This window comes from Papaver somniferum, unplaced genomic scaffold (assembly GCF_003573695.1).
Source record: "Papaver somniferum cultivar HN1 unplaced genomic scaffold, ASM357369v1 unplaced-scaffold_10, whole genome shotgun sequence".
NCBI lineage: Eukaryota > Viridiplantae > Streptophyta > Magnoliopsida > Ranunculales > Papaveraceae > Papaver > Papaver somniferum.
The window spans coordinates 12166845-12238933 of NW_020618825.1; the positions used below are offsets into that span (position 1 = coordinate 12166845).

A 72089-nucleotide genomic window follows, 5' to 3' on the forward strand; every position below is an offset into this window, starting at 1 on the left:
CTTTTGACTACATGACTAACACTTCTGGCACTGGTATGATGCTTCTGTCTTGTGCAGGTACCTGTTATGGAGTTAAAGGATCGTATGCAGACGGAGTGATAGACCCAGAGACTACAGAATGCATGGCGATTTTGGAAGCTTTTAGTTGGATTAAAGCTCTCAACATCAATGAAGTCCATATTATAGCAGATGCTGAAATTGTGGTGCATTCTATTATCACAGACAGAGTCCAAGTTAGATGGGAGAACAACCACCTCATCAGCAGACTAAAATCTATTGTTTCATCTTTTAAACTTTGTAATTCTCTCGTGTAAAGAGAGACCTAAATAATATTGAAGACTGTGTTGCAAAAAAAGTGAGGAGAGACAAACTCTTGCTAGAGGAGTACAAGGATTATTCTCCATGGTTAAATTCTTTGTTACACAGGCTTGCAGTGCTTAGAACTTCCTAATCAATAGATGCTCTTGTTATCAAAAATAAAATAAAATTAGGTTCTGCATTTTCCCCTCAAAATTCGCTTCATGTTTGGAATTAATGTTCAAAAACTTGGAAAAAATAAATACGGTAGAAAGTAATAATTTAGTAGTTATGTTTACGTAGGTTGCGTAGATAATTTATTCGGATTTCCCAGAACATAAAACTTTAGGAAATTTCGATGTATGAGAATCATGAATATCAAGATTCTTAATAAACGGTTGAAAGTAAACTCCCTCAAAACCGCACTCTCAGCCATGTTATTTTTGTGAAAGATTTTTATCGCGTGGAATCTACTAATTTATCTAAAAAGGTTAAAATTTCGGGAAAGTGGATCGATTATATTGTGTTTGGAGAGTTCGAGGGAGACTGTTTGCTTAGAATCACTCTAATCGCAAAAGGATAGGCATATTAGACAAATATAATCAAACTGTACGTAGTATTCAGGTTCAGTACTCATTGGCTTTTTCCTATTTGTTTTTTCATTAATCGTTGGAGCTGACTCTGATTCACATGTAGGAGCTGGATTAGAAACAATAACATTACCATATATGGGAATCACCATGGACCAACCTAGCAAGAACCAACAGTTGATCAACTAAAACAAAATGAATGACAATAAATGGGAAAACAAAAACCAAACTAAAGAATATAGTATTAATTTGTTGGCCTAATACAAAAATGAACCAATTTTCATCTGCAAGAGAGCCATCACAAACTCGTTCCATACATCGATAGGACCAGGTAAACACCAATGAACGCAATCGTTATAACCTTTCATATACTGATTGTTCCAATGAGACCCAGGGTGTCCATCAGGTCTCATCATCATTGCTCTTGTTACATCTAAAACTTCGTATCTTTTCTTATTGCCTTTCATTCCTTCTTCTTTCTTCTTAATTCTCTCAACAACTTGTACTTCATTGCTCCTTAATTCCCATTCAGAACCTCCATAATCTATTTGTACTTCAGTGAATGGACTTATTCTATTACAACTCCCACCACCACTCCAGGAACCATTTTCAAAATGTGCAGGAGAAAATGTTCGTATCAAAGTAAATAAACCGTCATTACAATCTTGGTACCGACTGATGAACTTAAGGGCTGTGTTAAACGCCCTTCCAATGGCAAAAGCAGGACTTACATTCATAATATTTGGTTCGCCACAATAAATACATCCTACAAGCTTTTCACTTTCATATAAGTAGCTCTCTCTAAAAAACCAATGAGCATCAGATATGACAATGTAATCTAGACCAGGTAGTTTCTGAATCCATGTATTGTCGATCTTGTCAAGGTACAAATCGTATACTCCTGAATTTGATCCGTTTATTACTCTTTCTTCTCCAGTAATTAAGAATTTTGTCCAAATTACCATCAGAGTGAAATTGTAATTAGGAAAGTAGAATGTTCGGAATCGATCCTCAAAGTCTTTGTAGACGTCTATTGGCGTTTCCTCCTGCAAAACATCACGGGACTAGTTTAACTGATGCATTCTAGACTGATATAATAAATATCCATGATTATTTATCGCGCATATGCATGTCTAATACAAAATCCAAGCATATATGCATGTCGGTGACATGATTGTCACTTGGAAAAAAAAATCTAAAATGAAGGAGGATGAATGTTTAGCTTTAGCTGCTCTATATATTTCACATACACTTACTTGAGTAAGAGGCAAAGAAGTGACTCCATTTGGTTCCGAGCAACTGAATCACCTATAAACGCTAACTTTTTAGCTCGAACAATTTGTAAGAAAGTCTTTGGATCAAACCTAGGAAGCTCACAATCATTTGGTTTCCATCTCCAATTCAAATAATCCACATCGCTTCTACCATTCTTTCTACAGTTCTTGGACTCAGGCAATGTAGGACAACTCGTATTCGTATACAATGGTCCATTAAGATCTGGAATCCAATGACCCTTGAACAAGTCACATTTCTTCTCATGATCATTCTCCTCTAGAACATATATACAAAAAACATATAGTAGCGTTAGAACTTGTACCACGTACATAACCAGAACTTAAAAAATTTCTTGAAACTATATGTTTACCTTTTTTGGGTTTGATGAGGTTCCCTTCTGGGAAATCTTTGTGAGGATGAACCTTAAAAGATCTGTGAAAATTAAGCTCTAAAAAGCTTGGAGAACATATGATGAGAATACTAAAGATTGATGTTAAAGAAAGTATCCATAACAACGACTTTGGTTTCTTAAATGTGTGGTGAAAATTCAATTTTTCTGAGGCAGAATTCATTTTAGATTAGTGTAATTAAAATGGATTCCATACAGAAAAAACAAACAAAACTCTTGGAGCTAGTTGCATGGGGGATAGAAAATAGAAATTAGTAAGAATATCTAGTAGACTACAGAGATCAAGACGAGAACGATCAAGGTCAAACTTTGAGTTAATCCCCTCATTCAAACTTAAAATCATTTTCGTCAGAGGTTCAGTGGTTATAATAATTTGTTCATGATAAAACAATCATATCATAGCATGATTATGGGATCTCGGGCATTCATTGCTCACTACTTGTGTTTAATAAATAGAGTGCTGTCCCCCTGCTTAATAAGCAAGCAGCTTATTAAGCGTTGGATTATCTCACCAACAGTTAGATTAATGTTGATTAAGTTTGTAGAGAATTTTATAGCTGGCATTTTTTTTATTAGAAATTGACAAAACTTTGGTAATTCTTTTCTTAATTTTATTCATGATACTTTCATAGATATTTATACATTACGGTTCTCAAAACTTACCTAAGACACTGATTTGAGACTTTCCTTATAAGTCTCACAATCATGACTTACATAAACAATCCTTTCCTAATATATACCACTTACCTTATCAGTCTCAAGTTCGTGACTGATATGGACAATACTTTCCATATATACCACTTACCTTATCAGTCTCAAGTTCGTGACTGATATGGACAATACTTTCCATAGACTGACCACTACGGTCTTGGAAAGTATTACCACTTTCCTTAATACCCCCCTCAAGACGGAGCATGCAGGTCACAAATGCCCATCTTGGACAAAAGACCTTGAAACTGAACTCGGCCTAATGCTTTGGTGAAGATATCCGCCAACTGTATTCCTGTGGGCGTATACGAGGGAGAAATAATTTTCTGTACTATCGCATCCCTGATGATATGACAATCCACTTCTATATGTTTAGTTCTTTCGTGAAATACGGGATTCTGAGCAATATACAATGCCGACTGACTATCACAAAGAAGACTCATTCCCTGTGTATGACGAATTCCCAAATCACCTAGTAATTGCTTCAACCACTTCAATTCACAAGTAGCTGCAGCCATAGATCTGTATTCTGCTTCAGCTGAACTCCGAGAAACTGTGTACTGCTTTTTAGTCTTCCAAGACACTGGTGAATCTCCAAGAAGCACAAACCATCCTGTCAACGATCGTCTAGTCAAAGGACAGCTTGCCCAATCTGAATCACACCATCCTTTCAAACTTAAACTACTATCAGAGCGCAACAAAATTCCTTGCCCAGGATTCTTTTTCAAATATCTAACTACCCGAAGTGCAGCTTCCCAATGTTCTTGTCTTGGATGCTGCATAAACTGTGACAAAATATGCACAGAATAAGCTAGATCCGGTCTAGTCACAGCCAGATAAATCAATCTTCCGATCAATCGTCGATACCTTTCTGCATCACTCAACAACGGCCCTGTTGCTAAAGCCAAACGATGATTAGTTTCCATTGGAAACTCTGCTGGTTTTGCTCCTAATAACCCCGTCTCCATAATAATGTCTAATGCATATTTCCGCTGACAAACATAAATGCCTTGTTTACTGCGAGCTATCTCCAAGCCCAGAAAATATTTTAATTTTCCCAAATCTTTCATCTTGAAACACTGTCCCAAGTATGTTTTAAATTTATTTAGCTCCACTATATTATCTCCTGCAACAATCAAATCATCCACATACACCAAACATTAAGTTGCACCTTTCCTTTATCATAGTGAAGAGAGAATAGTCTGAATAAGATTGCCGAAAACCATAATTCTTCAAAGCTGTTGATAGTTTCGCAAACCAACAACGTGGAGCCTGTTTCAAACCATACAATGATTTCTTCATTCTACATACCATATTAGGATTGCCTTTCGCAAATCCAGGTGGTATTTTCATATACACCTCTTCCTCCAAATCTCCATGTAGAAACGCATTGTGTACATCCATCTGATGTACTTCCCAATTTTTAACAGCTGCAACAGCTAGAAAAGTGCGCACTGTTGTCATTTTTGCTACCGGTGCGAAGGTCTCTTTGTAGTCTAAGCCTTCCACCTGATGATTTCCAAAGATCACCAATCTTGCTTTTAAGCGAACCAAATTCCCATTTTCATCATACTTCTCTGTATATATCCATTTACTTCCTAGTGCTCTCTTGCCCTCCGGCAATTCTTGCAAAACCCAGGTATCTTGTTCTTCTAGTGCTCGTATTTCTTCTTCCATTGCTTTCCGCCATCCTGGATGTCTCATTGCTTCTTTAAAATTGCGAGGTGCTGAACTCGCAGTTATAGCTGCAAGAAATTTCTTATATGGTGTAGAAAATTTTTCACAACTAACATAATATGTCAAAGGATACGGCGTACCTGAGGAGGATGATTGTGATGTATGAAGATGAGATGGACCATTTTCTCTAGTGGTGTGCGTCACAAAACCCTTAAGCCTACTCGATGGAATTTTCATACGCTTTCCTTTACCCATATCACCTTCTACAGCAACACTATTACCCGGACTGACTGCTTCAGCAGATCTCTCTTGGACTGCTACACGTTCTTCTTCCGTCGCAGTCATATCTTGAACTATTTCACCATCTCCGTTTGTCGCAGTTGCATCAGGTATGCCACAGCGTCTCCTGCTGTTGCTGTTATGCCTACAGCGTCTCCTGCTGTTGCTGTTACGCTGGTACTGCCACACTCTCACTTGCTGTCGCTGTTGCTTACCTCTTCATCATCGCTCCAGTCAAACGCTGGATTCAACTGAGCAGTCTCAGCTGATACACCAATCCCTCGGTCTCAATATAATGACCAGGCTGATCACTCGGTGCGAGTTGCAACTGTGACTGCTGCACCACAGACGTTGCATTCTTATATGGGAAACTATTCTCATAAAACTGGACATCTCTTGACACTAAGAATTTTCTTTCATCCAAGTCATATACTTGCCATGCCTTTTTACCAAATGGATATCCAAGAAAAACACACCGCCTTCCTCTACTTGCAAATTTATCCCCTTTGTTATTTTGATCATGCACATAACACAGGCATCCAAACACTTTCAACTGATTATACGGAGGTTGCTTTCCAAACAATATTTCATACGGCGTTTTATTTTCCAGAATAGGTGTAGGAGTACGATTAATCAAATACGCAGCTGTCAATGCGCATTCTCCCCAAAACCGTATTGGCAAGTTGGCTTGAAATCTCAAAGCCCTTGCCACATTCAATATATGTTGATGCTTTCTCTCCACTCTTCCATTTTGTTGCGGAGTGCCTACACACGATGTTTCAAAACTATCCCATTAGTCTTAAAATATCCACGCAATGAATTAAACTCAGTACCATTATCACTTCTAACAATTTTGATATCTTTATCAAATTGTCGTTTCACAAGAGCTATGAAATCAAGAAACGTTCGTTCAACTGCAGTTTTATTTTGAAGCAAATGAATCCACACACCTCTTGAAAAATCATCTACTATTGTTAAAAAATACTGTGCTCCACAAGACGATGTAGCCCTATAAGGACCCCATAGATCTATATGAATCAATTCAAAAATACAACTGGCTTTACTTAGACTACTAGCAAAACTACTTCTATGTTGTTTCGCTCTTGGGCAAATATCACAAACTTCATTATGCTTCTTCAATCTACTATACCCGGCAACCTTTGCAATACTTTTTCTGATGGATGTCCCATTCGTCGATGCCACAGCTCGTATGATGCTCCACTGACTGCCATAACTTCAACTTGAGGCACACCACAGAAAATGTATAGTCCACCTTGTCGTTCACCCATTCCAATCACCTTCCTCGTCAACCGGTCCTGTATAAGACATAAACTGTTAGTACATTGTACCGTACATACTAATTCATCAATAAGTTGTGTGACAGAAATTAGGTTACAGGTTATTTGAGGCACATAAAGCACATTATCAAGTCTCAAACCGCCCTGCAGAATAATAGTCCCTATTTTCTCAGATTGTGCATATTTCCCATCTGGGAGTCCAACAGTACACTTCACAATATCTTTCACATCAATCATGTCATCTCTTCTACACGTGACATGATTTGTAGCTCCCGTGTCAATAATCCAATTCGGTTTAGTTTGCTTACCTTGCAGTTGGGACGTATTTTTCTTTGCATTCAAAAACTCAAGCACCTGTCTGAGCTGTGTTGCGGTTACTCCCATCAAATCTGAGCCGTCTGAGGAATATGTGTTATTTGACTGCTTTGTCTCTGATATATTTAGATTATGTGCTCGAACCTGATTTCCCGTTCCTTGTCCTCTCTCCTCTTCCATTCGCAAAACCACCACGTCCTCTACCACCAGTTCTTCCACCTCTACCATATCCTCTTCCACTTCTCGGTTTATCTCCCCACCATTCAGGGTATCCAATAAGCTGAAAACAACCTTCATCCGAGTGTCCTTGTCTGCTACAGTGCTTGCAATATTTATTTGGATCATAAGTGTTATTGAGAGGACGTTGATCAGATTGTACCTTGAACGCCATCACATTGTCATGAACTTCCGGTGTGGCGGCTACATCTCCTTTCCTAAGACGTTCCGAGTTTATCATTGTTTGATATGCTACATCTATTGAAGGCAGTGGATCTCTTGCCAACAATTGTTCACGCAAGGAACCATAGACAGCATCTAGTCCAATTAAGAAATAATGTAATAAATCTTCTTCTCTCAAAGTACTAACCTGTGTTGCAATATCACATTCGCACTTGCCACACTTGCACGTTGGTACCTTCATATATGTGATCATCTCATCCCATATCTTATTCAATCTTCCAAAATAAGCAACCACACTTTCTGTTTGCTTTGTTTACATTCACTTAAAGATGTCTTCAGCTGGCATGTCCGTGTTCCACTTACAACACAAAACCGTCTCTTCAAGTGGTTCCATAACAAGTTGGCATCATCAAAGTCTCCCAAACTGGATCTAAGTGACGGCTCCAATGTGTTGCTGATCCAAGAAACAAGCATCGACTGAATTGCCACCCATTCTTCCAACTGTTCACTTTCTTTCGGTTCTTTGATTGTTCCATCAATGAAACCAAACTTCCTCTTAGCTATTAATGATCTTCTTATGGCTCTAGCCCATTCATCATAGTTATGTCCTTTTAGAACAACCGGTGTGATAATTATACCTGGACCATCACTTGATCCTAGATGATATACTGGATTCTTCTTTTGCGTATCATATTCTATATTCTTGTCTTTGCTTGATTCTTCATCACCACCCATTCTTCTTTTCTCTTTTTTTTTTTTTTCAATCAACTGGCTCGTGATGCCATGACAAAACTTTGGTAATTCTTTTCTTAATTTTATTCATGATACTTTCATAGATATTTATACATTACGGTTCTCAAAACTTACCTAAGACACTGATTTGAGACTTTCCTTATAAGTCTCACAATCATGACTTACATAAACAATCCTTTCCTAATATATACCACTTACCTTATCAGTCTCAAGTTCGTGACTGATATGGACAATACTTTCCATATATACCACTTACCTTATCAGTCTCAAGTTCGTGACTGATATGGACAATACTTTCCATAGACTGACCACTACGGTCTTGGAAAGTATTACCACTTTCCTTAATAGAAATAGGTCCTTTTCAGGTTTTCTCATTTTATATAATTCTTTTATTCATCCGTACGACTTACTAGAGATAACGCGTGCCGTAACTAACTGATGTATTTTTTACAGCGTTTTAACTGTTCAATTGAGAGAGAGTTCTGTATTTTCCTTTAATCTAAAATAACGTTCATACATACGTAACAAAATTATCCATATATATCATCAAAATATGACAACCAAATTATTTAACTAAATATATAGTCCACATGTGTACGTCACTTTCCATCAAATTCACCTTGCAACCACTAAATCTTGTTAATTTCCTTTTTTGAAGCACTAAATCTCATAACATACATGTTTTCACTAAAAATATCTTACACGTAATGAGTAAATGTACGGTTAGATATCCTAATCGTCAGTTTCGTTTGATCCGATCCAAAATTATCTTATTATCTTAAGTTATGTTATCCATTAATTATTATCTAGAATTATGTGATCCATTAACTAATGGTCAATAAATTAAGATTCATAATGAAAGAGATTACAAACACTACGATTGTCGGATGTTAATTGCTAGGATGAAATTGGGATAGTTGGATCATCCGTTTGTCTTCAAAAATGTTATCTAGCCGTCGGTGCTCAAAAATGTTATCTAGCCGTCAGAACATGTGATAATTATTCTATTCTGTTTTGTGTTATAGATTTTGAGCTCAACAAAAGAACCGGTGATAGCTTATATTAATGATTGGAATATGAACCCTGTAACTCCACTTTTGTTTTTTGATCATATTATAAGAAGGCTCGCTTTAAAGGGTAATCTCCCCTGGAAATTTATGCAGAGATGTGAATTTCTCCTCCTCTCTATAATTTCAGATTTGAGATTTGTATGTCATCTTCAATTGGTATTAGCTGCTGCAAAAATGCTGCATGTAATCAACAGTATTGAGCCTTGATGACTCGTGTCCATAAGAGGTGGTAATGATGAAGGAGAATCCAGCAATAATTGTCCGAAAAATCAAATGAATTCATTCTTCTATAATTTTCCTTTCTAGCCTACCAGCATTAATGTTCTTATGAAAAATCCTACAGACATCCCATTCATCCTGCAAACAAAGTGTACAAATTTTCTAACTAATCAGATATAGAAAGGAGAGAGGGAGGATCCATAAAAAATCTCAAGCAAAAAAAAGTAAAATAAAAGAAAACCAGAAAAAATAAGAAGAATAAGATTGATTATGAGAATCTATATGAATAGAGAATAACAATGAATAAGAAAGATATTAAGTGCCTTTGCAGTTTTAGGATGATTGTAGTGAGAGTATTTTCCATCCAATCTGAATTCATGCATGACCCAATTAGTTTTCTCTCCTTTAGGTGCTCTACATGTATCGAAAACTAGAGTTTTCTTCATACCAACAAGACACCCCTTTTGAAGATCAAAAAAAACAAAAACACCCTGGTAAATATCCTTATCTTTTCCTGTTGCTTCCGGTAACCAGCTTCTGTTGCTTTGTTTATTATCATCCCCATGGATTTCTTCTATCTCTATAAATCAAATCGGATTATTTAAATCCAAATCAAAATCCATCAAATTAAATATTCCATCACTTTAATTAATTCCTGGTGGCTACTAGATGTTTTCTTTAGTCACACCTGACACCTTCGCTAGTTTCTTTGAGCATGTCCATTAGTGGATGCCATAAATACTATGTTGAATTTTTATTTAAATCCTTATTTGTGGGATTATATATATATAACAAAAAGAATAATGTTTTTTTCATGAAGCATCTTCAATAGTGTGCGGTCTTAGTTTTAGGATTTGTTTTTATGAATAAAGATAAAAATGATTACTTATTTCTTATTGGTTTAGAAAAAAAAATTCAAAAATAATAATTAAAAAAATAGTCAAAAAGATGACATGGTGGTCATTCCCATAGTCTAAATGAGACTTTCTGTAAGACCTTCATATTTATTTTGACACTCTTCCTACTTTATTGGACCTACTGTTGGAGATGGATTTAATCGAAACGAGGGTCTAAAGTCCTATGTGTCAAAAGAAAATAAAACTCACCCTCTATTGGAGATGCCCTTAGATAGTTGGAGTTTCGGTCGGACTATCATGGAGTTGAAAACAGAATGAAAGTTTAATAGATAATGGATAGAATACACATAAGGCTGGTTCCTATGGAGTAGGGCTTAAAAGTTGTTTTGCCATGCCTGCGTTTCTCCACTATGGGAAAACCGGCAAATATTAGGTAAAATTGGCAAATTCTGGATAAAATAATATATTTGTTATGATAAATGGGACCCTTCTTAATAAATTTTTTATTTGTGTGTGTATGTGGGATATTTTTAAGGTTTTAATATATTTATGGACCCGTATGGAGTAAAAGTAATGTTAGAATAAGAAAAAGTAGACGAGAAGATATTTTAAAATATTAGAAAACTACTGAGCGGTGGAGTCTCAACCTCCAGCGATCTATACTAGATCATCCGGTCAAGATTAGACCGCCAGGTCGAGACTCAACCGCCCGGTAGGGACTCGACTTGACTTGGCTTTGCCACTTAATCAGGCTTGTTTGCTAGTTTGCCAGCTCCATAGTGGGTGCAAAATTGGGAAACTGACCAGTTTGCTATACTCATAGGAACCGGCGTAACAGATTAATAAAGAAAAAGGATTAGTATTCAATGAAAAGAACTGAAAAGGACATGCTTCTAATAAAAAAAATACGCCAGCTGTATTATATTGTAAAAAAGCTTAATCAATATTAATCTAACCGTTGGTGAGATGATCCAACGCTTAATAAGCTGCTTTCTTATTAAGCAGTCCCGCGCACCACTGCCCTCTTTCTTTGATTAAGCCTTAAACCCCGTGCAACAATTATTATTTCTTAATCTGTCAATTAATTGTTATACAAAAAATTCCTGTTTCCACATTAATGGTTTAAGCATTAATTAAGCAGTGCTGAATTGATTAGTTTTATTTTTCCTTCTTTAATTAAAATAGTAATTTGTTAATTTGTCACACACAAAAAATTAAATATGATGGTTATTGAATTTGAGTTTTAGCTGATGAGATTTAATGAAAAGGGAAAATAAGAGCTTGTTAATTCGAATATTATATTAGATGTTATGGGCAAGCGATATGGTTTTTATTTTGTTCTAATATTTATTTGTAAAAAAATGGGTAGTTATCCCCATAAGATACCATGTTCGAGTCCTTGATGACGCAATATTACATAATTTGACATGAAAGATAGACTTAGCTTGTCCCTTACAACATAATCAACTCCAACTAGTTTCTTATCAGGCTTGTTAGGCTTCCAACTAGTTTCTTATACTTCCTAAGCAACTACATGGTTATGAGGTTTTCATGAATCTGCACATATTTTTATTTTTTGTGATAGAAAACAACAAACTTTATATAAAAATGATTCTTAGTCACGAAAAAAGTGAACCACATAATCCCAATTACATATCAAAGTTAACAAAGACAGGTCATCAAAAATGTCAGAAATAAAAGTCCAATTGAACAACAACACTTAACTCCATTTGGAATGCAAAGCATTGTTTATCATCTCCAATTTCTTGATTCCTATTTCCCCTCTGCATTTGACAACGTAACCTTAGACCAGGCTACCCAACTTCTTATTTACAATCTGCACACATGAATAGTGACAAACTTTTACTAAAGAATACTTCTGATTATAAGGGATAAGACAATGTCATCAGACTGCCAGAAATGGTTATAATCATCTCCCAGTAGGTGGTACAAAAATCATCACTTATCTCGCACGTTTTCGAGTGCATAATTGGATAGCAAATTGTGTTTGGCTATTCAGGTGATGGATATTTTGGTTTTAAAATCTAAGTTTTGTTATTATAGGTTCACTACGATGGTTTTCATTATTTTTTTTTGACGCGAAAAGGGAAAATTCATTAAAAAACAAAGATGTCAAATGACACCAAACCTACAAAAAAACAAAAAGGGAGAAAATAAAAAAGAATAAAGAAAACAAGCTTACTGAGGAGCAACTCACAACCTCCAAAAAAAAAAAAGATCAAAACACAAACTCTAGCAAGAACTGCCTAAAAAACATCATCCTTCGAAAATTCACATTCTCATCTTGAAACGAGCATTTAACTACATCAATTTGCTCATCATAGTCTGAGTCGAAATCTCCTATGCCATCAATTTCCTCAATCACCTCAATGACTAGCAAGCAACTTTTGCGTACATAACCAAAACTTAATTTTTTTTGTTGAAACTATATGTTTACCTTTTTTGGTTTTGATGAGGTTCCCATCCAGGAGATCTTTGTGAGGATGAACCTTAAAAGATCTGACAGAATTAAGCTCTAAAAAGCTTGGAAAACATATTCTGAGAATACTTAAGATTGATGTTAAACAAAGTATCCATAACAACAAATTTGCTATCCTAATGTAGTGGTGATAATTCAACTTTTCTGGTGCAGAATGAGTACTAGAAAGGGATATTTTGACTTTGGGTCACAATTTTGTGATCAGAGTTGCGTTTGGGTCACGCCGAAATTTTAATTAGAGTTTGGGTCATGGGCTGTGTTTGACTATCTTGACAGTTACATAATTTGGTTAAATATATAAATGACTGAATAAAATTTGGATTTGAGATTATTTACTAACTTTGTCATTTAAGCCCTAAACTCAGTTCAAAGAGAAATCTTTTTTCTTCTCTGGGTTCTTCACCTGTAAATGAAGCTGGTGATAAATTGAGTACAACAGAAAAACATAACCATACCTCAAATTTGTCTCCCTGGAATTCAAATCTTGTCAAACTCTTAAAATTCTTCTTAATCTCGCAATTGCTAGCTGATTTTTAACGGCATATAGTTCTTCTTCAGCTCTATTTTCCCGTGGAAGTTAACTTTTCTCAAATCAACAACAAATTCAAACCCAAACTTTGTTTACAACTAAGATTCAAGTTCCTTGTGGTTGTCACTTTGAATTTAGATGCAAACCCACTTCTTCTAATTCTTTATAGATTATCAAAACATGTAAACAGGCTAACCCATGTTTCCACTCTAGCAAATTGAGATCCATTCATCATACTGACTTGATTCAATGTTTTCTTAAGACAATACCAACCCACCAGTTCAGTCCAACTATCACCCAAACATCCACATCGCCAGCATCGAAACCCTAATTTGATTCTCACTCCTCTAACTAAACAAATAATCTTCACCTGTAATTCCCAACACAGTTCATAATTTGGGTAAAAACACAAGAAAGACCTAACCCGTGATTCTCAATCTTCACAACTAAACCACAATAAAAACTCTATCTAACAAATTTCACTTCAAATTAAACAAACCCACCTACAATTCATCAATTCTTACTCAATTTTACATAAGAAGATTAAAATCAAAGAAACCCTAAATTACCTGGGTTCATTCGATCTCTCATCAATCATCAGTTCATCAATGTTCAACAACATCAGTATCTTCGATTTCAGTTATCATTACACACTTCATTTGATCCATCTCATGCTTCCCTCGGAAAATCTCTCAACACCGCTCTCTGAATCGCTAGAGAGAAGTAGAAATAAGAGACGGAAATAGAAGAAAGAAAAAGACGGTTAATGACAGAATTAAATAAATTGAAATTAATTTTTAAAAATAAAAGATTAACTAACGGTCAAGACAGTCAACCACGGTCCGTGACCCAAACTCTAATTAAAATTTTGGCGTGACCCAAACACAACTCTGGTCACAAAATTGTGACCCAAAATCAAAATATCCCTACCAGAAATCATTTTCGTAATTAAAATGGATTACATACAAAGAAAAAAAAACAACAACAAAACTCTTGGGCTAGTAGACTACACAGATCAAGACGAGAACGATCAAAGTCAAACTTGGAGTGAATCCCCACATTAAAATTTACGATAAAAAATTCTAGTCATGATACCATACCATTATAGGATCTAGGACAGTAGGACGTTCACATAACCTGTGTTATGCTAAATTAATGGAGACATGATGTTCTTTTTTTGATTATTAAAATAATGAAGTTTTCTAATTATTTTTATATCTCTCTGTTACTACCCAGTTCCCACATTAAGGTAAACATTTAAGTTAATGCACGGTTTAAACATCAAGCAGTGATGCATTGACTAGTTTTTTTCCTTCCTTCTTTTTTCAGAGTACTTTATTTATTTGTCTACAAAACGATAATTTTGTATACAGTGAAAAAAATTACAAACCTAGCAGTGATTCATAAGATCAATATTATGACCACTAACTAGGCGATTCATTTATCTGCCACTAAATTGATGACAGTCCGGCCATATTCCAAAGGGAAATCCAGAGTCCGGCCATATTCCAAAGTAAAGTCGCGGATTTTTGTAAAGATTATTTATTACAAGCGCTGCTCTAATAAAATATACCAATGGCGACAATTGGATCACTAAATTACGTTAGAGTGGCTTTCGGCAGGACCAGGTTTTCTTGTCCCAAGGAGTGTGCTTGGCTTGCTTCTGCTAGAAGCGAGATTATAATATCCCGTGATGGGGCAGCAAAGGATGACCCTGGTGCAGGTACCAGTGCAAAAGGAGATGATTGTGATGTTCTGGGTGCTCTTAGTATTGGACTTGGCTTTCAAACCATCTAGAGTATACACCTATAGAATAATACCATCGGGACAGACAGAATTTATCAATTTATCGTAATATTAAATAATTATATAAATTAATAATTATTAAATTATACTATATAAATTAGTTTATCAAAATATCGTTTAATTCAAAAAAAAAATAATCAACAAAATGAACCAATACATCTTATTCCATTGCAAATTGTTTTCATCATTGTAGATACCAAGGATACGATTCGCCACGTGGACGTAGGAGAAGACACGAATCATTCAAGGGAATCCTGTCGAGAGATCTTACACTATTCCCCGAAAATCCTCGTCAGTGACTTGTCAAATCAAGTCAGGATCGTCATTATTGAATGATTGACGAAATGAAAAATCATGCGCGAGATATTATATTAAGGCGAGGTAACTCACTTGAAGAGTCTAAGTTGCGAAGGATCAATTGGAGTACCCGGCAAGATACCAATCACGAAGTAAAGGTTAGCGAAATAAGGTTACTTGGCTGAAAAGATAATTGGTGAAGTCAGTAAATTATGGAGCAAGAAAAGAGACAGTTGTCCCGACAAACATCCAAAGTTGTCAGCGAAAGAAAGGGGAAAACTTCATGGAAAATAATCTGGGCGAAGTATAAAGCATCTCCACGAGATGCAGACGAAGTAAAATGAGCTGTACACCATTAGGGTCGATTGGTCTATAAATAGGGGTCCTTGGACAATGTATGAGTTGGAGGATTCTTTAGAGGGGAGAGCTTTTCTTAGAGTGAGAGATTAGGGTTTCCTTGTAGTCAAGAACTTGTATTTTCACTACTTGGAGTGGTTAAGCAATAAAGAATTTCTTATATGAAACCTTTATCATGTCTTAGATCTGTTTCTTTTCTTATTTGGGTGTGCTACTGGATTTCCAATAGTTACATTTTGGCGTCCAGAAGCAGGGACTTAGATCGGGGATTCATCCTCATCTAAGAGTTTGAGAAAGGTTGAAACTGTTTTAAAATCTTTGCGAGTTGTTTTAAGATTAGGTTTTTGTAGATCTTAAACGATTCATTTGTAGTTAAGACCAGAAATATAGGAGAGAGAGTAATCTTTGGGTGTTGCATCGGAAGATTAAAGGCAAGAAATTAGTCGGAAGATATCGAAGCAAGGATTAGTTGATGGCAAGTACACCATATCAGGCGAGAAATGTGATAACAACGAGGAGGAGCAAGCGGCTGGTGGCACGAAGAGAAGAAATGAAAGTAAATACATCGGTTGTATATGGAGAAGGCACCATAAGCCGACGGAAAGGAGAAGCGGAGGAAGATGCTGAACTTATGGAGGAACCTGTCCAAATTATGAAAGCTAGGGCTATCGCAAAAATGGTAACAACCTCGAAGAAAAGGGGAAATGATATTGAGGAGAACATGACGTTGGAAGAACCGAATGAGGCCCCCCGTCGAGACAAAGGGAGAGTAAGGTACAAATCCGAGAAGCAAGCGGGAACGGTAAAGCAAGGAGGTCAGGTGACACGACATGATTAAAGACGCAACAACGAGGTGAAGATGGGAAACTTGCAAGAAGAAGATACAAGTTCAGAAGCGATAACAGCTTCGTCTCAAACGAAGATTCCGTAACGAGGAAACGATCCATGAGAAGATTACGAGAAAGATGGGCAAAGTACAGAAAAAAGAACGCAGAAAAAGAAGCTACGGAAAGGATATGAACGGGAAAGACACCCAAGGAAATTACTGCTGGAGGCAAGGTGTGAAAATAAAAAACTAAAATACGAAGAGGAAAGGAGGCACGAGGATGAGAATAAACATAATAAGAGCGAAGGAAGCATTTACGAAGTAAGAGGAAGAACTTTATATCAGGAGATCTTACGGGATCTACGGGGTATGAGAATAGAGATGGGGAGCTCGCAAAGGGATAGGAAAACACAATGGACGATCAGAGGCTGCCATCACCGCCGCAACGTGACTACCATAAGATCCAGTCAGAGGGGCATCAGATTGAAATAAACAAGGGAATGTGGTTCATAGTGCATTCGAAGGAAGACATCCAAAATTTCCACGACAATGTGCTCTCAAGAGTGTACAAAAGGGACTACTAAGGAAATGAGATAATCCCTGTGGTGAAGAGGGAACCTCTGGAGGAATGGCAAAAAAGGGATATATCGTTCTCGGCGCAAGATGCACTGGAGGAAGGATCGCACACGAACTCATTGGTCATCACCTTGGCTATTGGCGAATACTCACGGGGAAAAGAGGATCGAAGCGGTAAGGGAAAGATCTGGGCTATGGACAAGGTCTTAGTGGACATGGGAAGATCGATGGACGTCCTTTTCTATCATGCATTTAAAGCTTTGGGATATGAATATTCTGGCATGATGCCTTCGGTGTACAATCTATACGGATTCAATGGGGTGGCAACAAAACCAAGGGGTGAAATATGCCATATAAAACCTATACAAATCAGACTTCATTCCAGAAATGAACTCCATATAAAAACCTATATAAATCAGACTTCATTCCAGAAATGAACTCCATATAAAAACGTAAAAATATAGACTTCATTCCAGAAATGAACTCCATATAAAAACCTAAAAAAACAGAGTTCATTCCAGAAATGAACTCCATATAAAAACTTAAAAAAACAGATTTCATTCCAGAAATGAACTCCATCTCCGTCGTCTTCAACAGCAGCAGAAATAAATTCTTCGTCATTCAAGAGCACCAGCAACATCGAAAATCTTCTTCATCATCTTCTTTTCAATTTTCATCTTCTTTGACAGCAGCATCTTCATCATCGTCGTCTTCTTCATCTTCTTCATCATCATTAGCAGCAGCAGAGACAAAAAAATCAAGAAAAATTCATTAAAAAATTGTCTTCATCATCTCCACCATCTTCAACAACAACAGCAACAAACACAAATAAAAAAACATACAAATATTCATCGTTTCATCATCATCTTCATCTTAACACGCCATTGTAAACAGTAGCAGAAGAAAAAAGAAGAAGCAGAAGAAGATGAAGAAAAAAAAAGTAGATGTAGAAAAAAAAAGGAGGTGAGAGAAAATAAATCTGAAAATTATTTTCGTCTCTCCTAATAATGAGTGTATATATGGTCCCCATTAAAAGGGTATTTCTGCCACTACCATTTGAAAATTACATCATCCATGACGTCACCCCAGGACCAAATCATAATTTTTAGGACCAAACTATAATATATATTACCAAAAGGACCAAACAGACAGTTGACTCAGTCAACTGGACTAGACTCTCTCTAATATATTATTCCTAGGACCATATGGTATTTCCTACATATCTTTACGGGTGAGATAGAGACGAAAGTTCCTGTATGTTTGGTGGACGTGGAGTGGTCATATAATGCCCTCATGGGAAGGCCATGGATTCATGGAATAAAAGGGGTTGCATCGACTTACCACCGGGCGGTACGATTCCCAATGCCGAGTGGGATTGGAGAGATAAAAGGTAATTGAGGAGACACGAAGGACTGCGACGAGAAGGATATTGAAAACTACGAAGAGAGACTGAAAATGAGGAAGCAAAGAAGGAGGAGCACATTGGAGTCAAATAAGGAAAAAGAACTAATGGTATACATAACCAAGGCAAAGGAAGGATATGCGATACTCAGTGAAATACCTGAAAATGAGGGTGACCCGATACTAAAATTTAAGGGACCAACCGCGCTAAACGAGACAACCATGAATTTCGCAGCTATAGAACCAACGAAGGATTTAAATTTGGGTATTGACGAAGAGTCGAAAATAGTGAAGATCGGGACGAAGATGGAAGCCGACGAAGAAGTAAGGTTAATCCAGTTGCTATGTGACAACCGCGAAGTATTCGCGTGGGGCATGGACGAAATGCCAGGAATTGACCCACAAGTATCATGTCACAAGTTGGCTTTGGATCCAGCGATTAGACCAGTAAGACAACGAATAAGGAAGATCACAACCACCTATCATGAGCAAATTGAAAAGGAACTTCAGAAGATGATGGATGCGGGTATCATAAGACCAACAAAATATCCGGAATGGATTGCAAATATGGTGATAGTACCAAAGAAGAATAATGGGATAAGGATATGTATTGATTTTAGTAATTTAAACACTGCATGTCCAAAGGATAGCTTTCCTTTACCCAATATCCCACAAATGGTTGAATCGGCGGCAGGATATAGAAGACTCTCCTCAATGGATGGTTACTCAGGGTACAACCAGATACCTTTAGATGAAGAAGATCAAGAACATACAACATTCTTCGCTCCAAGAGGGCTGTATTGTTACATGAGAATGCCATTCGGATTAAAGAACGCGGGAGCCATATACCAACGGATGGTAGAGAAAATTTTCGCCAAATGGGTACATACAATATTGGAGGTATATATGGACGACATGCTCGTGAAAACTAAGGACTCAGGGGATCACGTGGAAGATTTAAAGGAAATATTTGAGCAAATGAAGAAGTACAAAATGAAGATAAATCCGGCGAAATGCATTTTTGGAGTTGAAATCTGCGAAGTTCTTGGGACATATAGTTTCGAGGAAAGGAAATATTTGAGGAAATATTTTAGAAAATGAAGAAGTATAAAATGAAGATAAATCCGGCGAAATGCATTTTTGGAGTTGAATCTGCGAAGTTCTTGGGCCATATACCAATTGATCAAATTTTCAACTTTTCTAAATGGTTTAAGAGAGCTTAGTGCATAAAACCCATCTTTGATTGCCATGAAAAAATTGTCAATTTTTCTAAATGGTTTAAGAGAGCTTAATACATCTAAAGATAACGTTTATTAATATTCTTTTATATTCGCTTGGTAATTTATTGCATAAATAGTTTAATTGATTAAGTATGTTTTATGTTTGATACATCGTGCTTGGACAAAGTTCTTTGACGGGGTATACTTCTAGATTGATATTTTATACTTTGAGACTATCAGGGTGTTAGTCTTCAAGGGAGTTGGGTGTAGTTGTGTTTTTTCTTGTTAGTCGTGAGGGAGTTCGAGGGAGTCTATAGAAATCCCTTTAGTCGTGGGAGAGTTTAGAAGAGTCTCCCCAACTCCCTAGAAAACCCCGTTAGTCGTGGGGGAGTTTGAAAGAAACTCTTAAACTCCCTGTTAGTGGTAAAAATTAGAATGATAGGGAGTTTGTTTTTTTTGGGGAGTTCTGGGGAGTTTATAGTGTATTTTTTCCTCACTCCAAATCTCTCAAAAAAGTAGAGATTTTGGGAGAGTCTCTCAAACTCCCTACACTCAACACACCAAACTCTCTCAAACTCCCAATACTCTCTTACACTCCCTCAAAATCCCCAAGATTCAAAATACATTAAACTCCCTCCAACTCACTCGTGGACTAACCCCCTGTATATTTTGGCTAGATAGCTATATTGTTTATTTATGCTTTTAAATTGATGTGCCATTGTTAGTAATATTTGATGGGACTTGCTTTGCGATTGATAAATAAATCTCTAGAACTATCAACTTAGAAGCAGAGAAAATTCCAGCGGCGAAACAATTTTATGGATTATAGGTTTTAAAAATTGAATATGAATTTTACATGATTTGATTGGTGGAACCCAGATTCCCTAATTTTTGTCTTTCTCGTTGCATTTTATTAATATTGTTTTGTTTTCATTCTTTTTAGATTCTCAACTACAAAAATCCCAAAAACATCATTTCTGCTTAGTCAATTAGGAATATTGGTTACGATATTTCCGTCGTTTCCCGTGGGTTCGACCTGTACTTGTCGTTGTCTACATTGTAGATACCGTGTGATTGCGGTTATTTACATATAGGCATCTCCAGATCCTATTAATTTTTGGCGCCGTTGCCGGGGATAAGTCCTACTGTGTGTATGCATCAGATTCATTTAGAGGAAGACTCCAAACCTTCTAGGGAGATGCAACGTCGACTGAATCCTAACATGAAAGAGGTAGTTCAGAAGTTTATCGACAACATCACTTGTTGGAAGATTGCGGAAGTCATTATCCGTCAAACACATTGGGTAACAACCGTAAGGATGAATCGCAGACCAAAACGTTATACCATCAACAGATGGGTGTGAAAATGCTTCTCTCACTACTTGTTCTAAATAAACTGCTTGTGTTTGTTTGTCGAAGCTGTCTTGGATATCAACCTCTGTTAACCAAATAGGTAAATCTAATGTAGCCAACTTATCCAATGTGGCTCTCATTAGAGGAAGATTTGGAGCACTGAAATGACCTTCTAACCCAATTCCACCCATTCTAATATCATCTCTTTTTAGGTCTTTCAACCTTGAGATGTACGTATCGACAGTTGATTTGTCATCTGAACAAGTTTCGACAATATTAAACTCATTCATGAATAGAGTTGCTAATGGGTCTGCTTTATGTGCAGTTTCAAAGAAACTTAACGTTGCATTTGGGCCTAGTTTTTTCTCGTAAAAGTCGAAATGAAGCAGTTCGTTGCTTACATCCCAGTGTATGAAGTCACCTCTATATTTAAGCATTAGACTTTGAATACGTGAACCAACAGCAGACTGTAACTTCTGGCTGGTTAGGTTGCGAACCCATGCAGGATTGTAGATAGGATCTTCCCAAAAGATATTGTGGCCTCTGACAGACATCTGGTTTGCTCGAACGAACTCTAACAACTTGTCTGCTAACGTGTAGTTTAACTTGCCTTGTTCAGGTTCTGTTGTGTACCATTTCAGCTCGTTTTCAAATACTGCAACGTTGAATCTCTCGGCAAACCATTTCTGACAATGTCAAGTCAAAATGCCTCGGTTAGTGAATAGTTAAGCTCATATATATATATATATATATATATATAGTAATACAGATATATTCGAATTTGGAATTCTCGTACCTGGTAGAGTAAGTTTCCTAGAATGGTGTCTGCTATTGCAGAGCCAAATGGAAACTCTTTTGAGATTTGATCAACTATTATCTGAGCTCCTGGAAGTCTAGTTCCATTTTTGTCTGAGACATGGATGGTGACTGCACGTTTTCTTTCCTGTAAAGAAAAATAGAACTCATTACAGCCTTGCATGCATGCGACTGTAATTATTGCCTGTTACAAGAATTAATCACATACACTGTTTATACTGAAATCTTGGTTTGATTTCCATTGCTGATCAGTGAATGGCTGCAAAGATAAACTTCCTACTGATATATCTATTCCTGAATCCTCAGAATTCTGCAGTATTTGGAAAAAAAAAAAAAACTTTAGACCAAATTACTTAAAGATCTTTTAAACACTTTGCTAGCCGGAACCTTCACATAGGCCACGTTTTTTGGTTTACAACCTAGCCACGTTTCGAGTTATTTGCGTGGCTATTGGTCATATGTACAACTATAGCCACGTTTTGTATTACCATGTAGCCATAATGCACCATTTGGTCATGATTTTAAACATAGATCTATCAATTGTAGCCATAAACACCTTTTGGTCATGGGTTTAAGTCTAGACCCATTACCCGTAGCCATTGGTGAGGATACGGTCACATTAAGCAATTCTGTAGTGTCGAATATATAGGTTGGTTTTAGACACGCCTATTAACTCGTGACAGAAATGAATCTGATTAAGCCACTTCAATTTATTTATGTGTCCGAATGGTTGGGCTCATTAGACACACATCTTGTGACTGAGACAAAAGGCTCTCCATGGCCATCAGCCATGTTTGGCTTTTGTTGATACTCAACTAAAGTCATGTGTATTAATGGAACCAGGTCAAGAACTCTAGGACCTGAACAATAGCCAATTCTTTTTCTCCATTTCTTTCCGCCCTCTAAGCTTTAGCGGGTCGTGACAATTTTGTTGGAAAGATGGACACTACAGAGACCCCAAATACAAAACTAGTATGGGACGGTTAATAATGACTGGCAGTATAAAATAACCCTACTAGACATAGCAGTTTGCAGCTGCTTTAAATTTGTCTGTACAGTTCATACTGATGGTGTAAGCTATGACTTGGTCCAACACCTTACAATGTGGTTGTAAACGATCACAACCATTAGACAAGACCCAACACCACATTGAGAAAGTGATATAAAATATTGATAATTAGCACCTGTTTCATAGTATTAAGACCGGCGAATGCCTCTTTAATGATTGGTACACAAAATAGGATATCAACAAGATCTTCGAATAACAATGGAAACTAGGTATACAAATTGTACTTGCATATGATGGGTTCGTATGAAGGTCGTCAAATAATGTTCCTGCAATGCTTGGGAATTGGTTTTGGCAACTTGACAGCCACAACAGAAAGTACACCTGGCTGGGGAGAACCTCAGTTACCATAGCTTGTTGCAGATGCATATTCATGTGTGCATGACCTCTGCATTCTCCTAAACATGCAATTGACCAGCTTAAATTTCATAAAAAATGGAAGAACAAAACAAGCATCTTACACAACACAATGACTCACTCCAAAATACATCATATTAATTTCATCAAAAATTATATTTACGCACAATTAGTATGACCCAGAGACAGTTGTGATTGTACATGGGTCATTAACAACAAAACAGCCGTACACTTCTATCATTCTATAATCCAAGAACACCCTAGTCCCCTTTTTTGTTTTATCCTATGTTGAATCTCTATCACATGTTAGATTTTTATGTTTCTTATTCTGGCATATAACTGCTGCATTTTGCACACAATATACCATCACTAAGTTATCTCTCTGCAATCTAAATAAGTGTTGGAGACGTATCCTGCCTATACAGATTATGAAAGTGAAGGATTTTGACCTTGTGCAGCTATAAATCTTTGAAACCACTAACAAATATAAACATGCTTATGACACAAATGGAAACAAGTTTTTGCCATCAGTTCCAAACATGCATTAGAGGCTCCCGAACCTTGTGATCGAAAGCTTGTATATTTTCTAGACAAGCTGAATAATGGCGATGGACTTGTAGAAAATAACGGAACCTGCCAGGAGGGAACGACTGTAACCAAGCTGACTTTTAACCAGCTCTGGCTATAGTTGCCATGGGGTTTGCGGTGGGATTTTGGGGTTTGTTCTTTTTTTTTTGCTTGTAAAGGAACGGAAATGGTGGTTTCTGTATTGGAGAACTATAGACTCTTATTCAGTTAAAATAGTTGAAGGATGTATTCATAAAAATTGATAGTTCTAAAAATGAGTTTTTTTTCTACATCAATGAGAAAGATTACTATAGTTGCAATCTAAATAGGTTTCTATATCATTATCTAAAGCAGTGACAACTGACAATTCAAGTCCGCTATCTTTTCTAACAAATTCAATCATATCATAACCCAAAACAACAAAAAATTTAACAGAGAAGAACACTTATGCTATGGGTTTGCAAATAAAAGATTAGGTTTACCTCTTGAAGCTTCCCTTTAAGTATCAAAAAACTGATTGCAATATCACGACAACAGCTTTCATAGTGACGCTTTCTTTGGTTTTAGTAAGCTATTTAATTCATGTCAAGCAATTTATCAAACATTTAGCATTTACCGAACTTGATAAGAATGAATAATTGTTGACTGTAAATCACCCTCAAATAATCTTATAAACAGTATCACAATTTTGAGTTTGTAAAACCCTACCACATCCAGTTAGTACTCAATAATGCCTATAAATGATGCAGAATCAAGAGAATATCCCCATAGCAGAGGAGAGCAGAAGTTCCGCGGATAAGGTCCTCGCTGCAGCAAGCCAAGCAAAAAGGTCAGGCAACAAAATAAAACAAGCCTTTTTCTCTAAATCGGACACCCCACTACACCTTTATTTGACTGTTCATCCACAAAAAAGGGTAGAGGAAGAAATGAGAGTTAAAAGCAAAATTCCTGTCATATACAACATGTAAGTCTAAGTAGTACAAGCAAATATTTTTGTGTTTTCCCAACTTTAGAAGCAACAATTCACTTCCGGTGTGGCTTAGAAATTGCAACAAAAACTCAAATTAAAATCACAGTCCACATATATAGAATCTCAGAATAGAGGGAGAATAGAGCCTAATAGTTTTTGCGATAAAACATGTCAGCCAAGTTATCATCTGTTGAGTACAGCATCGTCTGTGTAAGTAGTTTCTTTAAAATTGGTCAAAGGATTCTTATCTCAAATTGTCACTAGTCAATAATGGGAGTATGGGACCTAATGCAATGAATTCTTAACCTTGGTCCTGCAGGCTATGAAAAAGAGCTAAATTTTAATTTTTAAGTCAATTCACATTAATACTAGTTAATGAAGAAAAGTTCAAATCAATTAAACAAGTTGGCAGGTGTTAGAGTTTAATGCTAAAGTTAAATCTATAAATAGTAGTCTGTAGCTGAGCCATTCTGCATATTCATTCATCAATAGAGTTGTTTAGTTAACCATAAATACATTCAATAAGACAACTAAAGTACCGGCATTTCTAACGTATCTTGTTTAGTTAACCATGAATACATTCAATAAAAACATACCCACCTCTATTGTCTTGGATCTCTATTTTTAAAAGTAATTATAGTAGCAAGTTTTCAAGTACAACAGTAGACAGACCCGCCAGAAATTTGGGACAGTCTGAACATTCTGTAAACTTTGCGCGCTCAAGTATTGCCACAGATCATTGGAGAAGGCATTGCAAGAATAAACTGCCCTACCAGTTTCTAAGATTTCAAATTGAATGGTAACAGTTCGATCCTAAGTTTCTAAGCTGTCGACATAAACTGTGAGTCAACCAAATCTAATTTTTCAGTTGGACACTAGTGACACATTGCTACTTGGACCATCCCCTGACAATGTACTCACACCATTCCAATAATTAAGATTCCAAAACATGTTATTGAAGTACCCTCTCCAATTCACCCTCTTTATTGAAGTACCCTCTCCAACTCAAAGCCAAAAATCTCTAAATAACAAATACTCCTAACAATCACAACACTTCACACAGTCCAGATAGTGTTAATTATGAACCATTGAAAGTATGATGTACCTTCATTCTGGGTTCAATCTGTGTAGGGATTTCGTTAAACCCTGGCTAACTCGACTTGGGAGAGCTATCATCCTTATTGTCTGCTTCTTATTTCCCTCTCCTCATGTTTTTAAACTTATCCTGCCAATCCTGCTTTCGGGTCAGTCATAGCACCAATACTCCCTAACTACACACCATATCCAAAAATGCAATGATTCAATAATTGCACACAACAATTCTACAGGAGTTCTACCAACTTATAATTTGAACTACAAGAACTTAGAACTTCAACACTGCACAAGCCCTGTTAATTATAATCAAACCATCATGACATCACACTCATGTGTACTCAGCAAGTTTGTGAATAAGAAAAAGTGATTAATCTCCTGAAACATTGAACAGGGAAAAAACTTTTCAACAACTCAACAAATTTTAAATCAAATCATACCCATAATCTGAAAATTTCAATAATCAAATCTATAATCAGCCATAAACAATATGAGAATAATAAATAGACCTAGATTTTATTGATTTTGAATTGATTCACATGAATTCAATCAAATAATAATTCACATAATTAATAATGAAAAACAGATCTTCATACCTCCGAAATCAGTGTACGATTATAGGAAAAAAGATAAATCGATATATCATCTTTTTCTCCATCTTCAAATCTCTGACAAATCAATAACTTACAAGAGAAAATCTTAGATTACCAGATTGGTTTTGATTTATGGTTGATTAACCACTCAGAGAGGTATTGTGTTCTGATTTTGTTGAGAAAAATAGTACTCTGCTTCTTGTTTATTGATATTTTGGTGGTTTAGTGGTGAAGTTAGTTTTCTCGGAGGCTTCGAGGTTCGAAAGAGAAAAAAGAGTGTAACCAAAGAGGGAGGAATATAATAAGACTTGGTTAGGGTTTTCAGGTTAAAAAACTATTGAAATTTAGGAGGAAATATTGCGCCAAAATTTCGTTGTTCCCGCCCATGGAGATCGCAGTTTTCCCTCCTTTGTGTAAGATTGATCCATATGAGTTTTTGTGTTTGCATTTATATTCGTTCAATTAAAGATTTTGATTTTCTATTGGTCGAATAAACACCATACAGATTGTGTGACTTAAATACCACCTGTCAAACCATGATTGATACCACATACCACATCAAAAATAAATTTTACAAAATATATAACTAACATATGTTCAATTTTGTAAAAAAAAAAAAGAAAAAAAAAATGGGAGATCAAATTGATGATTATGTGATCCAAGTTTGTGGTTTCTTACTGCAGGTCGATGTATGACTAATGAATCTATTGATATCAAACGAAGTCCCTCGACGAATTCTAATAAATCATTTAAAATGGGGTGAGGCTAGACGAAGTTTGTACTTGAATAAAAATATAAATATTTAAACCGACCAGAAAAAAACTAAATATTTAAGCATAAAAAAACTCGGGCTAGCTGAAATAAAATTCAAAGTCCAAAATTGATGAATAAAGGTGTCATTGAGTGAGACCGAAGTTAATAAGATCCAGTGAACTTGAGTAAAATTAGATTCGATTGGATGTAATCTAATTCCAACCGTTTTCTTGGTTGTTTTTTAGTTTTTATACCAAAAGAAATATATTTAAATTAAGCAACACTTGCAAGAAGTTGTTCCTCCAGTAATCTGAGGCTAATAATGTTAGGTGGATCAGTAATCGGATCCTTAAATTTGTGGATAATTAGTCACAATAAGCATTATCCAATGATCGTGGGATAAAAGGTAGTACAATGTGTCTGAACTAGAAGGGATTGGGTGGGTAATCGGTCATATTATGTATCATCAAGTAATTTTGAGTATGCTTTGATGGAATGAAGAAAAATTCTCAGTAAAGTTGGATTAAATTTGTGGATAACCATTCAAAGTAAGCGTTACTCAATGATTGTGAAAGAAAGTTGAATATAATTGGATTAAATTAAATGGAATTAGGTAGATAATATACCATATTGAGTATGGGTATGAGCATGATCATGTGATTTTAAATATGATTTAATGAAATTGAGCAACATTGAGTAGAACTGGAATAACTTTGTGGATACTCAAGCATTATCCAGCGATTGCCGAAGAAAGTTGAGTATAATTGGATTGATTAAGATGGATTCGAGTGAATGATCAGTTAAACTGAGTATTATCTAGTGCATTTAAATCCAAAAAAAAAAACAAAATATGAATGCATATCGAAAAAATTATTGTGAAACTGAAACATGAATTGATACGCCGAGAAAAACTATCAATTTAAACAAAAATATTCGGAAAATTATAAACTCCTATGAAACAATATCTCATGTCGAAGAAAATTAATAAAAGTGCACCCATTAAAAAAATAGCCAATAAGAAGATTAAATCGAAGTTTGTGATCCGTAATTGGGTTAATTTACACTAAGATATCTAGCGTCCAATACGATCACACAGGATCGAACGAAATCCAAAACCATATAAATAATTTTTGGCATTTTTTTTGAAGCATATAATAACGTTATTAATAAACTAGAAAGAAATTGTACACGAATATGTTGTGCTTAAGGAGTCAGCTAATACAATTTGGTCCATAAAAATTGGGACAATATGGTTTCATCTTGTAGTCGAGAATGAACCTGGATGGCTTCCGTCTACTGCTTGGTTTGATAATCTATACGACGTCAGGTTTCCCTCTCGGTGGTTCTGATTTAGTGTTTTATGTGAAAGTAATCTTATCCAATACTTATTTTTGATATCATACCTGAGATATATCAAGACACCCTTTGGTATATTGTCTTCTGTTACCGTCCTTGTCTTTGTCCCTATGATCCTGGTTCAGGTTAAACTATAAAATTAAAGAGAACCAACTTAAAAATAAAATGAATTCCCATATATATTAGCTAAAATGTTAAAATGTATTTGCATTATGCTTTAATACCCCCTGGACAATTATGTCAACTGACTCAAGTCTGATGAAACAACATTGCTGATGGGGGTGTTATATTGCTTGGGATGTACCCAAAACCAAATAAGACAAAACACCAATTCCCTTTGGTTTGGTACACCCTCCATCAATATGCTACCTCCAATTAGAAGCCATGAAAAAATACCAAAACATTTTAAAGATGCGTTTTTGAAATCCAGCATTTTCATGATCGCTAAAAGTTGTTACCACTTCTGCTAAGGACGGATACCAATCCAAGATCCAACGGTTGAGATTACTTTGTCCTATATGGATTGGTACCCGCCCCTAGCAGTAGCGGTATCAGCCTTTAGCAATTTGGCATCTTCGTCATTTTCCGAATTCATTTTTATTAGGTTTACATAAATTACACACATTTGCTCCTTGCTTTGTTTTCTCCTCCTCGCAACCCTAAGAAGAAAAAAAAAACAGTATGCAGCGGCGCAAGATCTGTCTCTAACTTTCCCCAGAAATCCTCTCCTTTCCCTTCAAATCAAATCTAAAAACACTGTTAACTACTGAGACCGAGAAGAAAGTTCATCGACAAAGCTATTTACGAATCAAAACTGAAAACTCGATGGGCTGATCGAAGTAGAAGAAGATGGTGTTCTTCAGTTACTGCAACTCAAACAAGAAAATGGTATTCAAGGTTAGTTAGTCCATCTCGCTCTACTGTTTTTCACGTTACATACAAGTCTCAATAGATTTACATTTTATAGTTGTTTTCTCTGTGTAGATTCATAAGAAGAAGAAGCCCTAACATGGGTTCCTTTTGGGTTCTGTATACGGGGTTCGTATTTCTTAAAACCCCCTTTTTTTACAAGCCCTAGTCTAAATTTAGCATCAATTCTTTCAGAGCCTTATTCTTCTCCGTGTTTAAGAAAGAGAATTTTTTCATTGAATTCCCACTTTATTTTTCTTTTTGGAATTTTACCGAAAAAAATGGAATCATATTTTTCGTACATTTTCTGTTCAATTCTTGTGCTTTAGAGAAATTTTGTTTTTTGGTTTTGCTGATTTGGGATTTGGTGGTGTTAAAGGATGCGGAGCTTGCCCAAGTAATGGAAGGATCAATTGATTATGATCCCATTACTCCTGAACTGTATCAAAGGGTATCTTCAATAATCCATGTGAAAGAGGAAGATGTCATTACCATCTCTTGTTCACTAATGAATTCTGGTTATCTTTGTCGTCTTTTGAGGTTACTGGCAGGGCAGTTCAAAATTTATTTCAAACATTAAGGGTAAGATTTTATTTTTCCTTAATCTTTTGCTTTGTAATTAATTTGGCTTGATTTGTTACCAGTATCTCAAATCAACATCCACATTATTCGTCGCTTCGGTAAGGAACCACAAAACAATTACTAACTTTATTTATTATAGAAACTGGCCTATTAAAAAGTAATGGAGAGAGTAGTATTTGAGAACAGAACTATAATTTCCTAGTAATGTTTGTCGATTCGAGATGTTTTAATAGCAGAATACCTCACTTTGACAGGTTGCCATTGTTGTGGCTAGTATGTGTTCACATTTTTGCTCTCTAGGTACCATGGTAAATATAATTTCTTTGTCTTGATGTTCACCTCATCTTTTATATAGATTGAAATCTTACTATCGGAATTGGGTTGAAGTCTTCTTATTATGCAGGGTACTTCTCGGGTGACAAAAAATCCCAAGCAACAGCAGGGTACTTCTAGGGTGACAAAAAATCCCAAGCACAACAGCCTGAAGCTAAAGTCATATTGGCTTGCTACCAGGAGCTGATCCAAGTTTACTTCGAAGCGACTGATGTTATTATCAACTCTATCATTGTTTCTCAGTGTAGTGTTAAGTGGACTACCACTCCTGTAATAATAGATTGATAATTTTATTCAAGTTTTGCTCGATCTATGCTTGTAAGTTTGGTAACAGGTCTTGTAACTTTATGGTCGATATACTTGCAATTTTATGCCAAGTGTCCAAGTCCTGGATGAATGGTCATTGTTATCGCATTTCCTTATTTAAAGAGGCTTTGGTCAGTGATGTAACTACCCTTTATTATTAAAATAAATAAATATAATATTTTGATGTTTTGAATATTTTCGCTTCTAATTGTACATTTTTTGGGGGAAGAAATAGCGGTTCGGAGATTCATATATATCAGTAGCGTAATTGGAGGGTTAAGCCATGGTTGTACCAAATATCACCCGAAACTATACATTGTCAATATGCCACATTATACTCTGCCATCGTTAAAATGAATCCATGTGGCCTTAAGGTATACAACCACGTTCAAAGCTTATTGTGTGTCCATAAGAAATTTATGGCCATGGTTTTACTGGTTCCCTGTGTCGTGAAGATATACAATAGCCACGTTAAAAAAAATTGTGTGTCCTTAGAAAATTTATCGCCATGGGCTACAAGTTTAATGCAGCGGTAAGTCCATGAATTGGCCACGATAAAACAAATTTTACGTGTCTATTGATAGCAAAGGCCAGGGTTAAAATAAATCTATGTGGCTTTAAGGTAAACTCTAGCCACGGTCAAACCGATCCTTAATAGGAGAACAGTGAATGCCATTTGGAAATGGTGGATTGTACCTGAACGGCCATGCGATCAACATTGAGTAGAACTGGAATAACTTTGTGGATACTCAAGCATTATCCAGCGATTGTCGAAGAATGTGAGTATAATTGGATGATTAAGATGGATTCGAGTGAATGATCAGTTAAACGAGTATTATCTAGTGCTTTAAATCCAAAAAAAAAATACAAAATATGAATGCATATCGAAAAAATTATTGTGAAACTGAAACATGATTGATACGCCGAGAAAACTATCATTTAAACAAAAATATTCGGAAAATTATAAACTCCTATGAAACAATATCTCATGTCGAAGAAATTAATAAAAGTGCACCCATTAAAAAAATAGCCAATAAGAAGATTAAATCGAAGTTTGTGATCCGTAATTGGTTAATTTACACTAAGATATCTAGCGTCCAATACGATCACACAGGATCGAACGAAATCCAAAACCATATAAATAATTTTTGGCATTTTTTTTTGAAGCTATAATAACGTTATTAATAAACTAGAAAGAAATTGTACACGAATATGTTGTGCTTAAGGAGTCAGCTAATACAATTTGGTCCATAAAAATTGGGACAATATGGTTTCATCTTGTAGTCGAGAATGAACCTGGATGGCTTCCGTCTACTGCTTGGTTTGATAATCTATACGACGTCAGGTTTCCCTCTCGGTGGTTCTGATTTAGTGTTTATGTGAAAGTAATCTTATCCAATACTTATTTTTGATATCATACCTGAGATATATCAAGACACCTTTGGTATATTGTCTTCTGTTACCGTCCTTGTTTGTCCCTATGATCCTGGTTCAGGTTAAACTATAAAATTAAAGAGAACCAACTTAAAATAAAATGAATTCCCATATATATTAGCTAAAATGTTAAAATGTATTTGCATTATGCTTAATACCCCCTGGACAATTATGTCAACTGACTCAAGTCTGATGAAACAACATTGCTGATGGGGTGTTATATTGCTTGGGATGTACCCAAAACCAAATAAGACAAAACACCAATTCCCTTTGGTTTGGTACACCCTCCATCAATATGCTACCTCCAATTAGAAGCCATGAAAAAATACCAAAACATTTTAAAGATGCGTTTTTGAAATCCAGCATTTTCATGATCGCTAAAAGTTGTTACCACTTCTACTAAGGACGGATACCAATCCAAGATCCAACGGTTGAGATTACTTTGTCCTATATGGATTGGTACCCGCCCCTAGCAGTAGCGGTATCAGCCTTTAGCAATTTTGGCATCTTCGTCATTTTCCGAATTCATTTTTATTAGGTTTACATAAATTACACACATTTGCTCCTTGCTTTGTTTTCTCCTCCTCCAGCAACCCTAAGAAGAAAAAAAAAACAGTATGCAGCGGCGCAAGATCTGTCTCTAACTTTCCCCAGAAATCCTCTCCTTTCCCTTCAAATCAAATCTAAAAACACTGTTAACTACTGAGACCGAGAAGAAAGTTCATCGACAAAGCTATTTACGAATAAAAACTGAAAACTCGATGGGCTGATCGAAGTAGAAGAAGATGGTGTTCTTCAGTTACTGCAACTCAAACAAGAAAATGGTATTCAAGGTTAGTTAGTCCATCTCGCTCTACTGTTTTTCACGTTACATACAAGTCTCAATAGATTTACATTTTATAGTTGTTTTCTCTGTGTAGATTCATGAAGAAGAAGCCCTAACATGGGTTCCTTTTGGGTTCTGTATACGGGGTTCGTATTTCTTAAAACCCCCTTTTTTTACAAGCCCTAGTCTAAATTTAGCATCAATTCTTTCAGAGCCTTATTCTTCTCCGTGTTTAAGAAAGAGAATTTTTTCATTGAATTCCCACTTTATTTTTCTTTTTGGAATTTTACCGAAAAAAATGGAATCATATTTTTCGTACATTTTCTGTTCAATTCTTATGCTTTAGAGAAATTTTGTTTTTTGGTTTTGCTGATTTGGGATTTGGTGGTGTTAAAGGATGCGGAGCTTGCCCAAGTAATGGAAGGATCAATTGATTATGATCCCATTACTCCTGAACTGTATCAAAGGGTATCTTCAATAATCCATGTGAAAGAGGAAGATGTCATTACCATCTCTTGTTCACTAATGAATTCTGGTTATCTTTGTCGTCTTTTGAGGTTACTGGCAGGGCAGTTCAAAATTTATTTCAAACATTAAGGGTAAGATTTTATTTTTCCTTAATCTTTTGCTTTGTAATTAATTTGGCTTGATTTGTTACCAGTATCTCAAATCAACATCCACATTATTCGTCGCTTCGGTAAGGAACCACAAAACAATTACTAACTTTATTTATTATAGAAACTGGCCTATTAAAAAGTAATGGAGAGAGTAGTATTAGAGAACAGAACTATAATTTCCTAGTAATGTTTGTCGATTCGAGATGTTTTAATAGCAGAATACCTCACTTTGACAGGTTGCCATTGTTGTGGCTAGTATGTGTTCACAATTTTGCTCTCTAGGTACCATGGTAAATATAATTTCTTTGTCTTGATGTTCACCTCATCTTTTATATAGATTGAAATCTTACTATCGGAATTGGTTGAAGTCTTCTTATTATGCAGGGTACTTCTCGGGTGACAAAAAATCCCAAGCACAACAGCAGGGTACTTCTAGGGTGACAAAAAATCCCAAGCACAACAGCCTGAAGCTAAAGTCATATTGGCTTGCATACCAGGAGCTGATCCAAGTTTACTTCGAAGCGACTGATGTTATTATCAACTCTATCATTGTTTCTCAGTGTAGTGTTAAGTGGACTACCACTCCTGTAATAATAGATTGATAATTTTATTCAAGTTTTGCTCGATTCTATGCTTGTAAGTTTGGTAACAGGTCTTGTAACTTTATGGTCGATATACTTGCAATTTTATGCCAAGTGTCCAAGTCCTGGATGAATGGTCATTGTTATCGCATTTCCTTATGTTAAAGAGGCTTTGGTCAGTGATGTAACTACCCTTTATTATTAAAATAAATAAATAAATAATATTTTGATGTTTTGAATATTTTCGCTTCTAATTGTACATTTTTTGGGGGAAGAAATAGCGGTTCGGTAGATTCATATATATCAGTAGCGTAATTTGGAGGGTTAAGCCATGGTTGTACCAAATATCACCCGAAACTATACATTGTCAATATGCCACATTATACTCTGCCATCGTTAAAATGAATCCATGTGGCCTTAAGGTATACATTAACCACGTTCAAAGCTTATTGTGTGTCCATAAGAAATTTATGGCCATGGTTTTACTGGTTCCCTGTGTCGTGAAGATATACAATAGCCACGTTAAAAAAAATTGTGTGTCCTTAGAAAATTTATCGCCATGGTGCTACAAGTTTAATGCAGCGGTAAGTCATGAATTGGCCACGATAAAACAAATTTTACGTGTCTAATTGATAGCAAAGGCCAGGGTTAAAATAAAATCTATGTGGCTTTAAGGTAAACTCTAGCCACGGTCAAACCGATCCCTTAATAGGAGAACAGTGAATGCCATTTGGAAATGGTGGATTGTACCTGAACGGCCATGCGATCGACTATCCCATCCCCATGTAAAAGTCAGTTTGGGAAGAGTATTTTTGATGTTTTTGAAGAAATTTTGTTTCCCAAACTACTCTTACTAAATGTTATATTATGAAAATAATAAATAAATAAAATTAAATAACCACTCTTATTATATTGGTAACATTATTTTTAATACTCCATTTATTCCGGTTTAGCTGAAGGTTTATGTGTTTTCAGGTAGTAGAGTAAGAAGAGGGATGATTTTTTTTTCTTCAATATATCCTCAATAGAAAATTTTAATATATTTAAATCTTTTTGTTTTTTGTTTCTAGTAGTTTATTTCCGTACAAGGACAATCAGGAGACGAACCAGAAAATATAAAAACGCTTATGTATTCTAGGATTAAAGGAAAACCTAATTCTCTAACTAAACTGGGATACGCGGATAACTAAAAATGAGAAAACAAAAGATCTTAAAGTTCCAGAACAAATAAAATAAAAAATCTAAAAAGAAATACTCATGAAGAAACTTTATATAGAATGAATACCAAAAGTAAAAAAATATAACACCCATTTTTCCTTGTTTATACACATTTTATTTATGATTTAGGATTAGTTTATAATTTTACTAAGAAAACTTATTACCTGGAAATATATAACAGATAAATTTGAGGACGACTGGATTTCAAACCCGCTTTAAGAAGCGACCAGCAGCCTCTCTTAGCCAAGACAGAACCATTGCACTCAAATGATGAGTTTCCTGACCAGAAATTTGCTCTTATAATAGCCGATTTTACTTTACCATTGATCTTTACCCAGCCTGTTTATATTTCGTTAGTACTTAATTCATTAATGCACCATTGTCTCACCTTAGAAAATTACGCAACTCTTTAAGTATATTGGCAAAAAAGAGAGACAGAGAGAGAGTCTCACCGGAGAAAGAGTACTTGGTAGTCTGAGTAAGATTGGGCACTACAAATGCCGGAGAAAAGATTCCCGGACTTCCGATGGAATCAACCGTCTTTCGATTTAAACCATTATGGTTCCTGAAAACTCCTCCATTGTACAGGGGATCCTCTGGTTGAGATTTGCACTGCGCACCATTATAATTGCATATATCATTCAGTACTAGCTAGCCTCTGTATCTAGATACGCAAAATAAATGTCATTGGCTTGAAAAGATAGTTACCTCAGTGTAAGCTGAATAATCGTATAGAGGTCCATCAGGCGCCGAGAGAGATGGTTGAGCAGCGAAGTTTAACAAAAACAACTTGATCAAAACCAGCAAGACTGAAAAGATTGGTTGGGGTACTTTCATGGCTCCTTTGTTATGAATGACAAGTAGCTATAGTGTGGTGGAGAGCTGACGGTACGAGAGTGAATAACGGATTATATAAGTAGTAAAATTTTCTGTTGAATTTTCTATTTCGAAATCCCAAAACAAAAAACATACAACCGAAAAAAAAAGGGGCTTCAGGACGAAATGACAGGTTTTATTTCTCCTTGAGTGAAAGATTTATATCAGGATCTACCTCGAAAGCTCCCATCCTAGCAAATTCATGCATTTACACGGGACTTAAACATACTTCGTTATAGCATGGTAAGGTTATACACTTGCTCCGTCCCTATTGTAAAGGCGGGATAATGGACTTAAATGTGAGGAATTCTAATTACAAGATGCTTTGTACTTATTTCCATTATGAGGAATTCTAATTATAAGATGCTTTGTTTTTTTGTTTTTGTTTTTTTTGGTCAATCAACAAATTTCAATTCATTCAAATCAAAATAGTGATTACATGTTCGCTTAAAAGACTAACAAAAACATCAAAATACATAAAAAATACGGAAAATGGATCATTTGTCCAAATATTTTTAAAACACGGTTCTAGTGGGCGAGTAAAAATTAGCATCAATGAAATGGACACAAAAAAATAGCAAAGATGAAACTGAATTCATCCTGGCTTAAACTTAAAAAATAGCGAGGATGAAACTGGATGCATCCTGTATAAATTAAGAATAAGAAAAAGTATTTGAAAATGGGCAGGATGAAACTGTTTACTTCTTGGCTATTTTTACATTTTTGTCCATTTAAACAGTATCAAAATCTAGATGTCTTTTTCACCCAGAAATTGTTGATTTTGGTCTTTTTAACCAATTTTGTGTAAAAAATATCAAGATAATCAAAACCCTAATACAAATAAGGATATCAATTACAAGTAGATCGCGAAGAGAAAGAGCAATAAACCGCAGAGATACCAAATTTTTGATTATGTATAAGGGAGAGATGATGGTATATTCCAGAAATAATTCCGACCATTTGATTTGATTGTATTTGTAAGGACCCTCAAGCTCGTCAACGCTATTAGACTAGTCAAGGAACGTCTTAGTCGCTAATTACTCGATTAGTGTAACTCGAACATTAACTAATAGAAATTAATCTAACAACGATTTAGTTACGAAAATAGTACCGCTGTATAGATCTCGAAAAGTTATGTGGAATGGACTGCTCGAACGTGTCAATCGGATACCGTACGAAGAAGATATCATCGGAATTATGAAAAGGGCAGAATAGTCATTTTTTGGCTTAGTCGGCATGGACTCCCCATATCATTTTTATATTACCTTTATCATTTGTCTTTGGCCTTATCAGAGCAGATAACTTATTCAGCCTTCTTCTTTCTTTCTTTCTTTCTTTCTTTCTCGTTCTTCTTTCTTCTTCTTCACCCTCTCTTTCTATGTTCTTCACCGTTCGTGTTTCTATGAGATGCTTTGACGATTCTGAGATCGGAAACTTAAGGAAAACATCAGGGAATGATTCCTGGTGTTGATGTTGAAGTTGGTTTAGCTTTGAATGAAGAAGAAACGATGGATTGATGAGAAACAGAAAGATAGGGTTTTCATTTGTGTCTAAGATATGGAGGAATTGATTAATTAAAGGAGGATTTGATTGGTTGGTGATGTAGAACGAAAGTGGTTGGTGTTTAATCGAGGTTCTGAAGTTGATTCGGTGATGAATCGATGAGCTAGGGTTTTTCAAGATGAACTGGAATTTCGATTGGAGATGAATAACAAGAATTAAGGTGTGGATTTGTTGATTGATGAACATGGTGAAGTTATTTGGTTGTTTATGGAGCTGTTCATGAAGAATTGAAGAGTTAGGGTTTCAAGAGAAGAATTCATAGGAAGAATTAGAAGATTAATTGGAGATGGTTCTTGTAAATTGAGAACAAAGAAGATCATTTAGTATTCAGTTTCCGATTCACACTGAAGAAAAGGTGAACCAAGGTTTCATGTTCTTCCCTAATTTAAGAACTAGAGTTTTGAGAATTGATCTGGCAGGAAGGAGGTGGTGCTGTGTAGAGTTGTTCGAATCAGAGGAAATAAGGGATTGATTTCAATTTGGTTAAGACAAGCTGTTTTGAGGTAACTTGTTCTTGTTAGTTAACTTAGTAAGGTTTATTGATTTTCATTACTGAGTTCATGGGTTTTTTATTGAACTAAGATTTGGGATGGAGGTCTATGTGTTGATATGATATGGAAGATGATGAAGATGAGTTAGTTGGTGGTCAATACGTGTTGATATGAATTGTATGTTGAGTTGAATGTGAAAAGTTACTTGAATTGAGTTACAAAGGTAACTAGTTGAACAAGTGGAGGTTTAGAAACTAAGGAAGTTGGTGGTGTAGTTTGTAATTGTAAATGAGTTAGTATTCATGGTAATGGGAGAGGCCAAGTCTATTGAACTGATGGTATTGGTAGTGATGTTGCAGGTAAACTGCGTTTAGATATTTTGAAGATGTAACTGGTGGTGATACTACAATGGCAGAATGTTGTTAGTCGGAACTGGTGGCGTCGTCTGCGTAGTTTGAATTTGTTAGTGAAGTTGAATTACTGGTGGTGTGTGTGAATATTGTTTAGATCACTTTATTCATTCCAGGGTAGAATATATAGAGCCATGAACCGTTGCAGGTGGTGGTAGTTTATGAGAAACAAGGCTTTAGAAACGGTGTTAGAGATGAATGAAATTGTGGTGATGGTAAAGTGAGAATGAATGTACAGACTTGGGGTTTGGTAATGTTATAGTCTGTTGGAGTTTTATTTGAGGTTATCTGACTGAAGAAGAAGTAATAGATGGTTGGGGGCTAGGTTAAGATGATTTCAGTATTTTGTTGTAGTACATATGAGGCCATAGTAGTTGAATTTGCAGGTGGAGATGTAATATGGTGATGGAAGAGGAATGGTGAACTGCAGGTGCAGAACAAGTCTTGTGGAGGAGCATATATGTTGTTGTGAGAGTTGTACAGGGTTGGATTTGAGGTTTAGATGAATTGTTGTCTGTATCAGGGATATAATCTAGCTGTAAATAGTGATGATGATGCTATTGGGTTATGAGAGGTTGTTGAATTGGGAATGGATATCAGTTGAGAGTTATATGTATGAAATGTAGAAGTTGATATTCAGTGTGGAGTTGAATGTAAGTTAGGAGCAATGTAGTTAATATCGGATATCGGTTCATCTCGGCCGGGACCGATACACTGGTACGATTTTATATCGGGGATATTATCGTTGAAATATCGGTTCTAGATTTAGAGACTATAATTTTATATTAAACATTTCTCCACACATTTTCGGATAAGATATAATAGATAACATCAATTTTATCAAAAAAACAAAAGAGTAACTTTAGTAGACTTGCTTCGAGAGCTACATGCACCTCTACTACCACCCGGAAGACTTTCTTCGCCAAAATTACCCTTAAACTTTATAGAAAACGACCAAATACCGTCTCATATCAGGAAATTTAGGAAAATTTCGTATCGACCGATACAGCCGATATTTGACCGATACGGCCGATATTCGACCGATACGGCCAATATTATCGGACGAATATCGTATCCCCGATATCCTTCTTATCGTATCGTTTTGGGACGATATTCGAAATATCCCCGATATATCGGCCGATACGTCCGATATTGACTACATTGGTTAGGAGTTGTCTGTGGGTAAACGGTGTTGCTTAGAGCTGCAGTTGCAGGTAATCTTAGTTTGTTTTGTAAATGAAGTTTAAAGTTATTTGAATGAATGATTCAATGTGTGAGAAGAACCTTTAGCATGTCTGACCGAGCTTATTCAGTCTGATTTAATCTTATTTAGCTGACTCAGTTTCTGACTGAGTTGTATCGGCGTTGACTCACCGAGTTTACCTATCTTGACTGAGTTAAATCAGTTGACCAATTTAGACTTTGACCGAGTTGGATCTTAATCTTTGACTGTTGACCTGACCTTAGACGTTGACCGTTGATTGACCTGGACCTTAGTTTAATGGGCTTGTTAGTGGACTTGGGCTTAGGGTTAGTTATCCTACCTTTATGTTTTGGACCTCTTATGGTTTGAATTAGCCTTTGGTTCCTTCTACAAAGTTGTAGATACTCTTTCGACCTAGCTAGTGAACTATGGAATCAACCCAATAGAGTTAGTAATCCTTAGCTATGTTACATATGGAGAATAAAAAGGTGTAAAGTGATAAATGGACCTAGAACCATTAGAATAGACTTGTATGATTCTTGTGTGAGCCATTTTGGCTATGTTCTTAGACTTGTTGTGTGATTAACAGTTAGTTATTAACAACGATCGATTCAAAGGACGAACAAGTGGATCGTGGATCTCGAGGTAGGCGTGGCTTGTCATCAAAAGAGGTGGGAATACTTTAACTCTTTTGTGATTATTATTGTTTTGTTTTACCAAAGTTTATGTTTAACAAATTCATGCATAGTTTGGTTGTCCTTTCCCTGCATTGTTTAACTTTGATTTACGAAAGTTCTGTTATTTCTTTTAATCTTTCCATTGCTTGGAAAGGAATTGTAATTCTTTGTTTGTCTTTAAGAATTGTTTGGGAAATGAGAATTTCCATCTGTGGTATATAGGATACTGCTCCTTCATTTATATCTACATGAATTCGAGCTTTTATGCAATCACTAGGTGCGGGTCGAGTCACCATATAGCTATCTAGGTGCGGGACGAGTCACCATTATTATATACTGTTTGGAAGGAGTTAGTCCCACATACATGATTGTTTATCTATGTGAAATTGATTGCGCTTTAACGTTTAGGGAAAACATGAATTGTTTTCAAATCATTTTCATAATTACATGAAAATTAAATGTTAATTCCTGCAGGGCACCCCTTTTAGGGATGATGTGCTCACCCATTCCCACTTTCAGTTTCAGAGACAGATCAGAGTTGCGCAGCGGAAGCTTCGAGGAGTCGAGTTCGTTAGTTGGTTAACGCTTGCTATGTTTATTATGTTGTATATTCTATTTGTAACCAAATGAGTATTGTATATGTATCATTTGAGAGAAGTTCTATTTGTATATTCTATTTGTAACCAAAGTTAACCCAAATGAGTATTGGGTTAACTTTTGTAGCAGATTTCTTAATTGAATGTTTAAGTAACTGATTTAAATTTTAGTGCCTCTTATTTAGTTAATCTCTTGGATTAGTTAGCTGCTAAATTAGGGGCGCTACAGTATTCTTTTGGGATATATACAAAGATAGGTCTGTTCTGGGACCTGATTTTCAAATCTAGGCCACTTTTTTTATTTCTTACAAATCTAGGCCAATCAAATGGATTCCTTCCAAATCCGTTATCTCATTCACTATATCCTCAAATTATGGCATAGATATCGTATAGGTGTTGACATTACGTTTATGCCCTTTATTTTCAAATCCTCTCAAAATCCATCGCTAGCTCCACATCTCACCATTTTCCTCGAATCAGCAGCAACGGCTCGCCACTTCTTCTCAGATCTAAAAATTTTCTCGAATTCAACAGAACCCAAAATCACCTGCAATTGTTTCTTCCTGTAAACGCTAAAATCATCACAGACCCAAAATTATCTAACAATCACGCTTAATCTCAGTTTCTTCTCGAACAATTGTGGAAACAGACTAATCTTCTTCTCTATAATTCCATGGCATAACTCCAAACTCGAGTTCTAATCAAAGGTATGGATTTTGGGACTGAGTTATTTAATGATTTGGATAAGAATTTTGTGCCAGTCTGGACAAAGTTATCTTTCGAAATAAAAACAAGGAAAAAACAAGCATTTCTGCCATTGAATTTATGGCTGAATTGTGGAAATCAAAGAGGTTTTTTAAGATTTTATGAGGAATTATGAGTTGGATTCTCACTGGATTCTAGTATACAGCATGTTGTGAGAAGATTTAATGAAGAATTGATCAAGAGAAACCATCCAAAGAAGTCAAGCTATTGCCGTTAAGTTTTGGTAGTTATTGTTGGAAAAACGATTAATAAAAATACTTTTTAAAGATTTTAATTTAGTGTTTTTTTTGTGAATGAAAACTTATTAGTCCTACATGGTGGAGTTTCCACTCTTTAGTTGTTTTTAAGAGACTATATAAGATTTTTAGTCCCACATAGGGGAGCAGCTCTTCTTAACTTGAGTTTGTCAATTATATAAACAAATTCACTTCTTTTGTAAAAGCATGAAAAAAAAAGGGTTGCTCTATATTCTAGAGGGACCCCTATATGGTAAAGGGGTTGCTCTATATTTTAGAGGGACCCCTAAGGAAAAACATGGGTAAGGGGTTTCTCTATATTTTAGAGAGACCACAAAGGGGATTCTCTAAATATTAGAGAGACCCCCAAGGAAAATATTTTGTATTGCTTTCTTTAGCATTCACGATTTTCCTTAATGTTTTTTTCGGAATTTCCAAGCTTAAGTTGAGCATCTACTACATGTGCTAGTAGTAGGTGTATTAGGGTGTTTTATCCTGGAGATATCCGTCCTGTGAGGGCTATAGCATTACTCTTGAGTGTAGCCAGGCGCTAATGTCTTAAGGACAGCGTGTTGAACACGCGACTCACACTTTTTTCCAAAGTTTTGCTCTGTTGCTGTTGCGGAGATATGGGGAGCTTGTTCATTTCGTCAAAGCAATCACTTCCACTATAAAGGAGCTAAGTATCAATAACTTTTTGCTTATTTGATTTTTCTTTGTTTTGATTATTTCACCCAACAATATTAAGACATTAGTTATTTGTAATAATCGAAAATGGTTGGTCTTGTGAATCATGGATGTTAATTGTGGAGTGAAAAACAAAAAACTAATTTTTGGTCATCTTAGAGTTTCGAATTTATATCTCAACATAGAAGGAATTTCGATGACCCCTTTTGACACAACGTAGTAGACTTCCTGATAATTACCCGCGTAAAATTTCAGAATCTTTGGAGTTGTAAAAATATTTTTTTGATATTTTACAAAAAAGAAAAACGTTTCTGAAAAATTCTGACAAGCAAAAATTTGTTGTTAACTAAATTAATTTTTGTGGGGTAACCATGAGTTTTTTGAAACGCTGATTCAAACGAAGTTTGTATATCTAAAGGTGTCAACTCCGAGGGACATGGCTAATAGCCGCATGTGGTTGGAAACAAATCTTCCAAAGATGGCAAAGGTGAGAACATCGAACGCAACACTAAGCGTGGTCTTCATTATAAAGGTACGTATGTTTCGTAAACCAGAATCTAGCATTACTTTAATTAAGGGTGATTTTTATGTTTGTAAATTCCTAGCCATATGACAATAAATTGTAGACAACGTAAAAACCTTAATAAGTAGTAAGTTAATGCTAATTTAGTTGAAACAAACTAGAACGAGTTCAGTGGCATGATGTCGGAAGTTATTTTAATAACCAATGTGAGAGATATTGATGGGTGGACTTTGGAGCCACTAAGCATGTTTGCTGAAACAGAGACCTGTTCACCTTCTATTAGAGGATAGGGGATGTCGAGAAACTCTATATGAGTAACTCATCTGCAACAGAGGTTGCATAAAAGGAAAAGGTCGAGCAGAAGCTCATATCTGTAATATTCTCACATTGAATGAAGTTTTCATGTTCCGGGCATATGCAAGAATCTTGTATCTTTTTATGTTGTAGATGGTAAAAGATTGAAGATCTTAAGTGAATTTAGAAAACTTGTTGTAACTAAGGGCAGTGATTTTTTAGGCGACGGTTATAAGACTTAGGGTCTTTATAAGCTTAAAGGAAAATCTGATAAAATGAACATAGTTGATTCTTGTGCTTTCTTTTGTGTGACTTTGACATGTAAATTATAAGTCAATGCATAAACTGGATAGCATAGGCTACGTACCCAAATTTAATTTGGAATTTTAACACAAAAGTTAAATTCGCGTAGAATCAAAATATGATAAAAAACCTTTTAGCAAAATGTTCATAGAAATTCTAAACCCTTAGAATTAATTCACTCGGACCTAATTGACATGAATCCGTTTCAAACTAGAGGTGGTAAGAAATGGTTTATTACTTTTATAGACGACTGTACTAGGTATTGTCATATATATTTGCTTAGAGGTAAGGATGATGCCTTAGAACCTTTAAGATGTATAAAATTGAAGTTGAAAACCAAATGAATACTACCATTAAAACCATTAGGTCTGACCGTGGTGGTGAGTATAAAATTCCGAAAGGAGATTTCTGTGTAAAACATGGCATAATACACGAAGTTACCCCTCCTTATTCACCTCAGTCGAGTGATGTAGCTGAATGTAAGAACAGTACCCTTAAGGAGATGATGAATGCTATGTTAATTAGTTCAGGATTACCTTCGAACTTGTGGGGGGAAGATGTCCTCTCAGCCTGCTATATCCTGAACAGAGTACCTTTTAAAGGATCAGATAAAACTCCATATGAACTGTGGAAAGGTAGACAACCTTATTATGCTTACTTCAAAGTGTGGGGTTGTTTGGCTAAGGTTGCCATCCCTAAACCTAAAATAGAGGACCCAAAAATATAGCTTCGTCCATAACATTTACCGAAACCCCACTCTGCTAAGAAGCTTCATTTAGTGAAATGGACAAAGTCCGTCTGAAGCAGACTTGGCATCATGCTAGTTTACCTCCGGGAAGTAAGACCATAGGATGTAAATGAGTCTTTAAGAGGAAACGTAAGATAGATGGAACCGTGGAAAAATTATGAGGCTAGGTTGATATCTAAAGGATATAAACTAAAAGTAGGTGTACATTTCCTTGATTCTAATTCGCATGTGACAAGAATTACTTCCGTTGAGATGCTAATTGTTATTACTGCCATAAACAACTTAGAGATACATCAGATGGATGTTAATACAAATTTTATAAAGCCGTGAATTAGATAAAGAAATTTACATAGACCAACCTGAGGACTTTGTAGTGAAAGGTTGTGAAGACAAAGATTGCAAGTTGAACAAATCTTTGTATCGTTTTCAAATAAGCACGTAAACAGTGACATGATAATTTGATCATGTGATAATGAGTAGTGGATTTAAGGTAATGAATCTGACAAGTATATTTGCAAGTAACTTGTTAAGGATGCCTATGTGATTGTATGCTTGTATATTGATGATATGCTTATACTTGATATAAACGTAGATATAATTAATTCCACTAAAACATACGCTGAATGATAACGTTGACTTGAAAGACTTAGACTTTATTGATGTAATCATAAGGATGAGGATTAGAAGATAATCTAACATTTATAGGCTTAGTCATTCTCATTGTGTTGAATTTGTGCTTATGAGATACAATCAGTCTGATTGTAAGCATGCCTTACTCCTTACGATTCTTCTTGTAGATTCGATAAAAATAAGAGTAATGGAATATCTTAACTTGAATACTCAAGAGTTATAGGATGTCTGATGAATTTAATGAACTGTAAGAGTCCAGACATTTCCTATATTGTGAATAAGTTAAGTATACATACTTGTAGTCCAGAACAAGAGCATTGGGATGCGCTTAATAGAGTATTATGGTACCTAAAATACTTTATTACCTTTTGTTTTATTTATGAAAGGTATCTTGTTGTCCTTGAGGGACTTTGTGATGCAAACTGGATAGTTTACTCAGAGGAGTCTAAGTCTACCAGTGGATATGTTTTCACTCTAGCAAGAGGGTTTGTTTCTGGAAGTTTTTCAGACAAACATATATTGCTCAATTCATTATGGAATCTGAGAGAATTGCGTTAGATAAAGAACGAGAGAGGGCCGAGTGCCTAAGATGATTTTTAGAAGACATTCCTCTCTGGCATAGACCTGTTCCATCTATATCTATACATTGTTTTAGCCAAGCTATAATAGTTAAAGCTAAGTAATAACTAATCTCAATCAGCGTTATTTCCATTGATTGGCTAAATTCCAAGGAGAATTTCGCGCAACCTTTGACGAAAGGTTTGTACAAGAGATAGTCAAAAATGCATCGAGGGGGTTGGGGCTTAAGCTCATATATTAAACTTACCATGAAGGATACTCAACCTTGATGACTGGAGATCCCATGATCAAGGTTTCGAATGAGAAACTAATTTGTGGTGGGAAAAGGTAAACACTGTCAGATATTTTCATTCTCCGTCCCTTCCCTATGGTGTAGACGTGATAGTGTGACTGCATGTGGAGGATAACTTTTTAATAAGTCTTAATGAGTTCTATAGTTTCAATTTAAGATTGAAGTGGGGTCTAGCAGTAAACACTCTTGATGGAATTCACCTATCTGAATGGGGAAGTGGGTCGCTTCCTATGAGAATATGAGCTGATTCTCTAGAGCATTTTGAGAAACAGGATAAGTCCAGGGCCAAAACGAACACAACGGCACGAGCTTGGCAGCAACCTTGGAGATATCATGCGTGGTTATTATCGCGGATTACACCAAACGCTAGCAGTTCAAGACATCGCGTTCACTGTCTAGCAAGTAGTTCCGGTAATCTCTCACTAAGCAAAGGTTCAAGACCTCATGGACACATCTGCCTATAGTGGTATTTCCTGTTTTTCGTTTTTATCTATTTTTATTTCATTTTGAGAAAATGAGTTTTATGTTGTTTTTATGGTCTTGGTATTACTAGTTCTTAGGACCTAAGGGTCACTAAGGGTTCACTAGTTCATGATTTTTCACTTTGGTGAAAGAAACCTTTAGTCTCACTTGTGAGAAACTAAAGATGAAAGCTCTCTATACTATTATGATTTATGCAATCCATAGTATGACCCTGGGATCAACACACTACTGTGTGAAGGAGAGGACATTGAAATGGCTAGTATGAATTCAACATGCACGATCTGTCTGTCTGTTCAGTCAGTTCGGGTCGTGAGATTGGGTTGTTGATTTACCAAGATCTATCTGTGTTTTTCACGTTTTATTGAGTTTTCATTCATGTGGGGGATTGTTGGAAAAACGATTAATAAAAATACTTTTTAAAGATTTTAATTTAGTGTTTCTTTTGTGAATGAAAACTTATTAGTCCCACATAGTGGAGTTTCCACTCTTTAATTGTTTTTAAGAGACTATACAAGATTTTTAGTCCCACATAGGGGAGCAGCTCTTCTTAACTTGAGTTTGTCAATTATATAAACAAATTCACTTCTTTTGTAAAAGCATGAAAAAAAAAGGGTTGCTCTATATTCTAGAGGGACCCCTATATGGTAAAGGGGTTGCTCTATATTTTAGAGGGACCCATAAGGAAAAACATGGGTAAGGGGTTTCTCTATATTTTAGAGAGACCACAAAGGGGATTCTCTAAATATTAGAGAGACTCCCAAGGAAAATATTTTGTATTGCTTTCTTTAGCATTCACGATTTTCCTTAATGTTTTTTCGGAGTTTCCAAGCTCAAGTTGAGCATCTACTACATATGCTAGTAGTAGGTGTATTAGGGTGTTTTATCCTGGAGATATCCGTCCTGTGAGGGCTATAGCATTACTCTTGAGTGTAGCCAGGCGCTAATGTCTTAAGGACAGCGTGTTGAACACGCGACTCACACTGTTTTCCAAAGTTTTGCTCTGTTGCTGTTGCGGAGATATGGGGAGCTTGTTCATTTCGTCAAAGCAATCACTTCCACTATAAAGGAGCTAAGTATCAATAACTTTTTGCTTATTTGATTTTTCTTTGTTTTGATTATTGCACCCAACAATTAACTATGAAGATTTATGAATACTTCGAAGATATATCTTTGAGATATACTTGTATTGTCCAGGGAAAAAGATAGAAATGATCTTAGAAATCAAAATGGAGTTCATCTGTGAAGCACCAATAAACTGCACCAAGGTTGTTTGTAGAAAGGCTTATACCAGTTTAGTTCTGCCTGGTTTTCCATGGATTCTGTGGTTCGAGTCAAAGTGGATTTGGGGTCAAGTTCTAGCTTACAAGGATTGAGTTATGATGAATAACTGAGAAGAAATCACATTCCCAAATTAGTTTGAGATGGGTTTTCAAAGCTTCCAAATTTATACAAGAAGGACTAAGGTTAAGGTTAGTTCCCATTCTCGTCTAATATCACAATTAGTTGACAGTATTAATGATTGTCCCAAACGTTAATAATCTGTGACTTGATCATTTTAACTCAAACTTGCATTTTCAAAGTAATGATTGTCCTACACATTAATAATGGGTGACTTAATCGTTGAACATTTTTGATGATCAAACAACGAACCTATTGTTCTCTGACTTTCTAAGTCAATTTAACCCACCAGGAAGGAGTGAAAATATTGTTCTGTTCAATGATTTATCTGGAGTTCAAGGCAGAGTATGAACTGCAATGGACTGAGACAGTGGTGATTGGTTAAACAATGGCTAGACACAGCTGAGGAATCGAGGTTGTTACAGGTGCGTTGATATATAGTTGCAACGGATTGAAGTTGTGAAACAATGCAAGATTGGTTGTATGTGCTAGTCCTGCAAGAAAGGAAGCAATGGAATGTATGAGCTTAGTGTTAGAACTGGGATTTGAGTTGTAGTTAGCTGAGATATGGTTTTGAAGCTGAGTTTACAAAGTCAGGGAATGTGCAGAATGGTTTGTGTGGAACTGCAGGTGGTGATTAGAGTAGAAGATGTTTGTGGTTGATCTTGGTGGTGATTTAAGACAGGAAAATTGTTGGTTGTGTGCCTTGATCTGGTGCTGCAGGCATGAATTGATGATTGTGCGGCATGGTTGTCGCTAGTGTTTTGGGTTAGTGCGTATGAAGCTGCCAGAAATTGGGTTTGGATTTGAGTCTGTGTGCAAGCTGCAGATGGGTTTGAGAATGAATTGTTGTGGTCATATTGTTCATATCAAGCTGGCGCTGAGTGGTGGTTGCAAACAATTCTCATGGTATGATTGATGGATCAATGAAGGTTCAGCTGTGTCACTGTTGCTGATGTGGATATGAAATTGGTGATGTGTACAAAGTCTACCTGGCATACCCGAGTCCACATGTACAGAGTCCATGCTGATTTACCCGATTTAAATTAATGATATAAAATTAATATAAATCAAAAATTCAAAGGACTATTAGGTCTTTTTAGATCCACTTAACTGGGATAACTTTCCATCCACTATTTTTGGTCAAAACTTGCCTAGTTTTGTAAGAAAGAAAAAAACTGGCCTAGTTTTGTAAACCATAAAAAAAAGAGGCCTATTTTTTGTAAAAAGCCCTATTCTTTTTTGAAAAGAGATGTTCCTGGAAGGAAGGAGTATTGTGCCCATAAACTTATAGATCGAATCGTTGATGTTTTTGAATCAAGAGTAACAAGACATGAACCAACCATCAAAGATCGAAGAACTCGCCCCACAATGAAGAAGAAAAATCGCCCTAAAACATGTCAAAAAAATATAAAAAATGATGTAAAAACATCTTATTCAATAAATTATTACCTAAAACTTTTTTTTTTTTTTTTTTGTATATGTTTTTTCTCGATAGCTTAATACACTGGTCTCTAAACTATTGAACTTTTCCCATTCCGATTAAATAGGAGGAATTCCATATTCAAAACATCTTCAATATATTTTTTTTATAGCTTACGAGATGCTTTGTATAGTTTTTGTTTTTTTTGATAGCTTAGTATAGTGATCTCTGACGGCTCTTAAATTCATAGCTTAGTCGAGTGGTCTCTAGACTGTTCCTAAATTCACTCATTTAGGATATTTGGCTATTATAATGACTGTTCCTAAATTCACTCATTTAGGATATTTGGCTATTATAATGGTTCGAGTTAGGGAGCACGAAAACCACCAAATCATTTGATGGTTTTAAGATGTTTTATATATCTTGACTTGTGATGTATGGGATATTAGGGTGAGAATAAGACAAAAAGTAAAATCAGGAAAAGCCGACATGAATGTTTATAAAATTAAACCAAACAATTTCTTAATCTAAAACACTTTTGTATGGATATTTCAAGAACTAATTTCAATGCATTTTTCATTTTCTATGGTTTTTTCCACTAATTATCTCTCGCACATTTTTGTAATATCAGTACATGAATCAGATTCTTTGTGTAATTTCTGCCACTCCCTATGCAGTATTTATAGTTCAACCATAGTAAGTATATCAGTCAGTATTATATCTTAGAATCCCCGTGGTTGCTGATTTGGGCAAGATTTCGAAACTAGATCGCGTGCATCTAGGCCAATTACTTCAAACAATGAACGTTGAGCTATCCAGTTGACCCGGTTATGGTGGATCGAATCATCTGGGATTGCTGTGTTTCGATTTCCAAACCCCCATGATTTATTCGCTCTTAACAGAAAAGTCCAGCTTCCTAGCTACAGGTATCTAAGATACTTGCAAAAAGTTAAGAAATGGTCGGTGCATACACCTGAAAAGTATGAGTATTATTTTAGGCCACAAAGTATACCAGGCTAGTCAGCTGCAGATGAATTAAAGAGCAATGGAAGAAGAAAAAACTATGCTGGTTTAAATGTGCTATAGTGCAGTTACTTCTGTACGAAAAATCCAACAGCACTTAATTAGAATCTTGTTTGTACCATAATAAAATTACTACACAATGGGTTAGAATATTGTCTGGGCCACCATTCATCCATCTTCCAAACCTGCCAACCAGCCAACAGACGGAGCTCACCAGCCGGCCCAACATTACATGAAGTCAACGACTAGTCGATGGTAAAAGGCAACGACGGGTGAACCAAAAAAGTCAACAGTTGGTCAATGGTCGTAGCCAAGTTGCTAGCGGTGCTGCCGAATGCTCTCCGGCCAAGTCCGCCGGCCATGTTGCCCGACCTTGTACACAGGCGAAGCCCTCCATTCAGATTGCCAACAGTGCTGCCAGCCAGTTTGCATCCAGATCGCCAGCAGTGCTGCCAACCAATTTCCATCGAAGTTGCGAGACGCGCTGCCAACCAGTTTCCATCCTTGTTGCTAGTCGTGCTGTCAGCTAGTCTCCATCCATGTTGCCAACCATCTAGTCTCCAACTATGTCTCTAGTCAAGGAAGTCTGCTATATATTCAAAGATAGATCTTCACAGTCAACGGAGAAAGTCAACCTTGTCAGTCAAGGTCGTTGATCAAACCTGCACGCCCATGCCAGTTTGGACCGTTTCCACCGATCCAGTGCAAAAACCCTGGAAGAAGATTGTGGAAGTTCCTGGATGACTTGATGACCAAGATGTAGAGAAAGTTCTGGAACATTCCAGATCTCTTCCTAGTCAAGTTACTTGTAGAAGAAGTTTATTTCGAAATTAGGGTTTAAACCAGATATTGAACTGTATAAATAGAGGGGAAATATAACCCTAAAGGAACACACCCGGATAGAGAAAAATACACCAGCAAACTCTAAAAGGGATCAGAAATCCATTGTAACCTGGACATCAATAAAATATCTCTCCCTACAAGGATTCGTCAGTGGATGTAGGCAAACCTTGCCGAACCACGTAAAATTCGGGTCTCTTATCATTGTTCATGTTTTGTTTTAAACCCTAATCCTGATCATCATCACCAAAATAATCGTGTTTAGTGCCTGAAAATATTTCTGGGTACAAAAAAACAAATCCATAGTCTTAATCTTAAAACACACGCAGATAACACCTAAATCATATTGTCTACTGTACTTAGCGACGTTGTTTTAACTCGAGTCCAAATAAAATATTAAGCTTGGTACATCGTTAGGAAAAATGGTAACCCCTAGCGAAGCACCACTTTCTATCTTGTTCATATATTTAGTTAAAATTTTGCAAAAACGTATCAATTAGTAATGTTTGGGGCGAGATCTGGTAAGTCATCCTTCGGAACATACAAAGACCCAAAGATAATACATATTTCGTTTACGAAGTGTTTAGGGATAACGAATAATTATAAATGTTTTGGTTTATTCTCTCATTTAAATTTGGTATAGGGATTAATAAGTTCAAGAAATCAATAGCAAGATCGATTCTCCTAGGTTATCTTCAGCTAATTACGATATTTCTTTTATTGTTTTCTTAATCGACATTTTTTCAACATGTGAGGTTTATTAGTTTTAGAAATTGAGGATTATAGATGTTGTTTTGAATTGTATTCTACTGTAATATGTTGATACATCGGTGACATTTTTAGGTTTAGTTGATAAACTTAGGTTACTAATACATATTATTCTACTTGTTTGTAGGATGTCAAATTTTGTGGATAAATCTTGGATGCAAAACAAACAATTATAGCCCAGAATACAGAGAAGGGGTTAGAAAATTCATTGATTTTGCAATGTCAAATGATACTTGTGCAAAAAACGTGTGCTTGCACATGTAGGAAGTGTGAAAATAGACATCGACATGGATTCTCGCTGGTTAGGACCCATCTGTATGAGAATGGTGTCGACAAGACATACACCACCTGGAGCATATATGGTAAGAGAGCGGATGGTGCTTCAACAAGTCGTTCTAAGGGGAAGGCCACAGTTGAAGAAACGCCTGATAAGCAATAGGATTGTTTGAATTTGAATGATTTTATTGACTCTTCCTTTGGTATTCATCATGACCATTGTTAGAGAACTGCTCGGTCGAACTTGCAAGCGTTGCTATCTCAAGATTGTTTGTAAAGTTTAGTTTTCAAAAATATAAGTCTTGATTACTAGTCTACTTATAGCTAAGTCTCGGAATAGGATCGAAAGTGTAGTTGAGCTTTAGACTTCACGGTGTTCATCGATTGAAGACGAAGAACTACTAAGGGGAGCTTGTGGAACTTCATCAACAAAAGGATTAGATGCGTCATCTACCTCTGTCCCTTCGCCAGCTACCTCTTTGTAGACTAGGATTTTACTCTTCTCATCCTAACCGTTTAGGCCTTCTTTCTTGGGATGAGATAAAGTAGATCTACGGAGGTGTATTCTTTGCTACTCAGGCTTCTCTGTCTAGCGAAGGCTGCATAGTTGAATTTGTATGCGGCCACTAAGATCGTGACACGTGCTTCACAGAATATTGGTATTCACATCAACTCCTGTGATTCACTCGATTCCAAGGATGCCACTACCAGAAGAATAAAAAACCGTGTACTGTACGTAGAATCATGAAGAGTAAAATAACGTGTAAAAACACTAATAACTGGCATTCTTTATTTAAGTATCTCAATCTTTCTGTTCCATAAAAATCACAAAAATATTTCATGTAAATATTTTTACATTCTGCTCGACTTGAGGCTCCACTTATACAGTAGAAAATCTTGTTTTGTTCCGTAGTTACGTACATGAATAATAATAAAAAAAAGTCTGGTTATGTATCCATGTGAATAAGATTATAAGATTCATGGTAGTGCTCAAAGTAATTAGATTCGTACATGTGAATAAGTTATAAAATCGGTATATATATATCCATGAATTCCAATACATATATGGTGAACTGAACCATATTGGCAGATGATACTGATAATCCATTTACTAGTGAAAGACAATTATTTATTTATTTAAAAAATAATAATTTGGACGTCTAAAAATAAAATAAAAATGACAACTTATTTTTACGCGCATCAAAGTTGCTATATATTCTGTAAATTGTGTACACCTATGGTATGAATCTACACACATGCACACATAATCGGGATGAATGAACGTGGTATACTTTCAAATGATTATGTAACCATAAAACTGGAAATTAATTTCAAGAATTTAGGTGTATGCTGAAATATTGGGATGATGATGTTTCTTAGCTGTACTGTTTTCTTATCAATGAAAATCTATCTTTTGCAGTCAACTTTTTTTTTTCTTCAATAATTTAGGTGGTCATTGAGAAGTCTATTATTCCCAAGGGTGCACACGGTACGATTCGGCTCGGTTCTTGCCGAGGCCGAGTACCTGTATTCCCAGAAGCCGGTACTGAACTTTTGGACCGGTACCGGTACCGTGTACCTCGGTTTCGGTACCATTCGGTTCCGGTCCGGGACCGGTACCAGTCGGTACCTTTTCAGCGAAAAAACTGACTGCCTTTTCTTTTACCTGTTTTTTACCTGTTTTTTCTATATAACTAATTCTCATTCAAAGCAGCAACTAATAAGTAGCAATATTACTAACAAACCAAACAAACAATGTCTTGAAAATATGGAAAAAAAAGTAGCAGTAGCCACAGACACACACACTAAGTCTTGAAAATGAGAAAATCTGAAAAAAGAACAACTAGCAGTGCAGCTAGTGCTGCAGTAGTCTTGAATCTTGATCTTCTAATCCATGTCAGCAACACTTGTGGTGTCATCAGTGTTGATAGGACCAAGTAACGCTGCAAAAACAAATAATAGCAGTTAGTAACTATTAGACTATATCTATTACTGCCAAACACAAGTAATAATGTAATATGTTACCTTCTTCAACTTCAACATCATCATCTGGTATGTAATCAGATAGAAGATCAAGTTGTATTGGCTTCCTTAGCCAGCTTTGTGTGCAAAACAATGCCTCAACTGTCCTTGTAGATAAAGAGCTTCTACAATGGCTAATATGTCCTTAGCCATATGTCCAAGTATCTTATACTTTGTACTGTTGGTCTTCCACCAACCCAATAAGTCAAACTCCTCATCATCATCTTCTCCTTCACCTTCTTCATACTCGTCAATGAAATATTTATCCAACTCTGTTTTTCCCTCATCATCATTTGGGCTTTTCTTGAACCTCTTACTCCTTGACATCTACTGTTGCTGTCTCTGGCTGTGCTGCTTCATTTGTTGGTTGGATTGAGGATCCAACAATTGTATCTGTGGCAGTGGTAGGTGTAGCAGTTGTAGGTGTAGGGGTATCTGTTCCATGAGCTTGACTTGATTCATCCATGCCAGCTTATCACTGAGAAAACAAATTTAAGTGCTGGAAAATTAAATAAGAACTGAAATGAAACTGAAATGAAATAAGAAATGAAATAAGAACTCAACTGAAAAATTAAATAAGAAACTTAATCCATCCATATTCCATACTTATAAAATGAAGAAGAAATAAGAACTTCATAACTGGACATTGTTCAAGGAGCATTGAGCTCTGTTATAAAAAATAAGAACTGGACATTGTTCTAAGCATAACTGCATAAGTTCTAAGCATAATTTCATTAAGCATAACTGCATAAGTTACAAATTCTAAGCATTATTTATGTGATCTCTGTTATGATTAGGATTGCTGGGGCATCTTTTAAAGTGCTTCCACAAGGCAGAAGTTCCATTTCTGAACATGTTAGCCCTATAAGTCCTTCCATAATAATTGCAAGTGGCTTCTTCAACATTTCTCCGAGTGAAATGGCGCCATATTTCCATCACTGACAAGAGAAAAGACTTTTAATGATAACAAAAAGATACAGCAAAAATTACTCAAAACTGAGTATGCAGCATAGCAATTCAAGGAGCATTGAGATAAAATTTAGACACATTTGGTTCATCGAACAACTTATGAAGTAAATGGCATAGCGCATAATTACTATCACACACACATTACACAAGCAAGCTGCTAGATTAAGTAGGAAGCACTATATATGCATGTTAATGTGAAAGAATGAAAGTTGTGTAACTTTTTACACAAACAAATATGAGAAACATTTCAACCATCATAAAATTAAAAACTCAAAACATCATAAAATTAATGGGTTTCCTTCAGCTTCTTCCTTGAATCCTTTCCCTTCGTCTTCTCCCTGACGTGATTGATAACTTACCCTGTGAAACTAAAACCCTAAACTAAATTAATCAAAAGTCCTAGGATCATCCAGAACTCGACTTCATATAGAAATCCATAGTCCTAGGATTAAAATTGGAGAAGAAAAAAAGCAAAAAAAGTAAAAAACTTACACAAATCAAATCGTTGAAATCACTGACTTTTTCTCCTTCTTCTTCTGGATCGAGAGGTGTTGTTCGGTGTTCCGTGTTCACTTTCAGACTTCAGAGAATCAAAGACTCAAGAACTCAGTTCTCTCTCTATATCAGTCTCTCAGAGGGAAGAGTCGAACTCGAAGACGGAAAAGAAAAACCAAAATGAGAAAGAGAGAAACCCTATAGTTAAGGTACTATATATACCCCCCCTTAATCTAACGGCTATATTTGTTCAGTACCCCTAAATCTAATGGCTACGAATGGTCGGTTCTTTCGGTCCGGACGGTACGGGACTTATACAGGACCGTGTACCTGTACCTCATCAGCCTCGGTTCCTATTTTCTAGACCGGTACCTGTACCCCGTTCCTCTGTTCGGGACAAATATCGGCTCGGTTCCGCCGGTTCCGGGACAGTTCCTCGGTCCAGCTCGGTTCCTGTGCACCCTTAATTATTCCCTCCGTTCCTAATTAATAGGCTTGTTTTGTTTTTAGAGAAAATTAAGGAAATTAAAAGAATTAATCATTGAAAGTGGTCCTTATGACACTTGTCAATAAAAGAAGTAATGGCTCCTCAGCAGAAGAAGTAATGTGAAATGGTTCATATGACACTTGTCATCAAAAAAGTTAAAGAGAAAAGTGGTCTCTGAAAACTAAAGTAACATTTGACTTTCCCAATTAGGAAACTAGCCTATTGTTTTGAAACATCTATTTATAAAAAACAGCCAATTATTTAGGAACGGACGGAGTATAATAAGTTGAACAAATTTGATGAACAAGTAACACCACTTCCACTTGATGCCAACACCTGGCCAGGGTAGAAGTCAATCTTGATCTTGACCTTAACTGATGATCAAAATAAGATATTAAACCCGAAATGAGATATGTTTGGTCGGCGTAAGGTTATTAATCAATTAATTAAGGTTAATGCAAACTTGAATATACTTTGATTAACACGTATATTCTTTTCACAAATGAATTTTATGCTTAATAGAGAAACATGATATTATTTTCCAATTTCCACCAAATTTCTGCAATCGTGAGGTCCACGTCCATCTTCGGAATATTTTTAGAAGAAAATTCTAGTTAGGCGGTTGATTAGTCAAATACCTATGCGACATTAAGACAAGGATCTAGTTAACCAGTTAATGAGGGCGCTCGCAAATATTTTCGTCTCGAGGATCATTTTTTCTCTCATCACCTATATATGATGATTATTTTTCGTCACAAGGACGATTTGTTCCAAATCCCTTAATCTTTCTCCTTTCTCTAACTCTCCTTTTACGTTTGTTTGTGTTTTTGCAGGTTAACTAGATTTGTGGGGCTTGTTCTGTAACTCTCTTTCATCTCTCTTTCGTCATGGAATCATCATCAACAAATACATTCAACGAAGAGTGCGCGATGATCTCACAACAAGAATGGCACCGCTCCTAAAAGATGACGATTAAATCTATGAAGTTCCAGAAGATCTGACTGAACAAGTTCAAGAACATAAATACTCTCTGGTAACCACAACAATAACAAGGAGGGAATATGGCTTAAATATTCTATACAACGTGTTACAACGATCATGGAGACCATCAGGAAACATAGAGATATCAAGTTTTGGCAAGGCCATTTATTTGATTTACTTTGAGTTAGGTTGTGATTTCAACACAGTCATTACTCGTTCACCATGGGCTCTCAATGAGGATCTGATGCTCCTAGAAATCTGTGATCCAGATAAACTTCCTCAAGATTACGAGTTCAAGTATGTAGACTTAACGGTACAAGTTTATGGTCTACCCATGAATGCTCAAACAATAAAAACGGTGCAGTTTATAGCATCAAAAATTGGAGTTCCGTACCCCATTCAAGATACAAAGAAGGAAAAAGGGGGAAGTTTTGCAAGAGTAAGAGTCAAAATCGATGTAACAAAGCCATTGAAGCATGGGATGAATTTCCTTTTACCATCAAAAAAAGAAATGCATAGTTACATTCAGATTTGAACGACTTTCAAGGCTATGTTTCTTCTATGTAAAATTTGGTCATATTGTGAAGCAGTGTCCAGATTTATCAAAAGAATGTGAGAAGTTGGAGTTTTTCTCTCCAGAAACCTTTATGGATAAAATGCAAAACAAGTTAGTTGCCAGGCTTACTGAGGAAATCAACTCCAATTTCAAACCAAAGCAACCACAGAAAAACACATTAGCCAGAAACTACCAAGAAACTCCAGAACCCAACTATGGCGGCAACCCTAATAATCAGTCAACGAACTAGTTGAGTCAAAACCTAATCAACAGTATCCCCAATTTTTCTGTAACCGAGTCTCCTCCACAGCTGGAAGAACCCCTTGAAAAGAATCAAAACCCAATCTTAGGAGCAGAATCCACTACGAATCTGGAAACTTTCCCTAGTAAAGTCAATACTCATTCAATTGGAAAAATTCCATTGATGAACACCCATGCAAACTGCTATTAATGGTAACATTGGAGGGAATATTTCAAAAATCTCGTCCACCTCAGCAGCAGCTAAACCGATAACAATCCAGAAACCCGACCAACCCCCCACCCCCCACCCACCCATCAAACACCCATCTCTCCTCAGCGCACAGAAAATCCAACCCCAACTGTAAACTGTTCTAGAAACAACCCAGTATCATTCCCCAGTCCACCTGAACCAAACCCTACCCAATATCCCATCTCCACAACATCTGCTAGTACCACCCCATCAACATCCTGCAATACCATCACAGTTTTTCAGAGCATGATACAGCTAACATCACATCCATCAACCACCAAATCTATAAATGATGTAAAGGAGAAGGTAAAGAAGATGAAACTATGGAAGATACAAGCAAGAACCCTCCAGCAACAAGAATCAGAGATAATGCTTCCCCAAATAGGAAATAAAAGACAGTCTGAACCAATGGATTGTGATCCACCCCAAAAAAAACACTGCAGTAACTCAGAAAAGGCTTTGGAGTCTTGCCTAGAAAAATCACAAGGAAGATGTTAGTACAATCTTGGAACTATCGTGGCTTAGGGAATGATGCGACAATCTATCCTTGAACTCATTCCTTCGCAGCTGCAAACCTACCATCTTATTCTTATCAGAGACACGGCTGAATGAAAACAACAATAGAATAGCTTGGAGTTCTTTAGATTTTCTTCATTACGATTTCGTTGCTGCAGATGGCAGAAGTGGAGGACTTGCCATCCTCTGGCAAGACAATATAGATCTGGTGATTGTTTCAAAAAACAAGAATCTCATCCACTGCAACATTGGAGCAAAACTTTTCATTCCACAATGGACTCTCATGTGTGTCTACGGTCCGCCTACTCACCCTCAAAAAGACACCTTCTGGAGAAGTATGAGCAATACAATCGCATCCATTAATGACCCCTGGTGCATGATAGGGGACCTAAATGTGCTTATGCACCAACATGAAAAACACGGAGGCAACCTAAATACGGACATAAGCTGTACAAAATTTAGAGGCATGATCAGGGTCTGAGATGTGATGGATCTAGGATATGCAGGCCCTGCCTTTACTTGATCGAACAATGCGATGCAAAATCAACCTATTTTTGAGAGGTTAGACAGATCTCTTTGAAACAATGATTGGGGACTTTTGTTCACTGATGCATCGGTTCTTCACTTACCTAGAATTGAGAGTAATCATTCCCCAATCATTCTCAATACCATGAGAAGACCACCAAAGATAATACCAAACTATAAGTTTGAGTATTACTGGACGGACCATCCCCAATTCAATGAGATCATTCAAACCAAATGGGAAAGCACCTCAGGAGATACGGTGGACAGGCTACAAAATTTGGGCAAAGAAATTCAGAAATGGAGTAGAAGATCTTTTGGAGACACAAAAAGAGAAATTGAGGATGAGAAGCAGAAACTGGTTGACTTGCAGGCTACTGCTCACCTGAAGGACATTAGGGAGGAGGAGAAGGAAATCTTCCAGAACATCATTTGTCTTGAGAAGAGGGAGAAAATGTTTTGGCAACAAAGAAACAAATCTAAATGGATTCCTTCCATAAAAAAAAACACTCAGGTATTCCATGTTTCCGTAATCCATCGTAGAAGTAGGAATAAGATTATTACTTTAAAACAAAATAACGGTGAACGGATCTCTGACCATGATAAAATTAAAGAAAATCTTATTTCCCATTTTCAAGATATGTTTACTAAAGATCCTAACGTCCATCCTAACTCTTTCACTGTTGAAAATTCTAATATGATCAAAAGAAGAGTGCAGGTCACTTAGCACCATCCCGAGTGCTGAAGAAATCTTCAATGTTGTGAAGAAAATGGGATCCTTAAACTCCCCAGGTCAGGATGGATATCCAGCTCTCTTTTAAAAAAAGTGCTGGAATGTTGTTGGACAAGAGGTTGTCAACGTAATCCAAGATTGCTTCAGATATTCAGCTATCCCTCCGGGTTTGAATCACACATACTTGGCTTTAATCCAAAGAAGAAGAATGCAGAAACAGCTGCAGATTACAGGCCCATAGGACTATTTAATGTGCTTTACAAGATTGTCACAAAGATTATCACCAACAGGCTTAGCCCATTCCTTGACAGCCTCATTGAAGCCAACCAATCAGCTTTCGTGCCAGGTAGGAAAATTATTGATAATATTGTTGTGGCCAAAGAATTGTTTCATTCCATGCATACATCTTCCACTTCCCAGGGATATTTTGCAGTCAAGCTAGTCATGTTTGCAGACAGGGATGCCCACTATCTCAATACCTCTTCATAACCTGCTCTCAATACTTATCAAGTGTCATCAAAAAAATGGAAGAAGATAGGTTATACAGTGGTTATAAAATAAACAGGTGGGCTCCTAGTGTGTCGCACATCATGTTTGCAGACGACATCATGCTGTTTGGAAACACTAACTCAAGAACAATCAATTCAATATCAACAATCCTGCAACAATACTACAGTGCTTCGGGTCAGCTAGTCTATTACTCGAAGTCATCCATCCACTTCAGTAAAAGTGTACCTGATTCTTATGCTGCAGAAATCGTTCAAGTTTTAGGGGTCTCAATAATGCAAAAGGAGGAAAAATACTTGGGTATTAAGATACTACAACAAGGCAATTAATACACTATTATACTTCACCTACCTGATCGAAAAGTTTGAGGCGAAACTCTCCGTGTGGAAAAGAAACCACTTATCCCATGCAGGCAGAACAATACTCATATAATCTGTTTTATCCTTCATTCCGGTTTATTATATGGCAACTCAAAGCATCTCTAAAAGTATTCTGAACAAGCTCACACAGATAATCAGACACTTTTGATTGGGGAACAACAGAGACAAGAGAAAGATGCACTTCCTTAAATGGGATTGGTTCAATTTACCGAAGGAAAAAGGTGGCATGGGCATCAGATCTCTGACCAACCTTAACCAAGCCATAGTCGCTAAACTGGCATGGAGGTTTCTACAGGACTCTGAATCGCTATGGGCGAGAATATTGAGAGCTAAATATTTGAGAAATTTGTCTTTCTGGGAAGTAAAAAAACAAAGAAAATGCTCCACCACTTGGTCTTCCATGCTCGACAGTAGGGAAGACTTAAGAAAAGTTGTATGTGGCTAGTAGATAATAGTCAAGATATCCATATTTACATTGTTCCATGGATATACTCTCTACACGGCACAACACCAACCAGAACCGAGGAAGGAAACATGGCAATCACCAGAGTTAAACATTTCATTAATGATGAAGTTTCGGGACATTGGAACATGACAATTATCCAACAGAATGTGGATGCTTTTACTGCTCTCCAGATAAGTCGAATTCCAATATATTCCGGGGCTGATGATAAACTTATTTGGAAGTTAACAAACCATGGATATTTCACTGCACAATCTTTCCAGAAAGTATTACAGCAACATCAAGGAGAAACCTCAAGCTATGCAGACACCACTTTCCCGTGGAAAAAATTTTGGGAGATAAAAAAGGTGGCACCAAGGATAAAAACTTTTATATGGAGGGCTATCCACAATGGACTGGGTGTAGCTGAAAAGATTGGCAGACATGTGACTGGAATCCCTATTGAGGGTGTGTTATGCGAAGAAGAAGTCGAAACAGTGCACCATCTGTTGCATAAATGCCCTTATGCACAAGCTGTTTGGTTCGCTTCACCGATGGGCCTCATACTTCAAGAAAACACACAAGAAAATCTCATCCATCTCATGGAAAGTTGGCTAATTAATGACGACGATGAATACTCTGTCTCACTAGGCATGGTCATATGCTGGGCTATTTGGAAAGTGATAAATACCAAGGTTTTTGAGAAGAAGTCAATTAATATCCAGGGAACACTAAGCATGGTTCAACCTTTACTTAAATCCTAGCTTGGATAGCGATAATGCTGATGTACTGCATACCCCAGCATAGAGAAAATGACAACTTGGTCTCCTCCTCAAGACCCATACATAGAGATAAACGTCGATGCGGCATGGAAGAATGGTTCATACGCTTGTGCTGCAGTTGATAGAGACAGACATAAAGCTAATATTGGTGATAGTACAAGACTTGGAAATTCTGACACGGTGCACTACGCTGAAGCAGACGGTTTTCTTCTTGCAACAGAATTAGCAGCAAAACTGGGTCTTGAAACTATCATCATAGAAGGAGATAGTCAGGTGTTAGTTCACAGCTTGAATGGAATCTCAAGAACCTTCCCATAGGGAATTTGGAAGATTAGAAACGACATTAAAAGACAGGTCACTATCTTCCACAGCTGAATTTTCAACCACGTTCCAAAGCTAGCCAACTCTGCAGCTCATTCTTTAGCTACTCATGTTCTGTCTCACAACGTCCAAGATGAATGGACTAATCTTAACCTCCCGGCTAACATAGCCATCCTCTGAAGTGTAGCTAACAGTTAGCTTACTTTCTTCCCAGTTTTGTGTATCCAAAAAAAAAAAAAAAAAAAAGAAAGAAAAAGACATTAAGACAAGGAAAGTTAGAATTACCTCAAGCCCTTTACACTGGGATACACATACATGTAATATACAGTAGAGGTTCGGATTGCAAATAACCAGACACCGATTTTTTCAGGGACGTACCAAAAAATATTGGTATAGTATGGTTAAAATATACGGGCAAGTGCAGCCGAAAACTAATGTAATTAGTTGTTAACCATGATATATATCTGTGGAGCACTAGATAGATAGACTAGTAAAAATTAAAATGCGTAAAATCAATAGTAAAATATGGATTGGAGAAAGAAATTTATGCTTTATGGAAGAAAAATGAAAAAATTAATTGGAATATTTAAGGGCGACCCAAAAAGATTTAGGAGCGATATAATAAAACAAAATAGAGACATTTTGAAGTAATTTCAAAAGCCCCTTGTCCCTAAAAATACATTTTCACAAATTTTGAAATTTTCGAATTTTTTCTAGTTTTATAATCGGTAGTATCCGTAAATTAATTATCTATCGATTATGAAAGAAATACACTTTCCTAAGTTTTAAATCTTTTCCCTTTGTAATCTGTAGTTTTGACAAATTAGTTATCTACCGATTATGAAAATCGACCAAAAAAATATATTTTCCCAAACTTGAAATTTTCGAATTTCTTATACTTTCATAATCCATAGTATTCGCAAGTTAATTATCTACCGATTATATGAAGGAAATACATTTTCCCAAATTCTAAATCTTTTCCTTTCGTAATCAGTAGTTTTGACAAATTAGCTATCTACCGATTATAAAAGTCATCCCAGAAATACATTTTCCCAAACCACGATTCATTTTTTTCTCTTCAGCTTATTCAAAATTCGCATGGTTTTTTCATGCCGACATGAATAATAAAATATCCGCTAATTATTTTCATTATATCCCAATTAATCGTTCCAAAACAAAGTAAGAAGGAAATTGGAAAAAAAAACAATTAAAAAAACAATAAAATAAAAAAATATATTAAATAAAAAAGAACTAGTTTAAAGTTTAAAGAGTACAAATGTAATTAAACTAGTAAGGATAAGTTTATACTTTTTACCATACATAGACACCCCTTATCCCATATTCTTGGATGGGTATAAATAAGTCGTCCCCAAATCTTTTTAGGTGGCCCCTAATAATGCTAAAATGGAAGGAAACTTTATGTGATTTCTTCTTTTAGAAGGAATATGATATGAACCCGCCTGCCGTCCAAAATAGCAAGACTTTTTAAGTCTTTTCACTCTCTGTAAAAAGACTTGAATCTTTCCATTTCCCGGGGTTTTTCTTTCTTATCTTGTTGTTGGTGTTGACTACATCTTCATCATCATCAGAAGAAGAATGGAAATTATGACTAGATATAAAAGGAGGATTCGTTCAAGGTAAAAAACACATCTCACCAACTTTTGGTTTTTCGTTCCAATTTTTCTCTGTATATTTTGATTCATTTCAAACCCTTTACTCAATTAAAATCTCTGGTTTCTTAGCAAAATTCCGTGTATTGTCTCATTAGAATTGTGGGTTTTTTCTTCAGTATTGATTTATTATTAATTCTTAGGAAAAGAAAGGTTTGATCTTTTCTTCATTAATGGGAGGAAAATGTTGAGCTTGAAATTGCTAAGAAGAAGAAGAAGCAGATTAATATTTATTGATTAATTCATAATTTTTGAAAATTCTCAAAGATATCATCATGACTGGAGATTATGAGCTCAAGAAAGCTGGTGGTTCTGAAGATTTAGACCAAATGGATCCAAAAAACTCTTTTTTGATGAATTTCAGACTTTATGAAACTCAATCGGTAAAAAGAAAATTCAACCTTTTTGGATTCATTTTTATATTAAAAAGAACGTAGTTTTGTCTTATTAAGTTACAATTTTAATTATGATTAATAACCTTTTTTGTTCTTTTCAACTTTATGATGATTTTTGTTGGAAGTTAAGTTTTGCTCAGAATTGCACTCAAATTGAATGGTATATTGCTTCATAGAAGTAGAAGGTTCCGGTTACTCGATTTTGTGTATTGAGCTATGTTTTTGTGTTTGTGGCAGAGATTTTATATGGTTGGTAGAAACAAGAGCAAGACAATTTGGAGAATAATGAAAATTGACCGATCAGAACCTACCGAGCTAAACATTGCTGAAGATTCAACGACGTACTCAGAAGCTGAATGTTTCGATCTGTTGACGCGGTTACGTGAAGGGAATGTAAGGAATGGTGGGCTTAAATTGGTCACTACTTGTTACGGAATTATTGGTATGGTGAAACAAATTTACGCGCGATGTACTGTTTAGTAAGTGTATTGTTGTAATTCATAAACAATGTTTTTGGGTTTGTATATATATCAGGATTCATTAGATTTTTGGGGCCGTATTACATGCTTATTATCACGAAACGAAAGCAGATTGGTGTCATTGATGGTCATGTAATATATGCAATCAGCAAGAGCGAGATGATTCCAATTCCATATCCTAGTGTGCAGACCGATAAAAACGAAAACAGGTACTTTGCCCATTCCGCGCGTAAATTTACTTTGTTGCTGGCACTTATGAATGAAGACCGTAGAAATTTAGTTTACTCAGTTTATCATTCTCATGCTGTTGTGAGGATAGATATAGCTTTACTTCTGTCTTTGGTATTTATGGATTTTGTGTTTTTTGTTTTCTTGTGACACAGATACAAGAAGCTTTTATGCTCAATAGACCTTACAAAGGACTTTTTTTTCAGCTACTCATACCATGTTATGCGTAGTCTTCAAAAAAACATGACTGATGCTCAGACGGGGCCAGTTCTCTATGAAAATATGTTCGTCTGGAGTGAGTTCATGACGCGTGGAATCAGGCGTAGTCTAGAAAACACGCTTTGGACCGTGGCGTTAGTATATGGCTTTTTCAAACAGGTAGGGCTTGGATGAGGTTAATGTTGATTGAATATTCGGAATTACAATTCATTTGTGATTTTTTCCTGTTGAACTGTAAAATGCTTTTATGTGCTCTCAACCTATGTTGTGTTAGGCACCAAGCCTTTCGCCTCGCCTAGCGCACTAGGCGTCCAGAAAATATAGAAAAAAAGATAATTGCTCACATTTTTGCGCCTTGCCGTTTTATCAGCTAGGCGCCCCTTGCACGACTCGTGCACCTAGCTCGCCTTTCATAACACAGCTCTCAGCTATATGCTGCATATACATTTTGATACTAAATTTAGGAACAAATGAGATTCTTTTTGTATATCCGACCAACATTTTTGAATATCACGAACAGTTGTACAGATGTTCCACTTGTTGTTTATATGTAAATGTTCAATTCGTAATTGTTAGCTGCATATGTCTTTGGTTTCAGGAAAAACTTTCAGTTTCTGGGAGGGTCTTTTACTTCACACTCATTTCTAGGCGCTCTCGTCACTATGCTGGCACAAGGTTTGAGTAATATGCCTTTAGAGCTAAGTATCTAATTAAGATGTATTCTTATGTTTTCTAACTATCTCCTTTTCTTTTGAAGGTATCGTAAACGTGGTGTGGATGAGAAAGGAAGAGTAGCTAATGATGTTGAGACTGAGCAGATTGTGTTAGAAGATCTCCCTGAAGGATATCCAGTGGAAATAAGTTCTGTTGTACAGCATCGTGGCTCTATTCCCCTTTTCTGGTCGCAGGAAACTTCACCCTTAATTGCTAAACCTAAGATCAAATGTAAGTGTCAGGAAACGTGAAATCGTAGTCTACAGTTTGTATGCACCACAATTCTTTTGTACTAATATATCTGTTATCTTTCAGTGTCAAGACGTGACAGAAACTATAAGGCTACCAGGCTTCATTTTGATAATCTTGTGACAAGATATGGAAAACCGATAATCATATTAAATTTGATTAAGGTAGGTCGTACAATATTTTTTCTGAAGTGTTCCACTTAATCTGTTCCGTGCTTAGATAAACTGTATTTCGGATTCAATAATAACCTTATAAGACATTCACATTTATGTTGATATAACAGGCGAGTGAAAAGAAACCTCGAGAGTCTATACTTCGAGGAAGGTTTTCTTATGCAACTGAAGTTATAAACAAAGATTTGTCCTTTGAAAATCGTCTGAGATTCTTTCACTTGGATCTCCATAAAACTTTCTAAAAGGTCTTGCTATCTCTTGATCTCTTGCTTTGAAATAGTTTGCGGTTGTTGTTATATTAGTTTTTCTTGCATGTGAAATTCTAACCCCACAATAACTTTTATATTTTTCAGTAAAGGTGCAAATGTGCTGGAGTCACTTAGCGGAGTGACTGAATATTCACTGAGAACGATAGGATTCTTCCATTCGCAATTAAAGCCAAATTTGGTAACTGATGAAGATAATGAGAACCACCTGATCAAGCAACCCAAGCTACAAAAAGGTGTCCTCCGGACCAATTGCATTGATTGCTTGGACCGCACCAATGTTGCCCAGTATTCGTACGGCTTGGCTGCTCTTGGATATCAACTTAATGCACTGGGATTGATCAATAGACCAAAGATTGGCCATGATGACCCTTTGGCTGTTGATTTGATGGAGCTATATGAGATGATGGGCGACATACTTTCTCTCTAGTATGGTGGATCTCTTGCTCATTGCAAGGTAACTACTTCATCTTCATGTTTGTCCTATCTCCTTTCCGTACAAATTTCGTTACTACCTGTGTGCGCAATTTGGATTCATGGTAATGCCCAAAAGTGATTATTCTAACTGCCATTTTTTGGATGCTGCATAGATATTTTGGTTTAGAAGAGGCCGCGGGAAAGCAGCTGTCCATACCCAAGACATAGTCAGGTCATTTCAACGTTACTTGAGCAATGCTTACACAGATGCTGAGAAGCAAGATGCGATTAACATGTACGTTACCACTTGGTTTACCATTGTGCTTTACTCCATAATTTTGTTGTATTATGTATATACTCATATTATGAAATACACCACAAAACAGATTCTTGGGATACTTCCAGCCACGACAGGGTAGGCCTGCACTTTGGGAGCTAGATGCAGACCAGCATTTCAATGTTGGGATGCGCAATGATTCTTTTGATGGAAACGACAGGTACATGGATGTTTGGATATTATTGATGATATACATAGGCTTCTTTTATGAAATTTAGTGGTAAAAACGAGAATTTAATCTGCTTCAATAATAAAATAATTTTTTTTTGGGAGAGTGGGACAATTTGTAATTATCAGTTCTCTGATTACCTGAACCCACTGAAAATAGATCTTCTTCCTTTAGGCTATCTTTTCAAAGATCGGCATCAGCTGGTAACCTTGTTAGTGCAAGGGATAATCCAATGTTGGCCACAATTATTGGACAAAGATATGAAGGAGAGAACAGTCTTCGTTTTGATGATTCTGCACCTGAAAGCTCAACTTCCAGGTTTGTAATATAATCTTCATTTATTTAATTTCCTTGGCCATTGTCCAATATAACCGAAGACAAGATATAAGGATCCTCTCTTAAGTACATATATAACCATACAATACAATATCTCCTTGTGCAGTTTATCTGCTTATGGCCCACAAATTGTGTTTGGCAATTGAGGTATTCGACATTTCAGCTTTAATTTATGTTATGTTTCTTTAGGTTCGCTCCCTCGATGAACACCAAGCAGCTTTACACTGACATGCTAAGCACTCGGATTCATTTCTACGAGAACAAAGACTCACATAACTGCTTCGATTTTGGTACTCCCCGCTCTGAAAAGTCTTATGCGGGGGACTTACATGAGAGGTATCCTCATCACTTATTTGATCAGCCAGACTGGCCAGATTTTGCTAGTGACAGGCCTGATGGCTACTGTTCTTCAGCCGAAACTTCGTGCACAGGAAACCTAAGTGATAGGTACTTTATCATTGATTTCATTATTTGATCAACCATCATATTGTTTAGTGTATATTCTTAAAGGGGTTTCTATCTCTCCTTTGTGGGAGTCCATATGGTTCAGAATGGTCTTAAGGTCTGATATCAAATTAATATATTGAACCCTGCAACCCGCTGTTCCGTCGTAGTATTGGTGAGGACTCACGTTTCTAAGCTAAATGTCTGTAGGTATGAAGATTTTGATATAAATGTACTAAGAGGTGAAACTGTGGCAGTTCCGAGAGAGAATGACTCCATAATTCAGGTCGAGTAACGTTCTCCTTCCAAGTTCTTTCCATACCATTTTAAAATGCTAATCTCTACACATACTCACAATGCTTGAGCTTCAAACTGAGAAATGAAGGAACCGAGCTGTTTAGATAAAACTGACGAATGATTAAAGAGTTTGAATTGTTTTCTTCTGGCAGAAAATGACAGCAGGTCTGGGTCTTTCATATGCATATTGGTACTGGGTTACTTATGGAGACACACTAGATATGCCACGCTGACAAAATGAAGGCTCATTATTTTCTTATAAATGATACATTCTTTGTATACGACCCCCCTTATGATTTAGTCGATTCCAAGGTTGCCGTTTCCAGAAGAAGAAAAAAACCGTGTACAGAGAATAAAAAAGAGTGAAATATTGAGTAAAAACTCTGGAACTGGCAGTCTCCGTAAATTATCTCTTTTTTGTCTACCATGTTGTGTATATATAACAAAATATGTTTCATGTACTTCGAGTATGGAGTTCACTGTTCTTGTAAATGAACATTACCCTACGCATTACCCTCTTACAAAGATATTGAGAAGATTGAAACAAAATTTCATTGATACTCCAAATTCTAACTAATTTAATTTAGTCAAACTTCTTATCTGTCATTTACGGGAGTTCTTCTATATACCCGAGAAATACTAACGGTATCCTTTATCTATATACCCTCAACAATTATCTACCTACGCATCCTCATATATGCTAAGCTCTTATACCCCGATTAACAACACAAGTTACACAATACAAACACTGATTTCAATCATATTAATCATTGAAATACAATTTCAACATTTCCCCCTAAAATATACTAGGAAATACAAAAATAGAAACACAGAAATTGAAATGTTAAGATTATGATATATTTCTTTCGTCATCCCCATCATCGTACTTCCATTAGATTAGATAAAATTTTATAAAATTTTGAGAGGATGTAAATATCAAAAACTTCAAACAATTTCTAGATTTTCATGTAAACCAAATTATAATTAACTTAATTAACTAATGAGGTATCATTAGCAATTCTATGGGTATATAAAGGAACACTCTAACTTAATTAACACAAAAGTGGTTAAAAATAAAAAAATCAACAATTTCTGGGTGAAAAGGATATTTAAATTTTGATACTGTTTAAATGGATAAAAATGTAAAAATAGCCAGGATGTGAACAGTTTCATCCTACCTATTTTCAAATATTTTTTCTTATTTTTAATTTACATCAGGATGCATCCAGTTTCATCTTTGCTATTTTTAAAGTTTAAGTCAGGATACATCCAGTTTCATCTTTGCTATTTTTAAAGTTCAAGTCAGGATGAATCCAGTTTCATCCTTACTATTTTTTTGGTGTCCATTACTAATTTTTATTCGTACATTTAAACCATGTTTTAAAAATATTTGGACAAATGATCCATTTTCCGCTTAATTAAACACTAAATCTATTTTTTATTTTATTTGATCGGAAAGGAAATTTCATTGCTCAAATTAGAAACTTACATTAACTCCGTCTGATCTGGCCATATATTGAGAAGATATGGCCATAATGGTTTCCATAAACTATCTATTAGTAATTTAATGGCATGGTCTGACTTCTTATCGGTCTTAACCAAGATATTCTAATAAAATTTGTTCGAATCTCTTTTGATATCGGATCGAATCTTCTTAGTTGCTGTGAAGGAAATATGACATGTTTAAATAATAAGATTAGCTGTGTATCACAAGTCACGAAGATGATTTGAATCATCAAATGGATGTCAAAATGATTCAAGTACGTATATGTTTATAAATAGATATGGTATTTGCTTAGAATTATCATCTTCAATCAAATGTTATAGTTCTTGATTTATAATATATATCAATCACAAGTTTGTGTTGCATCAACCATTCACCATCATGGCAAGAACAAGTATGGTCATCAGCATTGCCTTCACTGGTTTCATTATGTTGTCTATTGCACGTAAGTATTCACAGATACTTCTTTTTCCTGTTTTTCTTCTAAATAGTTGATAAACTTAAGTACTAACTAAATACTCTGGATAAACACATGTATACGTACACAGAGATGGCATTAGGGGTTTCAAGAGTCGATCTAGTAGTGGGTGCACTGGTATCTGGGCCATCAGAGACGGCTAAAGTAGGGCGAGATGGAGAGATCAGTGTGGATTTAGAGAATGGTCAAGTAAATACAAATGGGCACACTGGAGTGAATGCAGCAGGGGGGTTACTAGACGCGAACAGAAATGGGAATACAGGAGTCGACTTACAAAAAGGTCAGGTAAATAAAGGAGGGGAAACTACGGTAACTGCCGCAAATGGATTGGTGGATGTGAAAAAGGGTAAAGAAACGGCTGTGAAAGTAGGCAATGTATCCTTCGGACTTCCAGAAAATAAGAATGCTGCAGTGCCAGAAAATTCTTATCCAGCAAATAAGGATATGCCCGCAACCAAAAATACCAAAGAAAGCTATAACTAAGAGCGGTTAGAAAGGAGGGTTTTGAATAACAGTTGCCTTTACTATAAATTATGCTTCAAATATATGGAGTTTGACATATATGGAGCTGTTCATTTTCAAATTTATATTTTATTAATTTTTGATTGATTTATTTTTCAAATTTGTTTGATTTCATTGTGTAGTGTTTTCTGTTGTTGGTTCAAATAATCAAAGATATCAATCGTAAAATATTTTCATCATTTTATGTCCTCAATTCCTTTATTTCATCCTTTATTAGTGTAATTTATTAGATCAAATAGTAATTAGAATCAAAAATTGAGAAATTTTAAAACTTGCAAGAAATTTTAGTATCTTTTTATGTTTAAAGAAAAGGCCCTGTTCAAATGGAGGAGGAGAGGAAATCAAGAACTTGGTATTCACCCTTGCGACACTTAACGTATTATCACCACACAAGAGTTTCAGCCACAATTCCACAACACTTTTCAAAGATCCCATTACTAAAACAAGTGTTTTAACGACATCGCGTCACACACTTTCAATGCGAACTTATTTACGGTGTTGAGACAAAACTGAAAAAA

At 36.0% G+C, this 72089-nt stretch overlaps 2 protein-coding genes, 1 long non-coding RNA gene and 2 pseudogenes across 3 annotated transcripts; 3 read left to right on the plus strand and 2 right to left on the minus strand.

Moving 5' to 3' along the window:
• Nucleotides 1–862: 862 nt before the first annotated feature.
• On the minus strand, nt 863–5301 carry LOC113326355 (annotated as a pseudogene).
• A 15296-nt stretch (nt 5302–20597) lies between these two features.
• LOC113326356 (anti-sigma-I factor RsgI6-like) lies at nt 20598–36223 on the minus strand. The gene is made up of 8 exons (XM_026574100.1): nt 36095–36223; nt 35839–35998; nt 35582–35725; nt 23810–23844; nt 22035–22136; nt 21807–21953; nt 20881–21696; nt 20598–20609 (listed from the first exon to the last, which is right to left on the minus strand). The coding sequence occupies exons 1-8, from the start codon at nt 36221–36223 to the stop codon at nt 20598–20600; spliced, it is 1545 nt and encodes a 514-aa protein (XP_026429885.1).
• Nucleotides 33325–34407, plus strand: LOC113326094. Its single transcript, XR_003348289.1, has 3 exons — nt 33325–33569; nt 33824–33877; nt 33956–34407. It is a non-coding gene; the product is annotated as an uncharacterized LOC113326094 (long non-coding RNA).
• Nucleotides 36224–64132: 27909 nt separating the features above from the next.
• Nucleotides 64133–69577, plus strand: LOC113326357 (annotated as a pseudogene).
• A 1254-nt stretch (nt 69578–70831) lies between these two features.
• LOC113326907 lies at nt 70832–71556 on the plus strand. The gene is made up of 2 exons (XM_026574569.1): nt 70832–71016; nt 71120–71556. Exons 1-2 carry the CDS (start codon nt 70953–70955, stop codon nt 71530–71532), a joined length of 477 nt encoding a protein of 158 aa, XP_026430354.1. The 5' UTR covers nt 70832–70952; the 3' UTR covers nt 71533–71556.
• The last annotated feature ends 533 nt before the right edge of the window (nt 71557–72089 follow it).

Excerpts from the sequence above, each read along its gene's own strand:
- LOC113326356 (XM_026574100.1), bottom strand. The coding sequence starts at position 36,223 with ATGAAAGTACCCCAACCAATCTTTTCAGTCTTGCTGGTTTTGATCAAG. Across the intron at positions 35,726-35,838 it reads TACCAAGTACTCTTTCTCCG|GCTGGGTAAAGATCAATGGT; the intron begins GTGAGACTCTCT and ends AAATATAAACAG. Across the intron at positions 21,697-21,806 it reads TAGGAAACTTACTCTACCAG|AAATGGTTTGCCGAGAGATT; the intron begins GTACGAGAATTC and ends TGACATTGTCAG.
- LOC113326907 (XM_026574569.1), top strand. The coding sequence starts at position 70,953 with ATGGCAAGAACAAGTATGGTCATCAGCATTGCCTTCACTGGTTTCATT. Across the intron at positions 71,017-71,119 it reads CATTATGTTGTCTATTGCAC|AGATGGCATTAGGGGTTTCA; the intron begins GTAAGTATTCAC and ends ATACGTACACAG.